At 39.5% G+C, this 70,950-nt stretch overlaps 4 protein-coding genes across 4 annotated transcripts in view; 3 read left to right on the top strand and 1 right to left on the bottom strand.

The window, feature by feature from the left end:
* Positions 1-10,899: 10,899 nt before the first annotated feature.
* Positions 10,900-14,966, bottom strand: hmgn6 (high mobility group nucleosome binding domain 6). The gene is made up of 6 exons (XM_062045529.1): positions 14,824-14,966; positions 13,885-13,908; positions 13,739-13,768; positions 11,585-11,632; positions 11,379-11,498; positions 10,900-11,298 (listed from the first exon to the last, which is right to left on the bottom strand). Exons 1-6 carry the CDS (start codon positions 14,836-14,838, stop codon positions 11,254-11,256), a joined length of 282 nt encoding a protein of 93 aa, XP_061901513.1. The 5' UTR covers positions 14,839-14,966; the 3' UTR covers positions 10,900-11,253.
* Positions 14,967-15,662: 696 nt separating this feature from the next.
* Positions 15,663-50,971, top strand: sh3bgrl (SH3 domain binding glutamate-rich protein like). Its single transcript, XM_062045528.1, has 4 exons — positions 15,663-15,872; positions 40,625-40,810; positions 49,658-49,738; positions 50,200-50,971. The coding sequence occupies exons 1-4, from the start codon at positions 15,828-15,830 to the stop codon at positions 50,233-50,235; spliced, it is 348 nt and encodes a 115-aa protein (XP_061901512.1). The 5' UTR covers positions 15,663-15,827; the 3' UTR covers positions 50,236-50,971.
* A 4,210-nt stretch (positions 50,972-55,181) lies between these two features.
* On the top strand, positions 55,182-57,151 carry si:dkey-237j10.2 (uncharacterized protein LOC568721 homolog). Its single transcript, XM_062043724.1, has 2 exons — positions 55,182-55,368; positions 55,454-57,151. Exons 1-2 carry the CDS (start codon positions 55,257-55,259, stop codon positions 56,101-56,103), a joined length of 762 nt encoding a protein of 253 aa, XP_061899708.1. The 5' UTR covers positions 55,182-55,256; the 3' UTR covers positions 56,104-57,151.
* A 10,830-nt stretch (positions 57,152-67,981) lies between these two features.
* LOC133647962 (transmembrane protein 182-like) overlaps positions 67,982-70,950 on the top strand; it is a 10,941-nt gene continuing 7,972 nt past the window's right edge. Inside the window, exon 1 of the mRNA XM_062043723.1 lies at positions 67,982-68,202. Within this exon, the coding sequence (XP_061899707.1) occupies positions 68,041-68,202 (162 nt within the window). The 5' untranslated portion in view covers positions 67,982-68,040. The remainder of the gene's footprint in view (positions 68,203-70,950) is intronic.

Below are 70,950 nucleotides of genomic sequence, written 5' to 3'. Positions count from 1 at the left end.
TTGCACTTTATAAGTTAACCAGGCCGTATTGGCATGTGTTGCAATGTTAAGATTTTATCATTGATATATAAACTATCAGACTGCGTGGTCTGTAGTAGTGGGTTTCAGTAGGCCTTTAATTGCTTGTTTGTACAAGATTTCCAATGGGGTTTTTTTTTAACTCTGACCAGCCTGAGACCAGCTGGTAAGGCAATAGTTGAAGTGGCTGAAAATCATTGAATGCAAATACAATTTTGCAGCTTCAGTTGACATTTATTTTGTACAATAAATTGTTGAACTTCAGTTTTAGTCACCTCTAATGTGTACATGAATGAGCATCTCACAAAACGTAATGCTGGAATCGCCAAGAAAGCATGCAACTTGAGGAAGCAGGGAAAAATCCAGGGAACTTGGAGCGCCAACTGTAAAATCTACATCAAGCTGAATGGAGGTCCAGAAGCAAGAGTAATTGTTGTCCATGACATCAAGGACCTGGACAATTTTTAAAGTTTACACAGCTACCACAACAACGATGATAATGGACTCTGACAGAAAACAAGCACCTAAATTCAGCATCGACACTACTATCAATCAATCAATCAATGTTTATTTATATAGCCCTACTATGTTCCAAGAGACGACTAAACAAGAGGACCTACATTCAGGATTGCATCCACCTACACTTATAGAGATTATTGAAACAACATCAAAGATTGTTGAACAAGAAAATATGGAACTAAAAAAATTTCTGCAACAAAGATCACAAAAACCAGGATTTGGAAAATGATATAGATCCAGATACAACATTTTTCTCCCACATCAGTAATAATTGTTTTTATTATACAGATGATCAATATAATAGCAACATTAAATGTGATAACAAATTGTCAATTATTCATTTTAATAGCAGAAGCTTGTATGCAAACTACAACAACATTAAGAACTTTTTGGAACACATCAACGAACCCTTCAAGGTGATTGCTGTCACAGAAACATGGATTGATGATAAAAAAGGAATAGACTTTGATCTGGAAGGATATGAACTAAACTACATCAACAGAACCAACAAAAATGGAGGAGGAGTAGCTGTGTACGTGAAGAAGAACCTGAACTACAAAGTGAACAGGAAGTGAACAAAAAGTTTTAGCAACTGTTATGTATAGAAAAGGGGTAGGATTAAATAATCTCTGCTTCTTCCCACTCCTTTTCGAACATGTTGAAAAGAGAAACTGGAAATTGTGATGTATCATGTTGTATGCTTGCATGTTCGAAAATAACTCAAACTCAAACTCAAACTCTCATAATTATAGACAGCCTGAGAACAAAAGAATCTGGGAGGAATCTGCCATTCTAAAAGTGAAAATCCTGATAATATCCACCTTCACAACAGGTTGTGAAGGTGGATATTACACATTGATGCCTTTAGAATTTTTTTTCCACTTAAATTCACATGTTCTATCCATCCATCCATTTTCTACCGCTTATTCCCTTCGGGGTCGCGGGGGGCGCTGGAGCCTATCTCAGCTACAATCTAATCACTATTAATACAGGTTACTCATTAAAATGATAACAAGAAAAAGAAGGGAGTAATTCATTCATCCATCCATTTTCTACCGCTTGTCCCTTTCGGGGTGGCGGGGGTTGCTGGAGCCTATCTCAGCTGCATTTGGGAAGAAGCCGGGGTACACCCTGGACAAGTCGCCACCTCATTGCAGGGCCAACACAGATAGACAACATTCACACTCACATTCACACAATAGGGCCAATTTAGTGTTGCCAATCAACCTATCCCCAGGTGCATGTCTTTCACTTTCATAAAAATGTTATCAAACAGATTAACTAAATTTAACATTTGCAGCACTATCTCCATGTAAACGTACAGTACTTTGTATGATCACCTCCGTTTTGCCTGAACGTCCAGTTTAGATATATAATCCTCCATATTGGCAGCCATATTCATTCATTCTTCCAGTGGAGTGTTAAAACAATGTTCTTGCATCCAACAAAAAACAAACACAAACATGGCAGCAACATGCTTCTGCTCGATAGATCGCATGACCGCCCCCACTTCTCCCAGTGTGGCGAGTCAGAATACTACAAGAGGCTCTGGAGCCTACAGCATCTCGTTTCTCTATTCATAGACTGATTAGCAAGAAGCATGATGTCACATTTACATCAAAAACATTAAACAGGCTCTAGATTCTACAATGGAAAAATGTGAAATTCATGGTGTTAACATACATTACCGTTCAAAAGTTTGGGGTCACCCAAACAATTTTGTGGAATAGCCTTCATTTCTAAGAACAAGAATAGACTGTCGAGTTTCAGATGAAAGTTCTCTTTTTCTGGCCATTTTGAGCGTTTAATTGACCCCACAAATGTGATGCTCCAGAAACTCAATCTGCTCAAAGGAAGGTCAGTTTTGTAGCTTCTGTAACGAGCTAAACTGTTTTCAGATGTGTGAACATGATTGCACAAGGGTTTTCTAATCATCAATTAGCCTTCTGAGCCAATGAGCAAACACATTGTACCATTAGAACACTGGAGTGATAGTTGCTGGAAATGGGCCTCTATACACCTATGTAGATATTGCACCAAAAACCAGACATTTGCAGCTAGAATAGTCATTTACCACATTAGCAATTATAGAGTGTATTTCTTTAAAGTTAAGACTAGTTTAAAGTTATCTTCATTGAAAAGTACAGTGCTTTTCCTTCAAAAATAAGGACATTTCAATGTGACCCCAAACTTTTGAACGGTAGTGTATATCTGCAAACATTTTTGGCAACATTTTGACAAGCAGACCAGCCAGTAAGCCACACCCTCATCCTCTTTCGCTTTCCACAAACACACACATGCAAGAACGAGAAGCGGTACGATAAGCAGAAACTTTATTAGGTTTGTGTGAAACATTTTAAAATGTATTACAATCATACAGAAAATACATTTATAACAACGTTTAATGGATAGCTTTTGATATTCATTTGATGGTTTTATTATTTGTTTTGGTTTTTTCACCATGACAAGCGAGGCTCCACCTCACCTGGCTATCCTGACCGCGCGTCTGATATCCACACATGCACTACTATTCCATATACATGCCACCCCTCAATTAAACTTTAAAGTAATTACTAAACCAATCTCCGATAAGTAATCATCATACAAGTATTGTATATGTCACATTTATTTGCAAGATTTACTTAATTGCGACTCTTACTTGTCATTAAAGTTACCACTGATAGTCACACACACTAGGTGTGGTGAAATTACCCTCTACATTTGACCCATCCCCTTGTTCCACCCCCTGGGATGTGAAGGGGGCAGTGAGCAGCGCTCGGGAATCTTTTTTGGTGATTTAACTCCCAATTCCAACCCTTGATGCTGAGTGCCAAACAGGGAGGCAATGGGTCCCATTTTTAGAGTCTTTGGTATGACCCGGCCAGTGTTTGAACTCATGACCTACCAATCTCAGGGCGGACACTCTAACCACAAGGCCACTGAGCAGGCATTATGGGTATCAATAATTATATATTTGTTTATGTGTTTCTTTGGTATATCTATGAACAGTGTAGACACTGTATTGTAAAGGAAAATGCATGAATATGATACATTTGTTTTAGCTGCCATCTTTCATCAGATGAACTTGAAACTGTCCTTTATCGAGATAATCAATCCGGCTCAAAAGCGTGGCATATCAAGATGCTGCTTAGAACCAAGGTGTATCTTTGGCCACTGTAAAAGGCCACACCAAAATGTGGAGTATGGAGTATGGAGACCACATGTAACCACACCAGTCCAGGACGTCCTTATTCTGCATTTTTACCTCCAAGATGGTCTGAGACCAGTTGCTGAAACAAGTGTTTGCTTTCTTGCATTAAACCAAGAGAATGACTTGCCTGGGCACATGCTCACATTGGATGGCGTCTGGCACTTTCGAGAGGTGTTCTCTTCACAGAGGAATTTATTTTCTCACCGTTTAGGGCAGATGGCGTTGTGGAGGTGAGCGCTTTGCTGATGTCAATGGATTATGTGGACTGTGGTGACTGTGGAAAAGTATGACAGGCTATGGTCAGCAAAAAAATAAATAAATGATAAATGGGTTATACTTGTATAGCGCTTTTCTACCTTCAAGGTACTCAAAGTGCTTTGACAGTATTTCCACATTCACCCATTCACACACTGATGGCGGGAGCTGCCATGCAAGGCGCTAACCATCAGCCATCAGGAGCAAGGGTAAAGTGTCTTGCCCAAGGACACAACGGACATGACTAGGATGGTAGAAGGTGGGGATTGAACCCCAGTAACCAGCAACCCTCCGATTGCTGGCACGGCCACTCTACCAACTTTGCCACGCCGCCCCAATATTCTATTTCATTATGAATGCACAGATATACCGTACTCAATGAGAACCTCAGACCCTTCATTGTGCCATTCATCCACAACCATCATCTCATATTGCTGCATGATAATACACGGCCCCACGTTGCAAGGATCTGTACACAAGTCCTGGAAGCTGAAAGCATCCCAATTTCTGCCTGACCAGCATACTTACTGCACATGCTACCCACTGAACATGTTCGGAATTTTCTGGATAAGTGTATACAAGTGTGTGTTCTAGTCCCTGACAATATCTAGCAACACTGCACAGCCTTTGAAGAGGCGTGGACCAGCATTCCACAGGCAAGAAAATAACCTGATCAACTCGATACAAAGGATATGTGTTACACATTTTGCAGTGGCCTGTACAATTATCATGCTGTCTAATCAGCATCTCATTATCTCGCCAAAGCAAAAGTGTTCACTAACACAGATTAAGACAGATTTGTGAACAATATTTGATGAAAATAGGCATTTTGCTTATGTAGAAACAGTTTTGTATCTTTGAGTTTAGCTCAAGAAAGATAGGAGCAAAAACAAAAAATGTTCCGCTTATATTTTAGTTTAGCTCAGGAGGCTTTTGCAGTTCATTTGCTGATTAGGACACAAATAGCACAGCATCAACTATTTCATGAGATACTGAACTTGCAGGTTTTATTAGCTTCAAGATTTAATTATAAAAAGTACTTACAATTTTAGAAATGATTGCTAATTATTTCACTATCTGTAATATGTTATTGTAGATACAAACAGGGTGGGAGTGGAAAGCCTAGGAAGAGGTTCACAGAGAGATCAGCAGGCTAAAGTTAAAGTCTCAAAGATAGTCACACACACACTAGGTGTGGTGAAATCATCCTCTGCATTTGACCCATCCCCATGTTCACACCCTGGGAGGTGAGGAGAGCAGTGAGCAGCAGCGGTGTCCGCGCTCGGGAATCATTTGGTTATTTAACCCCCAATTCCAACCCTTGATGCTGAGTGCCAAGCAGGGAGGCAATGGGTCCCATTTTCCTAGTCTTTGGTATGACTCGGCCGGGGTTTGAACTCACAACTTTCAAGTCTCAGGGCGGACACTCAAACCACAAGGCCACTGAGTAGGCGTGAACCGCAAGATTGTCGAAAAAGTCCTGGAGGGTCAACTAGGCCTTGAGAAGAGTGAGACACCACGCTTCTGGTCTGAGGCCTCCAAGAAAGAGAAGAATGATGGTGGCATAAGTGACAAGGACATGGAGCAAAAACGCCTCAATATCAAAGCAGTGTCTCAAAGCCGGATGTCATGGTAAGGTGTCACAGGTCGGTCAATGTCAGGGTCACATCTGTGGAGGACCCTGCAAGTTTCCCGATCAGATCCACCTATGACCCGTTACCTTGTCCCAGAGACTTATCCCTATGGTAATACTATCAACACAAGTTTCCAGCATATCTTGTCGGGCCTCAAGACAGCATTGTCCAAAGGGTGTGTCAGTAGTGACACGATCAAGTGCTTAGGAAATTGGCAGACCCCCTGCTCCAGCAGCACATACTATCCTGTTTCCAAGAGTCAGAGAGAACACCAGCACACCCCGCCGAAGACAGACTGCAGGATTCCTCTCACCTAGCAGCAATAGATCTTTGAGAGTTGACCTGGGGAAGCAATTTCAATTCCCCTTGGACAGTTGTAGAAACATCACTCCGGCAAGACCTGATCATGTGGTCAGAGTCATGCAAGATCATTATGCAAGTGGAGCTCACTGTCCCGTGAGAGCGGGCTACGGAGGCCGCAAACAAGCGGAAGCGCTGCAATTATATGCAGACATGGTGGCAGAGTGCATGGAGGCTGGCTGGATAACTTACACACAACACATCAAAGTGGTATATGGTCCGCTGATCAGCTGCTCCTGGAGGTACCCAAATCAAAGGGCAAGCTTAGAGGGGACAGGGCCTTCTCTGTTTTGGGTCCCAAACTCTGGAACGATCTCCCTCTCCATGTGAGACAGGCCCCTTCTTTGGCTACTTTTAAGACCCTTCTTAAAACCCATTTTTACTCACTGGCTTTTAACCCAGCATGAGACTTTGAACTGTTTAAACTGTTTTTAACTTTTTAACTGATTTTTATCTAACAAATTGCTCTTAAGATCATTTGTATTTGCTTTTTCTATGTGCATATGCATGTGTGTATATATATATGTATATATATATATGTGTGTGTATTTTACCTCTGTTTTAAATGCTATTTTGTAGTCTGTCCTTTGCCTGTATTTCTTTGTGGTGTACAGCCCTTAGTTCTTCAACTGTGGTTGTTTTTAAAGGGCTTTATAAATAAAATTGGTGTGGTATGGTATAGGGCAGGCATGTCCAAAGTGCGGCCCGAGGGCCATTTGTGGCCCCCAGCTAATTTGTTAACGGCCCCCGGCCCATTCTGCAAATACTACAATAAAAATGTAAAACATGAAAACGTGTAATAAAAGAGTAAACAGGTGAAATGTAACAAGAAAAAGTGGCAATGTTGACACTAATGACACAAAGCTGCCAAGCGGACTGGTATTGACCAACTGAAGGCTCCAATTACTTCACTGGAACAATTCCACTTTGAAATATTTTGGGGGGAAAATATTGCATATTTTGTGCAAAACGAAGTTTTCTTTCACAAAAAGGGCAACAAACAAACAAACAAACAAAAAAGAAAAGGTTATAAAATCTTATAATCAACAGATTTACAGACTTAAGCGTTAATAGTAAAAAAAAACTAGAAATGTGGCTTATTTTCAACACTTATTCTTTTTATTTTTTTATTGTTATGAATTATTGACCTATTTAAGGCTCCAATTACTTCACATCAAATATTCCACTTTGAAATGTTTTGGGGGAAAATGTTGCATAGTTTGTGTGTTTGCCATATAAATAAGGGTTTTGACATAAAGGGCATAAACATAAAAACAACATTTTAAAAAACGTTATAACAACAGAGAGACCTGAAGTTGATCTCAAGATTCAAGCGTTAAATGAAAAAATAATAATTTATGACTTATTTCTAACATTTTTATGACTGAGACCCTTCCGGGTACCGGGGACCAAACTTGAGGAAAGCCATAAGGTAAATAAATAAAAAACCCTATATATTGTATTGGTTTAAAAAAAAGGAAAAATATAAAAATGGCCCCCGCATGCTTTGATTTTTCAGTCTGTGGCCCTGAGTGGAAAAAGTTTGGACACCCCTGGTATAGGGGCTTTGTGGGGTCCTCAACTCTACATCTGTACGCCGCGACTTTGGCTGCACAGGAGCACCGTATCAAACAGCCATGAAGGAACAGTCTGAATAGGCAGAAACGAGGGGCTTCTGGCTATTGTTAAAAAGGAAGCGGAGGATTTGGGGGGCCATGTAGTACCAAAAGATGTGATGGGTTGAAGGAGCAAAACATTCATGACTGATGGTCCCACCGAAAACATACTTGCACTAAGGCACCGGTGGAGGTACAGTACAGGCCAAAGGTTTGGACACACCTTCTCATTTCAATGCATTTGCTAGTTTTTCATGACTATTTACATTGTAGATTGTCACTGAAGGCATCAAAACTATGACACCTGTGAAGAGAAAACCATTTCAGGTGACTACCTCTTGAAGCTCATCCAGAGAATGCCAAGAGTGTGCAAAGAAGTAATCAGAGCAAAGGGTGGCTATTTTGAAGAAACTAGAAAATAAAATATGTTTTCAGTTTATAGTTTTTGATGCCTTCAGTGACAATCTCCAATGTAAATCGTCATGAAAATAAAGAAAACGCATTGAATGAAAGGTGTGTGCAAACTTTTGGCTTGTACTGTACGCCAGGCAGCAATGCACAGCAGGTAGACCATCAACCTATATCTTTATGACTTCTACCATGTCTGAAGAATATTAAGAGTTTCTCTTTTCCCATTTGAAACAATTAACTTTTCAAAGATACTTTCTTTTTTTGCTAGATGCACCTGCAGTGCACAGAGACTACTCTCAGATCACGAGAAGTGGGGCAATGTCGCCATCTAGTGGCAGTCTCTGGATACAGCAATCCCTTTTCCCAGGGACACAACGTCGACAAAATGGAGCCCAGTGCTCGGCCATGACAATGCTGTGCCAGAGAGACCGCGACTGCTGCACAAAATAAACCACCAGGAGTCTAAAGCGATTATGACGCCATTGCTGTGGAGGATTCAGGGCGTAAATCACGTTGGGTTCTTGGAAGCCATTGCAGTATGCTTTAGAAACCAGTCAATATGCACTGCATCTAAAAACACTTCAATACGGTTTGCTTGTTCCAAACATGCATGAAGGACGCTTTTCGGTTAGCCGGATTGCACGTACGTGAGAGCTAAATATGGAGGCGGATTGTTTGAATAATCTGGATTTGAGAACGCACGTCAATGTAGGTCATCGTGGCGCACATGCTCGAGTTCGTATAGTGAAATATGAACATGTGAAGCCCTAAAGGGGGCTGAAAACGTCAATGTGGAATCAAACCATAACATGAAGTGAAAGTAAAAGTGGACATTTTGGAGCTGTTAACCTGGGCCTCCATTTAGTATTCTAGAACAGTGGTTCTTAACCTTGTTGGAGGTACCGAACCCCACCAGTTTCATATGCGCATTCACCGAACCCTGCTTTAGTGAAAAAAAAATATTTTTTTTTTTCAAATTCAAGACTAAGTTATATGTTTTTGGTAACACTTTAGTATGGGGAACATATTCTAAGTAACAAAGACTTAATTTTGAGTTTTTTGGACACTAGGGGAACATATTCTAAGTAACAAAGACTTAGTTAGGGTTAGGATTATAATAAGGCCATGCCGAATAAGGCATTAATAAGTACTTAATAATGACTAGTTAAGAGCCAATATGTTACTAATTTGCATGTTAATAAGTTAATGCTTTTGGCATTGCTGCCCCTATGGCATGGAATGCATTGCAGACTAAACTGAAACTTACAGAACTACTTCCATTTGGAGCCTTCCGTTCTGTCCTGAGGGACAAACAGCGAGAGACGTTTGCACAGTGCCTGTGTTTTTAAAGATGTAAATCTCTGTTGTTTTACAGTTCTCTTATGTATTTTAAAATGTATGTCTTAATGTATTATTTTTGAAACTGCTCTGTGACATGTGCTGATGACCTCTTGGCCAGGTCACCCTTGTGAAAGAGATATTGATCTCAATGGGTTTTCTTATCTGGTTAAATAAAGGTTCTAATGTTACCATGTTTTTTTTTACTGGTGCACAAAATGATCCGTGCATGAACATCCTCTTGTTCAAACAACAAAACCAACACAGTGCATAAACTCACAACAAATTACACACCTGCAAATCAGTCTGACTTCTGCTGTTGCCGTATCCGTAATAAGCCGATAGGGAGAAGTTTTTATTTACACGATCAGTCGGGTGTGTCTTGACCTCCGCCGAACCCCTGAGCCCGACTCACCGAACCCCTAGGGTTCGATCGAACCCAGGTTAAGAACCACTGTTCTAGAAGGATGCATGATCAGGTCAGAATTCATGACAAAAAATGCCTAAAAAGTGTTTGTTCAATAATGATTTATGCGTTACTCAGTCCTTATAATGCATCAAAACGTCTTGAATTTGGAGTTTCTTCTTACACAGGGGTCGGGAACTTTTTTGGCTGAGAGAGCCATGAAAGCTAAATATTTTTAAATGTATTTCCGTGAGAGCCATATAATTTTGTTTAACACCGAATACAACTAAATGCGTGCATTTTAAAGTAAGACCAACATTTTTAGAGTATAATAAGTCTCTTATTCTTTTTAATTCCATTGTTATTCAGAAGCTAACCAATAATAAATAAAATACTTCTTACCATTAATGTGACTTCTTGAACGGGTGCGGTAGAAAACGGATGGATGGATTAAAATGCACGAGAATGTGTTATATTTTGAAAGTTATTTTTAACACTGTGATTATCAGCGGAATTATTCATTATTTATCATGTTAAGCAATGTCAGCAAAGATTTATCTGAGCCAGATGCAGTCATGAAAAGAGCCACATTTGGCTCGAGAGCTATAGGTTCCCTACCCCTGTCCTAACATAAAACCTTTTGGATTCTGTTATCTCAACCGTTTTAAAGAAAGTCTCCACACACGTCAAATTTGAGGAAAATTCCCAGGACTTGTTTTTATTAAGAGAATTTCAGAACATAATAGAGGGACCGGACACCTGCGTTTTTTGAGATTTCCCAATTCAAATAGTTTAAAAAGAACAACGGTGTTTTTAAAAAAGGCGACTCTACAGCACAGATGGAGCAGTGGCTGTTTGTTTTCCTCTTTCTCATAACGCAGGGTCGTCAGGCATCGCTGTTCCAGGAATGTTTCACATGTTCGTCTTCCTCTTTCTTATGGACAACACGCTTAATTCTTTTCAAAAACACATTTTCAATGAGGACCCAAAAAAAAATTAAACCAAGATCATGAGACACGAGCAAAAAAAGGGAACTCACTGCACATTAAGAGGTCTAAAAGAAGCAGCCACGTTATAACATGGCTGAACCGTTAATAAAACATGAGTAGGGGGCAGGGGCCGAACTGTAGAAGGGGGTTTGTGGGGTGGGGTAACAACTACACAAGTCACATCAAAGCCAATCCAGCGAAGGGGGTGTTGGGGGGACACTTTCTACACCAAACAAGCCTTCAACAATCACGAAATGCCATTTAAAAAAGATTTTAGTGTGTTTGTCTTGCTTGCAGACACTTGATATGACCACTGCAAATCTGCAAGGTGCTCCATAATCAGCTTTGCTTTTTTGTGCTAAAAATCTGTACGGATACTTATAAAATCATTGATAAAAATATTCCTCTGTTAACAATACGCCTTGGAGGGAAACCGTGTGAGAGACTTGAGAGGGGAGCTTCGAGGGGAGTGTTGGGGACGCTGGGGGCAGTGGTGCTACTCTGACTTGGCCTCTTTGGCCTCCTCCGGGGCTTCCTCCTCCTAGGTAAGAACACAAGATGGAGGTCAGTCGGTGACGTTTTGGTGACTTAAAATGGACCTCGGCCGAAGTCGCCGCTCACCTCGTTGGTCTTGGCCTCGCCGTTCTCAGAGTGGTTTTCTTCATTGGCCTCTGCCTCGGCGTTCTCCTTTGACTTCTTGGTCTTCTTGTCCTCCTTCTTATCGTTCACAGCCTTTTCCTTCTGGATAAGACAACAGTGCAAAGACGTCAGCTTGGTGGAACATTGAGACGACTTCTCAGTCATGCGTGGTGCATGTTCTAGCTTACCTTCGCTGCCTTCTTCACCTTTGGTTCCTCCTTAGATGGGGCCGGTTTCTGTGGACCAAAGACAAAGTTTTTGTCCATTTACTATGTGTTTTAGTGTGCTAGAAAAACACACTTACAAACTGATTCAAACCTCAACTACTCTTGATCAGATATTTTTGACCTCAAAATGGCCACAGGAATTTGAGAAAAATCTAATTGCGATTTTTTAAAATTCTATACAACCTGTTAAAATGAGTGAAGAAAGGCATGTTACTTTTAGGGTTTCAAACTCAATTGAACTATATGGACTACTGGGGGTAAAGGCTCGTATTTACTTCAGAATCATGTTTTTACCACATGACTAAATCAGCCTGGATAACGCAGATTGCTCTTTATTTGCCCAGTGAGTGTTTGTTGTGCTGTAATATTTGTGTTACACCTGTAATTGTAGTTAGGGCCTAGTGCAGTGATCTTCAATGATTTCCAGGCCTCAAACCCCCTACTTATACATCTTGTATAATATTGTGTTTTAAATTAGACTATCAAAAGGTACCTTGTTGTGGTGCAATACTAAAATTTTCACATAACACAACATGGCGCCGCTAATCTCTACCTGGAAAATAGAGCGCTAATCACTAGCTATCTTAAATGCTTACTAAATATAACTGATATGTTTTCATTCATTATAAACCTGCAAGATACAGTAAGTAGGGTGGCCATGTCATTGTCATTTCTTAACTACACGAAAGTGCATCTAATCAATGTTAATGTGTATTTAAAGGTGTTAACATTTGTGGAAAAACAATAGGGGGAATAAAAATATATTTAAATAAAGTACAATCAACACAGAAAATTACCAACCCCCTGCGGACTCCCAGACCCTTTGTTGAAGACCTCTCATCGAGAGGGATTTAAGATTTCCATAATATATTTAGATATTAGCTGTCCAGAATGAGCTGGCTGCAATTACACTAAACTCTGAAGTTAGGTAGGGCCACAACATATAGTTGAAGACCCATGTTTCAGAATGTCAGTTAACAATTGTCTCAAGTTGCCACGTATTAGTACAATCTACAAAACTATACTTTCTAAAACATTTGGGTTTATTTTTGATCAGCTAGCAGGCCAAGGACATTACAATTGTTATATGTCTATCACTCAATTGTCGGGGATGAGAAACAAACCAGCCTCTTGAGATTAGGATGTTGCAATTAAATCCACAATGATGATACTATGTTGATTAATCTTGCAACCCTACTTTATAAGTCAAAATATACATATTGAAACTTATTTTATTCAGCAAAGTTGATATGTAAAGTTGCCCTGACTTAAAGCACTAGATAACAATTGGAAAATAGTCTGCAATATTGTTATTGCACGCCTAAATTGTCAAGTGCATCCATCCATTTTCTACCACTTGTCCCTTTTGCGGTCGCGGGGTATTCCTGTCCGTGTGCAGCATTTTAGAGGCTTATAAGAACTATTAACACTATATTATGCACAATATTGTCTACCCTTCCATGCAGATTGTGAATATAAAACATTGTTTGCATTGTGCAAACAATGTAACTAATGTCATAAAACTATGTTTAAATTAAAATAATACTAAACCCCAAATAATTTTTTGGGGTACAATATTTCACTCAAGGAATACACGTTATATAATTTCCCTGCATTGTCTGCCAATTGTGAAAATAAATTTTGTTTGCAACTGCAATTCATACAATATAACTTATTTAACATAGCTATATTATGTTTTAAAGTATACTAAACCCCAAATGTAACTTTTTTGTGCAATATTTATTTTAATGTTCATGCACACCGGGTTTCCATTGACATTATTTTGTTAAAAAACTCTACAATACGCTTGTGTATGCGCCGATAATAATATATATTCGGGATTTAAACACTTAAGTTTTGCTGGGGGTTTTAATCAAATTTGATCTTTTCTGCACCCTTTAGAGCAGTATTTAGCTTAAAAGTAAAAAAATATTGTGTTTTATCTGCAATCGCATTATTGAATGAATAATTAAAGCTTACATTAGTGTATTACATGAATAACTGTTCATTTTGCATAATTAGCTGTAACCCACACTTTAGTGCAGTTTATATTAATTATGTGTTATATAATATATGTTAGCCAATGTAAAGTTATTCATATGCGTGTCCTCTTACCGCCGATAACCGGGCTGATCTCCTCTTGGGCTAAAATAAAGCACAAGTTAATATCTGGGAATGCATACACGTAACAAATGTAAACATCATTTTTATTGTTAAAAAAAATGGTTACACGCGCGCTATGTAACCTGCGCCACGCTTACCTCCTCTTCTTCTGTTTCTTGTCTCTGCAAAACAAGAAATGTACAGATTGGTATCAAAATACAAAGAAAATATGTTTATAAAGGACAGGAAAAGACTTTAAAAAGACTTGTTAGCATAATGTGGTTGGGAACAAAGCAAGAGAAAAAACTTTTTCAACTCATGCAAAAACACCAACATGTGGCAAAAAAGGCGCATTTTCGGGGTTTAGGGGTTGGCAATGTGGCGGGAAAGCATGGCTGCCGAGAGGGGGGCTGAGAGCTGAGCCATGCGGGCCTCAGGGGACACATTTGCAAGGCCTGGGCCTCGCCTGCTCCCTTTTTTCTCTCCCCCAAGTCTGCCTCCCATTCAAAGCATGCAGCTCACATTTGAACGCTGGCGCGGGAGTCTCAGGGAGAGGAGGAGGGGAGACCTCCCTGTGACTCACAAGCGCCACCCGACGGTAGAGCCGCGCCACCGCAGCCATTTGGGACCACGAACAAAGAGAGAAAATATATAATTTTATCAAAACGCGCCAGCGAATGTGGGATTTTGTGGGCAAAATGCACGGGAAAGTCACCGTGGGATTTTCCCGCGGTGCTTTCGGAGCGGTTTGACGCGCGGACGGCGATGAGCGAGCCGTTTTGTTCTCGGTGTCTCGCCGACGACGAGAGCTGCAAAGCATGGCTGCTGCTTGCTTGTGCTTTAACTGCATGGAGGAGACTTCCAGCTCCCCCGACCGAAACAACGGCGGCTTGCATCGGCTAACAGACGGAAAATATTCAACGCGACGCGCAAAAAAATCCGCGTATTTTATTTCCCTTATGAATAAATTACTAACGGTATCCGAGCGCGGTAAATTCTGTTATAATTAAGTCATGTCTCGCAGGAATGTCTCGCGCGCGTGTGCATACATTTCGCGCTCGTCAAAGTGCGTTTGGTTTTTTAGGGGAAATGCTCACCTTTCTCCTGGGCATGTTGATCTCTTGGAGGTTTTTTCGCGCAAATCCAACTAAAAAACAGTTGTTTCTCAGTGCATGTGAAGACGAGTGTCTCCCCCTATGCTGGCCAGTGTAGTAAACACACTGAAACAGCGAGGCGAGTGGTTGAATGGGGGGAGGGGTGCGGCTAAACGCTTGATTGACAGCGGCGCGGGCCAATCAGAGGGCGCCGTTCGGGGGCTGCGGAACACTTGGAATTTTCGGAGCCCGGCGCGAATGGCTTCTTCCCCTGCTTCTTCTCGCAGGGAAGCCCACACGAATGAACGGGTTTGAGGGCCGCATTGGTTGTGTGTTTACGGTCGGGGAGCGGGTTGCGTGATTTGCTTTGTTTACACCCACCGCTAGTGCGCTTTCCGCCCTTAATTAAACGAACTTACGTATAACAATGTGCAATTCAATCGTCCAATATGGCGCCCACTCCTCTCGCCGACACATTTTTTTTTGTTTCCTAAATTCGTTTGAGTGGAAAGGCATGCGTCGTCTTCTCCACACGCCGGCAGGGGGCCCACTGAGCCCGTGTCTTCAACATCATGGCCGCCGTCCACTTTCACTCCCGGACAAAGACACACTTAATCGCCATTTTTTTTTTTTTTGTTGTTGCTTCCGTTAAATACCGGTGTGATTAAAACGTACTACAAAAACAACACCAGAATGCATGTTTTCTGCAGAAATACACCGTTGCCATTTTGGCTTTCTAGTTGTGCGTGTACGTGTCTCCGGCTCACAACCGAAGAGAGGGGCTGGAAGGGGCGGGGAGGCCGGGGAGAGGCGGAGGAGGAATGCAAAGCTCCATCTAGTGCACAGAGGAGGAGTATTTGCACACACACGCACATACACACACACACACGCAGTCTGCCTGCAACACAGGAATCAAACCCGAGGACTTTGTCGTTTTTTTGTGCAACAATTAATCCAATCCTGCAGAGCATTTGCGAGGAGCCAGAGAAAAGCACCCGGGACTGACCATGGTGATCAAAGTGTACATAGCCTCATCCTCCGGGTCCACTTCGGTAAGGGAGGAGAATGGCACAGCTTTGTTGTGATGTGTGCTTATTTTTTGCAGCATCATCTGCTCTCCAAGCCAATACGAGGGCAGTTGAACTTGGATTGAACTCACTTAGTGATGTGCCCTCAGGATGGAATTGTCTGACCCCTGCTTGCATGGCCACTCCTTATGAGTTTTGCATAGTCTGGGTTGTCTTTGGTAACTTTTGGTGCTGCGAGAGAAACTTGTTCAAGTGTTGTGGTTGTGTTGTCGCGATTTCCGACAAGCCGCTAGAAAACAGGAAATCAAACATTTGCTGCAAAATTCCCATGGTTTGGATCATCTGTGGTGTTTAGTTCCATGTCAGTTTTGTCTAGTGTAGGAAGGAATGATGTGATGCAATTCTTCAGGGATTTTTTAAAGACATGCAGCTGCAGAACAGTTTTTTTAAGGTCAGGACATAGTCTGATTAGCGTGCCAATACTGCAAAACAGTAAATCTTGCATATAAACTTCTAATGTGTGTGTACATAAATAGAGGTGGACGATACTGCAAATCTTGGTGTCAATCTGATAATAAGTAAATACAGAGCCAGTATGACTGATGCCAATACAGTGGTCCTTGAATTTAAGAATTTTTTGAGATTAGAGCTGTCTTTTGGCTAATTGGTATGCTTTAAATTAGAAGCAACAATTTCAGTGACAAGTATCCCGGCCTTTAAATGGTGTCGCGAATGCCATGGTGACCCTGTAAGATCAGCAAAACATTTGATCTTATTCGGATTAGTTTATAGCTAAAGATCTACATAACTTCATAGGCTCCAGCACCCCCCGCGACCCCGAAGGGAATAAGCGGTAGAAAATGGATGGATGGATGGATGGATGGAAAGGAAGAAAGTGAGTGTGAAAGACAGTGCTGAGAAGAAGACAGCCCTGATTGTTATTGAATTGAAGAAATATGTCATCAATAACATGAGTGTGTTGCCAACTTGTCGAGGTAGTTGGACCGTATCGCTGCTAGTCTGCACCACAATGAAGCAGACTGAGTTTAATGCCAGCCAAGAATGTTAATATAATTTCTAAACAGCATACATGTATCCATAAAAATAAAGAGAAGCAGCTGGAAGTGGATACTGTAGAAGTCCACTCTCCAAGGTAAATACTGTATATCATTATTACATTACTTCATAAAACTACTGAAGTTGTTATGGTGTGTTCTGTTTGTAGAATTGATTGATTGATTGATTGAGACTTTTATTGGGGCGTAGTGGCGAAGTTGGTAGAGTGGCTGTGCCAGCAATCGGAGTGTTGCTGGTTTCTGGGGTTCAATTCCCACCTTCTACCTTCCTAGTCACGTCCGTTGTGTCCTTGGGCAAGACACTTCACCCTTTGCCTCTGATGGCTGCTGGTTAGCGCCTTGCATGGCAGCTCCCGCCATCGGTGTGTGAATGGGTAAATGTGGAAATACTGTCAAAGCGCTTTGAGTACCTTGAAGGTAGAAAAGCGCTATACAAGTACAACCCATTTATTTTATCATTAGTAGATTGCACAGTACAGTACATATTCCGTACAATTGACCACTAAATGGTAACACCCGAATACGTTTTTCAACTTTTTTAAGTCGGGGTCCACGTTAATCAATTCATGGTACAAATATATACTATAAGCATAATGCAATCATCACAAGTTAATTATCAGAGTATATACATTGAATTATTTACGTTATTTACAATCCGGGGGGTGGGATGTGGAGGGGTTTGGGGCGTGGGGTTATGTTTGGTTGATATCAGCACTTCAGTCATCAACAATTATATCATCTGAGAAATGGACATTGAAACAGTGTAGGTCTGACTTCGTAGGATATGTACAGCGAGCAGTGAACATAGTGAGCTCAGAAAGCATAAGAACAAGTATATACATTTGATTATTTACATTTGATTATTTACAATCCGGGGAGGTGGGATGTGGTGGGGGGAGTGTGTTAGTCTAGAGTAGTAATTGCCTGGAGGTGTTCTTTTAGTGCAGTTTTGAAGGAGGGAAGAGATGCACTTTCTTTTACACCTGTTGGGAGCGCATTCCATATTGATGTGGCATAGAAGGAGATTGAGTTAAGACCTTTGTTAGATCGGAATCTGGGTTTAACGTGGTTTGTGGAGCTCCCCCTGGTGTTGTGGTTATGGCGGTCATTTACGTTATGGAAGTAGTTTGACATGTACTTCGGAATCAGGGAGGTGTAGCGAATTTTATAGACTAGGCTCAGTGCAAGTTGTTTTACACTGTCCTCCACCCTGAGCCAGCCCACTTTGGAGAAGTGGGTAGGAGTGAGGTGTGTTCTGGGGTGGAGGTCTAGAAGTAACCTGACTAGCTTGTTCTGGGATGTTTGGAAGTAGGAATTTCCGAGTTTAAACTGGAACGCCCCTTGAGAACGGATTTTCCACTCGGAATGTGGTAATATTCTCACCAGTTGGCTACAAAGATGGCTGCTCTGGATGTAAACAATGATATACGCTTCTATAATATCCGTTATTAGCACTTCTGATTCGTTTTTTGTCACACTAAATCAGCCATACACGATGTATTGATTAACGTTTGTATATGGGTTCCTTTACTCTAGCGTAAAAACAAATTTGTAAGTGTTTTTTTACTTTTACATTGCTAGCAATAGTGTCTGTGTTTCCGCTTAATACACCGTGTTTTATAAGTTGCAGAAAGAGTGCATATTTTAAGTTGTTTACATTCAGACAAGGCACGCGCAAAAATAGCTTTCGTGAATGTGGCCATCTTGATTTCCAACCTCGTCACTGGAACGCTCACAACTCTGCTGTGATGTCATTCTCAGCTCTGACTTTTAACTTCTGAAGTAAATGGAACACACCACGAGGAGTACATCCTACGTTGTTTTTGTACAATATTTGATATATAAAAGTCAGTTTTTATTTTTAAAACGCATGTTACATGTTAAAATTGTAATTTTTTGGGGGGTTCAAGCACCAATTTATTTGATCTTATCAATTTCAATGAGAGACACTGTTTGTGATACCGAACCAATTAAGCTCGTAAGTTGAGGCACTTCCCTACTGGTACTTCAAAATTGTTCAAGATCCTGGAACGATTATGAATTAATTGATCATTATTATAATCAGATTAGAAAACAGGACATTGACTAAGGTAAATGTAAAATTAATAAAAAAAAATGCAATTTTCACGCAATTATTTTTGCAAAATAATTTCACTAATGACAAATAAGTAAAGCAAAGGAAAAACTACAATTGGCTTTTATTCTGTGTCTCTCTGTCTCCAAAGTCCTCCTGTGTCCAAATATTCCCTGATTTTGCAAACTGAAGATGAAGTGGAAAATGGTTTCAGGGTAAAAGTATGTAGTGTCACAAGAAACAGTTAAAATGTTGACACTAATACACTAACCCTGACACACTTTGTCACCTGTATCACAAAGCTGACATGCCGACTATTTTTTCTTTAAACATACCCTTACTTCTTAAAATATATACAAAATTAACACAAAAAAAAATCAAAATCATCCCAGCATCCTTTAATTTTTAAGTATGTGGAAAAAAACACCCCTGTGGTAAGCAATATCACAATATATAAACAAAACAATACAACAATATGAATAACAACAAAAACGCTAATGTTAGTGAAAATAAACATAGACGAGAACCAATTGATCCATTGCTGATACTACTCTTGGTATTAATACTGCCAATATTTACATGGATCCTCCTATCCTCTACACAAAGACAAAGGTGGATTTATCGCATCATTTTAATTGAATGTGTTTTGTTGGTTTCGAAGTGCAATGCATCATACTGAGATCTTTCTGATAGTGAGGTACCTAATGATGTGGCGAGGATTTCTGTCAGTTCGGTGTCTTTTTGTTGTATTTTATTACTGTTACTTAATGGACATGGCCTTATCACCTTTGGGATGATGCACTTCCACTTAGCACAGAGCCTTTTTTTAGCCAAGCAGCACTAAGTGTTATTATTGCCGTTACAGTAAATGATTGTCAAAGACTGCAGCGGTATAAAAGGACAGACTCATGGTCTTATAGAACAACTCTCAGACGCACTTAGCCTGTCAAGACTATTTCAGTTTTGAGCGATGGGGAGCTTCATAAATGTGCATTTAGAAGCCAGGTTTGACATTACTGTATATATCAGCTCACTTTACACCTTCGATAGACCTTAGTCATGTTTACTGTCCAACAGGCTATCTTCTCAGTGCATAGTGGACTTGAGAACTGCTGAATGGCTGACAATAAATTCCCATATTTCCCAAGCTTATTGCAATAATAATAGCATTCCATTGTACTCGCAGAGAGAAAAAAAGATAAATATTGCGGTATCTCTTAAAGTTAATGTCTGTTTTTTGTGAACCCAAAACATTTTTCAAATTTTTTTGTGCGCAAAAATGGTTGAACCGCATTATTCAAAGGCATTTACACTTTAATAATAAATATTCAGTATATTCATTAGATCGGAAACAAGTCTTGTATTTAAAAAGAACAACATATGTGTGACAAGGCATTCACACAACTAGGAATGCAAAAAAATGTTCTGAAGACATTACCGATAACGTTTTACTTTTCTAGACCAATAACAATAACCGATAACTTAATCCAAGGCTAGCCCCTGGCATTTAATGCTATGACCACTAGAGGGGGGGTCACATGATTATGGGGGCCATTTCAGTGGATGATAATTAATAAGCAGATATGAATAGTAAAAGTATAAGTACATTAATAATCTATTTTACAGTTTGTCCCTCATAATGTTGACAAAATAATATAATAATAAATGGCACAATATGTTACTGCATACGTCAGTAGCTAAATTGGGAGCCTATGTTTGCTTACTTACTAATAAAAGACAAGTTGTCTAGTACGTTCACTGTTTTATTTAAGGACAAACTTGCAATAAGAAACATATGTTTGATGTACCCTAATATTTTTTGTTAAATTAAAGCCATTATGGTGCCCTTTATTTAGAAAAGTATCAAAATAATTTTGGTACCGGTACCAAAATATTGGTATCGGGACAACACTAGTAAGCACACAAATCTGGCATATGCCCTCTTTCATGGAAAGGTTTAGATGTATCAAGACTGAACTTGACGTGGCGTTTGCACATTTGTGGATACTTTGGCGACACACAGAAGTGGCCGTTCAGGCTTTGCCAAAATTACATTTCAACAATGTAAAAAGATCGAGGCAAGGACCCAAAACTCACTTTTTCGCCAACGTATTTAATGCTTCATATTCCTGTTATTATTCGTGAGGATGTCTATTAAATTATCTAAGCGATCATTTTGCAACCTATTGCTGTCACAATGTAGTCCTGTAACTCCAGCACAGCTTCATGGCAAGTCGGGAGTTGCAACACAAATGGCACCGAAGACGGTGGAGGAATGACCTGCCTTTGTGTCACATACGGCTGCTACATCAAGTAGCTCTCCTGCGTTATAATAATAAATACAGTAATCAAGCAAGCATCAAAGTCTTTCATACCCATTTTGATATGTGAGCATATTTACATTTAAAAGATTGCTAACTAAATATTACTTCATTTTCACATGGAACTCTAATCTGTTTGTGAGCAGGCTAATGTATGAACACATTTTGTTGTAAGTTATACAAATTATATCTATATTGTGGGTAATCAGAGTCACCCACCTCTTGTAAAGTTTTACGAAACATTAGGCCTTTTTCCACCGCAGGAACTTTCCCATTTAGCTGGTAAATAAAGTACCCACCTGTGTTTCCACCGAAACTACCCGGGTAGGTTTAGTTTTTCAGGAGCTATTATATAGTTCCTAGTAGCGAGGTCGGACTTTCAGGGGTCCCCAGGAACCTGAGCGGGGCGGACTGTGCTTTCAGGGAGTTTCTAAAACTTTGTAATCAAAGTTTCAACCACCATTAAAGTATGCAAGGACATCTTGTTTATGTTTATTTTTTTGTGTGTTTCTATTATAACATACTTAAACAACAAATAGAAAGAAGAACGAAAGGAATTTTCGACTTGCAGGAAATTTTGTCGTGCATCTTTGTGCTGAAGAACGCTGAGCAGTGAAACTATTTTGCAGTGTTGTTACTCAGCCTTAGTTTTTGAACTTGTATGCAGTTTTGTGCTATTTATACATTTTTACAAACTTTATTTTATACGGCAAGCTATGTGAAGTGAACAGTCTCTTTTAAACATATTTACAAAGGAATATATAGTATTCAGTCAGACTTAGCGGCAAGAGGAGCTGCTCACCGGGACTGCAACCTTGTTTTTTTAAGATAAATGTGAAATGAAGGGCGAGTTGAATGAAGGTAAATCATATCAAATATTAACTATTTAGTTTGTTACATGCTGTAAAAGTAGTCAGTGACGCTCTATTTGTGTAGTTATTTGCTTCAACCCAAGTGAACCAAATGCTAGTGCTAACAAGCTAACGCTTAATCTGATGTGTTTGGGTTGTTGCTGTGAGATAAACACTGACATGTATTGTTTATATATTGTTATTTACAGCTGAAATTGATCATAAAGACTTACTTGACCCTCGTGAATTCATCATTAAAGGCCTACTGAAATGCGATTTTCTTATTTAAACGGGGATAGCAGGTCCATTCTATGTGTCATACTTGATAATTTCGCGATATTGCCATATTTTTGCTGAAAGGATTTAGTAGAGAACATTGACGATAAAGTTCGCAACTTTTGGTCGCTGATAAAAAAGCCTTGCCTGTACCGGAAGTAGCAGACGATATGCGCGTGACGTCACAGGGTGTGGAGCTCCTCACATCTGCACATTGTTTACAATCATGGCCACCAGCAGCGAGAGCGATTTGGACCGAGAAAGCGACAATTTCCCCACTAATTTGAGCGAGGATGAAAGATTCGTGGATGAGGAGAGTGAAGGACTAGAGGGCAGTGGAAGCGATTCAGATAGGGAAGATGCTGTGAGAGGCGTGTGGGACCTGATATTCAGCTGGGAATGACTAAAACAGTAAATAAACACAAGACATATATATACTCTTATTAGCCACAACACAACCAGGCTTATATTCAATATGCCACAAATTATTGCTGCATAACAAACACCTCCCCCCTCCCGTCCATATAACCCGCCAATACAAATCAAACACCCGCACAACACACTCGATCCCAAAGCCCAAAGTACCGTTCACCTCCCCAAAGTTCATACAGCACATACCTGTATATTTCCCCAAAGTCCCCAAAGTTACGTACGTGACATGCACATAGCGGCACGCACGTACGGGCAAGCGATCAAATGTTTGAAAGCCGCAGCTGCGTACTGCGTTACACATACAAATTAGACAAAATGCTTATGGCAACATTCTGGTTGCGTACTCACGGTACCGCGTCTGCGTATCCAACTCAAAGTCCTCCTGGTAAGAGTCTCTGTTGTCCCAGTTCTCCACAGGCCAATGGTACAGCTTGACTGTCATCTTTCGGGAATGTAAACAATGAAACATCGGCTGTGTTTGTGTTGCTGCAGCCGGCCGAAATACACCGCTTCCCACCTACAGCTTTCTTCTTTGCTGTCTCCATTGTTCATTGAACAAATTGCAAAAGATTCACCAACACAGATGTCCAGAATACTGTGGAATTTTGCGATGAAAACAGACGACTTAATAGCTGGCCACAATGCTGTCCCAAAATGTCCTCTACAATCCGTGACGTCACGCGCAGGCGTCATCATACCGAGACGTTTTCAGCAGGATATTTCGCCCAAAATTTAAAATTGCACTTTAGTAATCTAACCCGGCCGTATTGGCATGTGTTGCAATTTTAAGATTTCATCATTGATATATAAACTATCAGACTGCGTGGTCGGTAGTAGTGGGTTTCAGTAGGCCTTTAATTGAGGGGCTGACTTTCTGATTGTTACACGCTGTGGACAAAAGCCTGACGTTTGATGTAAAATTTGGTACACTTGGTTTGTAAATCATATCGTTTTATATGTAATTGCTTTGTACTTCAGTTACCTACCCTTTTGTAAAAGAAATATCACTTAGCATTGCCTGTTTAGTTACATGGTATCAGTGTAGAAATATACTGTAGCACTCGCCCATACGTCATCAGCCTGATTTGTATAAACTACCCTGAACTGTAAAATGTGGTTAAAACACAAACCACAAACTTAACGTTTCTGAACTTTTGGGGGAAAAAAGGCCAATGACGGCGATTATCTTTTCAAACGGGGTCCAGCACTACTTTATGCCATGCACTTCCATCTCCTTTTTCACCTTCTTCCTGATTTCCGACTATTTATTTTTTATTTCAGCCTATGTGTGGTTCCCGGAGTCCACACTATTGACAGGTTTGCATATCCCATTCACTCGTCTTTCGTTCTCTCCAAACACGAGAAAGAAGCACCTACTACTGGACCCAAAAAAACAAAAGCCCTGATTTAATCTTTAATTTTTTTTAATGTTGTTTTGTGCACACCTGGAAGTAAGAAAGAGTCAAACAAAGATATGTTTGACAAACTGTACCTATAGATTTGTCCCAGTCAAATATGATATCACTATTATGATGGGGCTAAGGGCAGCACGGTGGTACAGGGGTTAGTGCATGTGCCTCACAATACGAAGGTCCTGAGTAGTCCTGAGTTCAATCCCGGGCTCTGGATCTTTCTGTGTGGAGTTTGCATGTTCTTCCCGTGACTGCGTGGGTTCCCTCCGGGTAATCCAGCTTCCTCCCACTTCCAAAGACATGCACCTGGGGATAAGTTGATTGGCAACACTAAATGGTCCCTAGTGTGTGAATGTGAGTGTTAATGTTGTCTGTCTATCTGTGTTGGCCCTGTGTTGAGGTGGCGACTTGTCCAGGGTGTACCCCGCCTTCCGCCCGGATGCAGCTGAGATAGGCTCCAGCACCCCCCGCGACCCCAAAAGGGACAAGCGGTAGAAAATGGATGGATGGATGATGGGGCTAACATAACATATCCATAAATCAGCAGTGAAATGTATGTATTATCTATAAGTGTATGCAAGAGTGGTGCGATCACGGCGTATTTTGATAGCAAACATAGATAAGAAAAATAGCTGATGCTCAGAAATGAAAAAGAAAACATGGCTTGAAGTCATTTATTAGCTGACACAAGTTGGTATCTTGAACAATGGTAAAGGGTAAGTTGTCCGACATCATCATATCCTTGATGAAATATTGCTTTAGCCCTCGGGTCGTCTCTGGCAAATCTTTCGCACTTTTCAAACACAGCGATGATTGGAACAAGCCCCACACCTTTACCTGTGACTGGCTTTGCAGCTTCTTTGGCAGCATGCGTCTTTGTAAGAGTTTCAAAACACCATCGTAGCGATGCTGGCTGATAAGGTTTGATGTGTTGAAGGCTGTTTATTTTCCCTTCTTGTGAAATGTTTGCAGAACATTTGGTGCAAATAGCACAAATAATATCTTCCTTTGAAAGAGTAAAGAAGTCCAACATAATTAACACCATGTTTGTTTACACTCTAGAACTTAAAAAAAAAAAGCCCAGTTATTGAAGCAATTTTTTAATGTTAGATAGATTGATAGATAGTACTTTACTGATTCCTTCAGGAGAGTTCCCTCAGGAAAATTAAAGTTCCAGCAGCAGTGTACAGAATTGTGATATAGTTTTAAAAGTAAACAATAAATAATGGGGTTATTATTTTGCATCCCCTGTCTTCCAAGTACCCCCCAGCCCCACACCCCCAGAGAGGAGTTGTACAGTCTGATGGCGTGTGGGACAAAATAGTTTTTGAGTCTATTAGTCCTGCACTTGGGATGAAGCAGTCTAGCACTGAACAGGCTCCTCTGGCTACTGATAACGGTATGCAGAGGGTGACTGGCATCATCCATGATGCTCAGTAGTTTTTCCACAGTCCTCTTCTCTGCCACCGTCACCAGTGAGTCCAGTTTTATTCCAATCGTAGAGCCGGCCCGCCTGATCAGTTTCTCCAGTCTGGAGCTGTCCTTAGATGTACTGCCGCCCCAGCACAATACGATGTACAACAGAACACTAGCAACTACAGACTGGTAGTACATCCACAAGAGTTTTTTGCAAATGTTGAAGGAGCGCAGCCTCCTCAGGAAGTACAGCCTACTCTGTCCTTTCCTGTACAAGTGGTCCGTGTTAACAGTCCAGTCCAGTTTGTTGTCCACCCACACCCCGAGGTACTTGATTTAGTGCACGGTCTGTACCTCGACTCCCTCGATCACATTAGGTTGTGACCTGGGACTCGACCTCCCAAAGTCAATGACCAGCTCCTTGGTCTTTGATGGATTGAGCTGCAAGAGGTTCCTGTGGCACCAGGCAGCAAAGTCCCTCACCAGGCTCCGAAGTTATCAGATTTATTATTGTAATGTCATAATTCCTAATGTCAATATCCAATAATTATTGTGCACTTCTCAAAAGGACAACTCATCAAAGACAATAATTATATTTAACGTCACTTTTAATAGACATATTATTATTGTGTGCTTTGTTTATAATATCTTGCCTTTTTTTTAAGTCAGAGATATTAGGAACATCCCATTAAGTTGAGCAAGTGTATGTGTATAGTGAGGGAATGTTTGAGTTGTATTAAAACAGCACCAATAGTAATAATGATCATGGTGGATACTGTATGCAGTGCCCATATGTTTTATACCTATTGCATTCTATTTCATAACTTCGAGTATTTCTTAGTAAAAGATCCTCTGGTAACTTGGTGACTTCATTAATAGTTAATTCAAATTGTGGCGCTGCAATGTTAACAAACATGCTGGTTGTTCTGAGCTAAGTCCTGTTATTTATTTGATGCCCAGCTCTACCTCACAAGCAAAGCAAGGAAGAAAGTGTTCATATTCACTGTTTTTCTCAAGAACCAAGAGCAATTTAATAGATGAAGTTTTTTTAGTCTTTATAATGTTTAGTTTTGTATGCGCAGACTTGTAGTACACCAGGTCTATTTTCATACAAAAGGCGCATGGGATTATAAAGCGCATTTAAGGGCTCATATTAGGATTTTTTTTTGTACATTTGAAACACATAACTTATAATGGTGGTTCGTTGGTCAAAATGTTGCATAGATTATGTTTTACAGACCATCCTTACAGCCGCTTTCTGACAGTCTCTTCAGGATACACCATTACGTGGGCGATCTTATTTATATGGCTCCACTTTGACAAAGTATTTTCCCTGTCGTCTTTGTTGTAGTTCTTAGCGCTTCCATAGTGAGTCTACTGACAGATATATTAGAAATATACTTTACTTTCTAATAAAAATGGCAAGAGTGGAGGATGAATGCACCACTAGAGGATAGCGAAAAAGAAGGAGCTTATTGACTACGATGCGGACTACAATGGCGGACACGCGCACATTTTCGGGACATATGCAGATCCCAAATACACATCATAAGGTACTAATAGGTAAGAAAAGTTGATTTTGCCTAATACTGCTTAACAAAACGCCAGTTAATATGTCTCCTAATGGGTGCCTTTTGGGGTCCTATACTCCATATGTTGAAGCACAGTACGTCTGACTACAGTAGCTGTAAAGCGCCGACAATCCATCAAGCTGTGCGGCTTCATAGCTTACCAAAGTCCTACTAAAATATTTAACAGATTTTTAAGCACCTTGTGTAATGTTCTATATTCTCAATGAAACGTTTTGGGCTTACAAGCATCATTTTTATTGAACAGGCCTCAACTTGCAGTCCACACATATCTCTTATGTGTGACTGCCATCTACTGGTCACACTTATTACACCATGTACCAAATAAAAGTGCTTCGAGGTCAGTAAGCACAACCAAAATTAATCCGTACATTAGGCGCACCGGGTCATAAGGCGCACTGTCAATTTTTGAGAAAATGAAAGGATTTTAAGTGTCCCTTACAATCAGAAAATCTCTCAACACTCATTGCACCTATTATTGTTGCATATAGATTTCAAACCACATCCTGCAACATGTCTTTATTACATACTATACACACTGGAGCCACACAATTGAACAATTTCCTTATTGCCATGATAAAGTCATATAATATAAGTTCATGACAGGGGACAGGGTGCATTCATTGTATTTGTGTATGTTCTTCTTATGTGTTTCTTCTAAGAGTTTGTAGGTCAGACATTGTGTAATGGGTCGATTTAAGGTCCCCCCCCCCCCCCCCCCCCACCTACCCAGGCTGCAGTGCCAGTGAGGGAATTCAGCCAAAAGTGTTCTTTTGTAATGCTGACTGAGTTTAAGCTTGGGTGGAGGCTACTGTTATATGTACTTTATTATTATTTTTTTTTCTTTTTTCTTTTCTTAGTTTCTTTTCCTAATAAAGTTGTTTTAATCCCCCCCCCCCACACGTGTAAAGCGACTTTGGGTATTTAGAAAAGCGCTATATAAATCCCAGGTATTATTATTATTATTATTACTGTTGCTGTCAAATGTCCAGCAATTGTCTGGTCTTTACACAATCTTGATGTAATTCCCAGAAAACTATTATTCCTCTTTCACACACAAAGAGTTGACAAAAGATTTTCCTGGCGGACCACCACAAATAAATTTGGTGCTACCTATAAACCCTCACTTATAAGCACATTCTAACAAGACTTTCTGTGAATCTAGCTTGTTATTACAACTCCATACAATAGAGGGCAGTATGCGTTCGAACTCCGCTTATTAACACACGTCATTAAGGCTGCAGCTATCAATTGATTTATTAATTAAGTAATCTATAAATTAGTTTGTTTGATTAATCGAGTAATCTGATAAAACACACTTTATAGCTTCAATGCATATTAAGGAAACAGTTAAAATAAACTTGCCATAACCTTTGTATTTCTAATCAATGCACAACAGAACACACACACACACACACACACACACACACACACACACACACACACACACACACACACACACACACACACACACACACACACACACACACACACACACACACACACACACACACACACACACACACACACACATATATATATATATATACAGTGGGGCAAAAAAGTATTTAGTCAGCCACCCATTGATTGTCAATGGGTGGCTGACTAAATACTTGTTTGCCCCACTGTATATATATATATATATATATATATATATATATATATATATATATATATATATATATATATATATATATATATATATATATATATATATATATATATATGTATAATATATATATATATATACACACATATACATGTATATGCATACATATATATGTATGCGTATATATATATATATATACGCATACATGTATATGTATATATATATATATATATATATATATATACATATATATATATATATATATATATATATATATATATATATATATATATATATATACATATACATATATATATATATATATATATATATATATATATATATATATATATATATATATATATATATATATACATGTGTGTGTGTGTATATATACACGTACACATATATGTATGCGTATATATATATATACACATACATATATATGTATGCATATACATGTATATGTGTGTATATATATATATATATATTATACATATATATATACAAAATATATAACATTATATATATATATATATATATATATATATATATATATATATATATATATATATATATATATATATGTATATATATATATATATATATATATACATACACTGTATATCAATGCTTTTGTTGAAATGTATTTAATCATTTGAATCAATTAATCATTGCAGTACTACATTTCATATTTGCTTAGTCTGCCACAGAATCAGAAGATGTAGCAGCAGGGATCTTTGTTGTGAAATTAGCAACTAGCTAAAAGTGACAAGCTAAAAGCACAACTTTGTCTTGTTTGAGACGTAAAAACAATGACAAAAAAGTGGATTAAATTTGTATTTTCATGCTTTGTTTTTTTTGCATCATGGCCAATTATGCAAAATAACAATGATGTCAATGTACCCACCACAAGCAGATGTGAGACCTTTGGGAAATACCAGTCTGTATCTCAAAGGGGAACAGCACTTTTTTGTTTTGCCCAACAACCTCAATACTCGTGTAAGACAAAAGCACATATGTATTTCTTTTTTTTTAATGCATTCTAACTAGTAAATAAACCTTAGCAAAAGTCAGCTAACAAGGGAGCCAATCGGAGTCACTCAATTACACCTGCGAAGACTTTTATCAATATTTTATATACATGCTGTAGTATAAATAGTAACAGGCACATTCATAATAACATTTAATATTTACTGTACATATTGTGCTCATTTTAAGCATATGGCAGCATATTGGTTTCACACGCATCACAAAGTTCGCTTTTCCCTTCAACAACAACAGCAACTACTACTCATGCAGTCTTCAAGAGAGCTAACGATTAATTTCGGAGAAATGATGATTCAGAATCTTCCTTTTTTTAGTAAGGACGATGGGCCATGAGTTTTAGAAGCTGTGTTTTAAACAATTTCTAAACAAGAAATTCAAACTACAACCATAATAAAACAAAAACTTACTGTACAATGTCTGGTCTCGCTCGGATGCCGTCTGATGGGATGTTCGTATCTTCCCGTTTAGATGAAGAATTAATCATAATCCTCATGAAATGTTTAAAAACAGGTGGCCGCAAATAAGCATTTTTTTCGTGTCTTTCGGTCTAAGTTGAATGTCAAAGTTGACTACTGTAACTCCTTGGTTCTACTTCTACTTCTAGCCATATTTTATGATGTAAGAATGTATAAAAAAAAAGAAAAACATATGTGTTTTTGTCTTGCATAAGGATTGTGATTGATAGACAAAATTCCAAAAAAGTGCAGTACCCTTTTAACATATAACGTATATAAGAATGTTTTAAAACAAATGGTGGATCGTGTGTTTTGTTGTAATTGAGTGAACCCTTAGTATACTTTACAGACTATTGATCGCAACCTGTGCTTGATATAGTACATCTAATCAATTCCTGCCCTTGTCTGACTGTTGTAAATGCCTGCATGACCTTTTTAGGGATTGATTAATTTATTCTTACTTCCTTGACACCAAAGCAATATTGCATACCTGAGATTGTCTAATCTCTGGAACTATTGTGTATTGCAATGAACCATCAGATCTTTTAGGTTCAAAACTGTACTGTTTCTCTCAAAATGTTCTAACATTGTGTACTAAAGTATGGTGAAAATCAATTCATATTATGAACAATTTACATTGCAACATGTTGAGCCGTAACTGATTACATAAGGACAACTCTCCTAGCCCAACCTTGAGTCATTAGGTTTGTATTTCGGTGTATGACAGGGGATTGCTAAAATACAATTGCAGATTCTGTGGTGTGTATTGAAGTACTTCTAATTCTCATACATTTAAGGCTAAACATGTTGACAATTTTACCGCTTTTGCCAATGGTCCATATTTCAAAGGATATCTGACCCAAGTTGCCCAATGGATCTAAGGTCGAAGGTCTCATGCAAAGTTGATGTCCCTTGTTGCTTCCTTACAGCTCACTTGTGTTGTTATCTTTCTCAAACAATCAGGTATTGTTTCTGGTCGAGCCCGACTGATGATAAAGGATTGAAGTCTCTGCAGGTGGGGGCAAAGATCATTATAATAATTTTTATTTCACTGCTTAGAGACTTTTCACTCATGATTGTTGGTGTTGTTTTTCGTTTTCTTCTTGTCTCTGGATGTAGGTGGATTTATACGAAAAGTGTGGAAAAAAATATGGTGCCATGTGGGGAATGACCTGCATCAGCAGTTTTCATTCTCCGCGTATTAGAAACACCTGATCCATTTCTAGTCAAACAATGAGTCTGCTGTTTTTGCACGAGGCCGATCTCAGTGTTATTTGCATGCATGGACAAGCTATTTCACCAAATTGTGAGAGGGAACACAGATTGTGGAACTGAAACCAATAAAGCAGACTCTTGATTCTGCACTCGAGCATTTGTATAGTTTGAATCAACACAGCAGCTTGTGTCCTGGCGTACTGTAAGATAGATAAGGACAAGAAGATAAACAGCAGTAAGAGCTGAGAGGAGTTGTTTATTACCACTCCCAAAACCTTCTTGTTGGTTTTCTTCGTATCAAAACGACCAGATTATATAGAATTTTGCAAAAAACAAAACTTTTTATTACAGTGGCTCAAAATAGAGAATGTTATGCTTAACCAGTTACAATGCAAGTATATTCCAAAACAAGTCTGGTTAAAGAGAGGGTGTGAAAGTTGTTCCTTAAGAGAGAGGACTGTGTGTGTTTCAGGGTGAGTGTGTCTCTGGTAGTTCCAAGCCGCTGTCACGTTGTTCCAAGGAGAGTACCTTTTTATCTAAATGTTTCAAGTTTAAATGATGGGAGGGGCATGATAATATCAACTGGCGTTGTGTCATGAATTTGGCTCAGTTTGGCACCAGGTGTGCGTTAGTGTGCAGTTTACGGTGTACTTGTTTGTGTCTACTCGCAAAAGGCCATATTTGGCTCGTGTCTGACTGGTTACCTCCTTTCGAGACCCAGAGGAGCTCTTGTTTCCGTCTGGCCTTGTAGGGCCATCCTCACTCTGACTCGCACCCATCAAAGCCCTATTGGACAATGCACACAAACACACGGGCACATAGAAAGAGGCGGGGTTAAGATACAGCACAACACACCCTTTTGCCCATTTCTAGTCAGGGGCACCTATTATATTCCTGAAACGAAAAAAAAAAATCCACACAACAAGATGCAATGTTATGAAATACCATGAAGGATGGGTATCTTTCACATTTGAATCGATTCCCGGTACCTGGGAATCAGTGGCGATTGCTCTAACACTGCAAGAGATGCTCAGCTTCCCCTAAAATGTAAAAAAAAATATGTGGTGAAATATGCACTTTTGTGTTTACATTTCATTGACTAAATATTTGCAAGAATGCGTTTAACTTTTATTCAGAATTAGCTACTTCCGCAACAGCTGACGAGACTTTCTTCTCCTTCATTGTGGCAGAGTCACAGAGGATTAAACAGTGTTAACGACCCCGAAAGGGACAAGCGGTAGAAAATGGATGGATGGAAAGCGGACTTTGATGAAAGAGCACAGAGTGGGTTTTTCCACTGCAGCCAAACTAGACAGTCATTGGATTAATGCTCGGCTTTGTCCCGCCCATCGGACGCCGAATCTCTCTGGACGTGAATGAAAAGTGGACTTTGTCTGATGCTGAATCCCTTTTTGATTGACAGCAAAATGAGCGAATCAGCGTTCTTGAAATATAAACCACTGCCAGAGCATGCTTCAAGTTTTTTTCCGTTGTTCCAAGTTGATATAGAGCATTTTACAATCCTGAAGTGACGTTTTCTTGGTGAAATTGAGCATCTTTATATCTTTTATCTGGTATTGGAGATTGTACTCTTGTTTAGGGTGTTGCTGATAATGAGCTTCCCTTCCCTTGCCATTTTAGTGCTTTTAGATCTTACAGCTGCCTTTGATACAGTCGACCACACAATTCTTTTAGACCGCCTGAGAGACTGTGTGGGTGTCAGGGGGACTGCATTAGAGTGGTTCAGATCCTACCTGTCAGAGAGGTCCTTCTCTGTCAGGCTGGGGGACGCCACCTCTTCTTCTGCTCCGCTTTACTGTGGTGTCACCCAGGGATCCGTTCTAGGCCCCATCCTGTTTTCCTTGTACATTCTCCCTCTTGGAGAGATTTTTAAGAAACATGGAGTGTCTTATCACTTTTATGCAGATGACTGCCAAATGTATATGCCAATTTCAAAAGGCCACGGCCCCCTGACACCCCTTCTCAACTGTCTATATGATGTCAAGGCTTGGTTAGCCCAGAATTTTTTAATAATGAATGAGGGAAAAACGGAAATTTCAGTTTTTGGTCCGGCCCTCACTGACTTGGGACCATTGCAAAATGATGTGCGTCCCAAAGTCACCAGCCTTGGCGTCACTATAGACAGCGATTTTAAATTTGACAAACAAGTCAATGGCGTTTTAAAATCGTGTTTTTATCATCTTCGTCTTTTAGCAAAGGTAAAACCATTTTTATCTTTTAACCTTTTTGAACAAGTCGTGCATGCTTTTATTTCAAGTCGCCTGGACTACTGCAATGCACTTTATGCTGGCATTAGCCAAAAAGCTCTCTCCCGGTTGCAGTTAGTCCAGAACGCGGCAGCACGACTTTTAACAGGGGCCAGGAAACGCCAGCATATAACCCCAATTCTTCGGAGTTTGCATTGGCTCCCTGTTCATTTTAGAATTGATTTTAAATCCTTGCTGTTTGTTTTTAAAGCTTTACATGGACTGGCACCTCAGTATATCTCGGACCTCATCCAAATTTACACTCCTGCGCGCGCTCTGAGGTCCGAGAGCCAGCTCCAGCTCGTGGTGCCCAGGACGAGACTTAAAACCAGGGGAGACAGGGCCTTCTCTGTGGTCGACCCTAAACTCTGGAACACTCTGCCCCTCCATGTTCAAACTGCTTCCACAGTGGAGTGTTTTAAGTCTCGTCTTAAGACCCACTTTTATTCTTTGGCTTTTAACACTACGTGTGTTGTGTGGTCTTCTGTCCTCGGTTGTCCTGTGTGGTTAGGGTTAGGGTTATAAATTTTGATGTCTATTTTACTGTTTTAATTGGTTTTACCCTTTAAAATCGTTTTTAATCATATTTATTTTTTATATTTTCTCTGTATTGTTTTTTTATTCATTTATTCTTTGTTTTTATTCAGTCATTGGTGTAGCATAATATTGTTTTTAATATTGTTTTTAATATCGTTTTTAATATTGTTTTTAATATTGTTTTTAACATGGCTGTGCAGCACTTTGGAAACGTTCTTGTTGTGTAAATGTGCTATATAAATAAAGTGGATTGGATTGGATTGGATCTTAAAAGACCAGCAGTCGCCACTGCTGGGAATCGATATAGGTACCGATTTTTGGCACTTTTGTGTGTGTTAAAATGTTTCAATAAATGTTGATTGTATAAGAACAAAAATATTTTTCTTTAGCACTGAGCTGTGCTATCCAGTTATCTTTTATTCTTACATTTCTGTGTCTCATAAGTAAATGCAAGTACTGTACTATACTGTATTTTATAGGGTACTTTGGATTAGTGTTTGTAAATATGATTCTTTTTACTGACCCGGGTACCCATGAGTCACTCACCGAAGTGAATGGATTCACTTGATTCACCAATCACAAAATGCATGCGCAAAAGCTTGCACATGGTAACTGCACGTTAAGGCTCGCCCCCACTCTATATACTTGATTCATCTGTCATCGAGTATATGTGCAGAACCTCACAATTCATTTGGTTTGCTCATCACAGAGCGCATGTGATGAGAAATTGCCCATGATTGGCAACTGCACGAGTCCTGCGCCATCCGTCAACAGTTATAAGGGTCATGCGAACAGACAGTAACAAGTAATCCCATTTAATAACACCAGCAAAAGTTAATGCTGCACAACTTTCGAGGTAACAGTATCGATTCTACAATTGTGAAAACAATGAAAGATATGTTCACTTTGACTTGATAAACTGCAGCCTTTATTCACAGTCTCAATAGCTGACAGCGTGTTTGTCAACCACTCATGTCTCTCTCTCTGTCTGTGTCCCCTCACCCATGTGCAACTAATAACAATAATAATGCAATTTGAATGAGATCGCTGCATCGCCATTATAGGATAATGAAAGTCTATTTATCATATGTGAGGCAGACGGTGCAACGAAGACATCCATAATAGTGATTGTCAGTGATGTGTTGATGCATCATACGCATACAGAAAAAAATAAAAAAACCTGAACAATAGTGCAACATTACAATAAGATTGGACAGTGCAATAATAAATATAATAACGGGCTATAACAGAGAAAAACAGGCTCACGCAGATGCAAGTTCAATCAGTTCACTTCCTGACTCGCTGACGTCGATGGCCCCGCCCCCAAAAACCAGCGAGTGAGTGCCCTAAAAGGGGACCTGTTATAAGCAAACCCAACTTTTCTTACATATTGGTATCTGTTTTTGTGTATTTGGGATCTGCATAAGTCCCAACAATTTGAAACCAAACCATGGAGGCATGTTAGGGATATTTATAAAACAAACCTGCCTTCCTTCATACTTCCTCCAAACGCTTTTTCCCCAAGTGTGGCGTCAGCGGAAATATCCCTATGTGGTAAAGATTTACCAGGAGAGTTTTGCACTAGTCAGCCCTTGTAGTCCGACGCCGTTGTCAATAAGCTCCTTCTTTTTCTCTATCCTCTTGTTTTGGAAGAAGACGGCGGCGTGGCGAAGTTGGTAGAGTGGCCGTGCCAGCAATCGGAGGGTTGCTGGTTACTGGGGTTCAATCCCCACCTTCTACCATCCTAGTCACGTCCGTTGTGTCCTTGGGCAAGACACTTCACCCTTGCCCCTGATGGGTGCTGGTTAGCGCCTTGCATGGCAGCTCCCGCCATCAGTGTGTGAATGTGTGTGTGAATGGGTGAATGTGGAAATACTGTCAAAGCGCTTTGAGTACCTTGAAGGTAGAAAAGCGCTATACAAGTATAACCCATTTATCATTTATTTATTTATTTAAGACTGGCTCGTACATTCGCATTCATTCTCCGCTGTTGCCATTTCTAATACCAAGTGGCGTATAGTCCCAATTTATATCTGTCAGTAGACTCCATATAGAAGCGTTAAAAACCACAACATGTCTGACGGGGAGAAAATGTGGTCAAAGTGGAGGCACGTAAATAAGACGGGCCACAAAACGGCACATCCTGAAAAGATGGTCAGAAATCGACTTGAAGATGGTCTGTAAAACATAATCCAAGCAAAACGTTGACCAAATAACCACCATTACATGTTAAGTAGACCACAATGAATTGTTTTAAATGTACAAAATAATCATGTGACCCTTTAAGTTGATTGTGCCATTTTTGTGTTGAGCCTTAAAAAGTGTTTAACCTGTTAGTGTTGTACGTATTACACACCAGATGTTTGATCTTAATGTGCATCTTAGTTCTAGTTTTCATCACCAAATTTGAAAGTGTTGAAATCACCAAATAAAATTGGTAATGCTAATTGGTAGTTTATCAATTACAAATCAAATGTAAATTCGCAGTGAGCTAGCACATTTGTAAAAGTTGTGTGACAATCTGTCACTTCATTTCTGTTTGTTTCCTTGTTTTGTATTTACTTCCCATCAGTGCTCTTATTTTGTTTCCATTTCCTGTTTGTCCCGCTGAGCACTGTGGTTCTTCCCTCACCTGCTGTTGATTGGTAGCCGGTCCACACCTGGTGCCAATCATGCCTGTCTCTATTTATGCCTGTCTCGAGCACTCCTCAGTGCTCGAAGATGGCTTTTTGTTTGGTACTATTATATGCACGACTGCTTCACTTTCTGTTTAATGAGATTAAAACTCATCCTACCTGCTCTCCGTTCTCCTGGTTCCTGCATCTTGGGGTCACTATAATTGCAGCCATGCGAGTCCCTCACAAGTTGAGCATTACTGTACTTTTGAACGCCTTCGTTTTGCTTTGTTGGCATGTAAAATTGTAACTTTAGCTAGAGGCTGCGACCTAACGTGATGTCCCATGAAACAAATGTATCGAAATATGGCACAGTTTGAATCTACGGTACCCATTAGCACCGTTGGACTCAGGTTGGTATCTACATAAAAGTACCAAGTTCAGTACCCATCCTTGCTAATGCATGAGAGGGGTTTTAGTCATCGACAGCCACCACATATTCCATTAAAATTATACAAGTGGATGGGACTACAACATCATGTATTTGCTCGATGGACGACTACTTCCTGGTTCTTGGAACATGATGTACGATAAAACAAATGGTGGATAGTTCCACAGTCAACATTGTGACTCAAACCCTACAAGCTAATTCCTGAAACCCAACATTTGTCAGGGAACTTACTAATATTTTGTGCTCTCTGGTTTCGCACCTTCTTCATCAAAGTGCTGGAACCTGCAACTTTATTTCTTCCCATGGTGGCTTATTTTGCAGCCGTATTATAACGCACAGACACTTTTGGTACACCTGTATTAGTTAGCAAAAAACTACTAAGTCAAACAGTGAAGAGGGGCGACATTGCTCGGAGAGAATGACCTAGAGATGAGGGAGTTTAGAGCAAACACAAATACATTTTAAAATAAAGACACAGTTCGACTCACCCGGACTATTAATAACACTACAAGACTGAGTCACCAACGCGTGGGCTTCTGTGTCTGAGCACTTGTTCCACGGAATGATATGTGGGCAAACAGACCAGTGAATGAATGATAACTACAACTAAAGAGGCTCGTTACAATCAAACACCTGATGTGGAATTAATATAATACTTACAGTTTAAACACTTTTTGGGGCGTACAAAAGATTATATTCAATTTATGACGAGGCAACACACCATAGTATGTGCACTACTGCCATCTAACGTCTTGGAATTGCAACTGCATGCTAAGTCTACTACTTAATAGTTGCAAATGAGACTCAGTAGTGTAAGAAAACAATATATAACAGTAATAATTATCAGCTCACTGTTGAATGTTAAATAGAAAATAGAGGTATCATTAACAAAATAAAATGTATTGAGATATAAAGAAATACCGACAATTGGTACCGTTGAGTACTGATTTAGATTCCAAGCTACCGGAAATTGGTGCCATATCGATTCAAATGTGTTTGTTACCCATCCCCAGCCATACGGTAACTGAAAATATAATGATATTAATTATTATAACAATAATAATGGCTTTCATGGGCTCCAGCACCCCCCACAACCCCGAAAGGGACAAGCGGTAGAAATTGGATGGATGGATAGATTTTATATTGCACCACTCTGTATCCTGTTGCGTCCGACCAGTCTTCCTCTCAGGGAATAAAACACACTGGTCAATCCCAAGTTCTTTCGGATGACATGTATGTTGACTAAGAAGGACCACCGAGACGGAATAGCAATACTACCAAGTTTTACTAAAGTTTTAGGAGACCAGCCCTTACAATGCGATAATAGCAGCATCAAGAAGCGGTCTAAAAAATCTAACTGAAAGAGTCAGCTTATTTAGTATGAAAACAGCCCCTCCCACCCAGAAAGAAATACAGCCTTTTTGTTCAAAACCGATAAGGCCTCCTCCACAAAAAGGGAGTACATTATACTCCCGGTAGACATTCCTGCCTTCAAACACAGAATTTACTAACGATAATAAGGTTAAAAAAACAAAGTGTACACATGGGAAAATATTAGCTGCTTTAAACATGGTTATGGATAAAGAAATAACACTTTAAAAATATATAAATTCTCCACAATCCCAATCAGCTTTACAGTGAGACCCATCAATACTTATATTGAAGAGGTAAGCTACATTTGTATCTACAGCGGTAGACTGGCGGAAACATGGCGGCCAATTTGTACAAACTACCACCTCCAAACATTCATTCATACACCAGTCTGAGACTCTAGACCGGGGGTCGGCAACCCGCGGCTCTAGAGCCGCATGCGGCTCTTTAGCGCCGCCCTAGTGGCTCTCTGGAGCTTTTTCAAAAATGTATGAAAAATGGAAAAAGATGAGGGGGAAAAAAATATTTTTGGTTTTAATATGGTTTCTGTAGGAGGACAAACATGACACAAACCTCCCTAATTGTTAGAAATCACACTGTTTATATTAAACATGCTTCACTGATTCAAGTATTTGGCGAGCGCCGTTTTGTCCTACTAATTTTGGCGGTCCTTGAACTCACCCCAGTTTGTTTACATATATAACTTTCTCCGACTTTCTAGGACGTGTTTTATGCCACTTCTTTTTCTGTCTCATTTTGTCCACCAAACTTTTAACGTTGTGCGTGAATACACAAAGGTGAGTTTTGTTGATGTTATTGACTTGTGTGGAGTGCTAGTCAGACATATTTGGTCAATGCATGACTGCAAGCTAATCGATGCTAACATGCTATTTAGGCTAGCTATATGTACATATTGCATCATTATGCCTCATTTGTAGGTATATTTGAGGTCATTTAGTTTCCTTTAAGTCCTCTTAATTCAATGTATATCTCATGACATACTATCTGTATATAATATGGCTTTTAATTTTTTGCGGCTCCAGACAGATTTGTTTTTTGTATTTTTGGTCCAATATGGCTCTTTCAACATTTTGGGTTGCCGACCCCTGCTCTAGACGAAAACCGGGGCAAACTTTTGGCAACATGTTTAGTTGAAAACAGAGTGGGGCATACGAAAACCGTCACAGCGGTAAAGAATGGGGCTTCTGTGTTGCGCATTTGCGAGTTTCTGTGTATGCACAGAATGAGTTTGTATGTATGAGTACCAGATTCATTTCAGTGAGTGTGACTCATAAGAAATCAAGTCAATAAAAGGATTTGAGTTTCCCCGAATGCAAGATCCCTGCACAAAAGTCAGGTGCTTCAACTACTGGACTGAATAATTTATTAACTATTGACTGAGACCAAGATACCATTTTTGTATCATTTTTTGTATATTTTCTGAAAGTAAATAAAAAGTCTGATCTACACACAAAAATAAGTGACAAACAATAAAGCTTAATATATTCATCTGGTTTGATAGTCCATATTAGATAACTCTGTACTTAAACACAACGACTTCACACCAAATAGATTGTTACTTAGTAGCAATAAGCAATACGTATTTTGTGATTTGTCACAGCAAAGAGGAAGTTTGGCCTCATATTTGCCCACAGCCACATCGACAGTTGGGTGAAGCCACGCTCATCTGTTTCCTCAAACGACTCCCTCGCTGTTGACATATGACTAACTGACAACTTCCTCTCCCTCCCACTCGTAGATTAAAAAGCAGCAGCAGGACGTGATGGGCTTCCTGAGAGCCAATAAGATCGAGTTTGAGGAGTGTGACATCGCCGCCAACGAGGCTAACCGGAAATGGATGAGAGAGAACGTTCCGGAGGAGTCGCGTCCGGCCACGGGGAACCCTCTCCCTCCACAAATGTTCAATGAGAACAAATATTGCGGGGTGAGACACAAGTTCTTGCTCTAAAATGACAAGTTTATAATTTTTCAGGTAGGAATTCGTCACTGCAAACCATAATAATGCATTATTGTATTATTTCACTGAGCTTCAACTTTTCTTGAAATTTTACCCATCATTCACAATCCCTATGTGGGATAAGAACACGTACGTCTCTCTGTTTTATGTGCAGTCTAAATAGTGAAAAAATTCTAGCAAGAGGTGGCTAACAATGCAGGTATGGGGTGTCATCTATTCTGCCTATAAAGCCCTCTAAAACAGTGGTTCTTAACCTGGGTTCGATCGAACCCTAGGGGTTCGGGGAGTCGGCCTCAGGGGTTCGGCGGAGGTCAAAACACACCCGACTCATCGTGTAAATGCAAACTTCTCCCTATCGGTGTATTACGGATACGGCAACAGCTGACTGATTTGCAGGTGTGTAATTTGTTGTGAGTTTATGCACTGTGTTGGTTTTGTTGTTTGAACAAGGTGATGTTTGTGCACGGTTCATTTTATGCACCAGTAAAAAAACATGGTAACACTTTAGTATGGGGAACATATTCACCATTAATTAGTTGGTTATTAACATGCAAATTAGTAACATATTGGCTCTTAACTAGTCATTATTAAGTACTTAGTAATGCTTTATTCGGCATAGCCTTATTATAAAGCCTAACCCTCTAACCCTGACCCAAACCCTAACTAAATAACTCTAAAAGAAGTCTTTATTACTTAGAATATGTTCCCCTAGTGTCCAAATAACTCTAAATTAAGTCTTTGTTACTTAGAATATGTTTCCCATACTAAAGTGTTACCAAAAACATATAACTTTGTCTTGAATTTGTCTTTATTATTCACTAAAGAAGGGTTCGGTGAATGCGCAAATGCAACTGGTGGGGTTCGGTACCTCCAACAAGGTTAAGAACCACTGCTCTAAAAACATGACCTTTATTCACCGAGCTATAATGACATTGCTATTGCAAGAGCTAATACGGAGGAACTACTTTTCTGGCATAGTAAAATAGTGCCTTACCCACAGAGACACTACAGCCATGTCTACACTAAGTCATTTAACCTCTTAAATGAATCATTATTTAGCCTCAGCCCCGTTTCAGCCACACTAAACCAGCGTTTAAGGTCCCCCTCCTCGGACAAATTTTTACACGGCTAAGTGCGCCGTGTATTTCTTGAATCTCCAGCACTTAGCTTTGTATGGACTCATTGATCGTTTACAAACTGAGTTCGGAGAGGAAGCAAAGTCAGAAAGACCGCGCCCACACAGGAAGTGACGTCAGAATGAACACACCACAGCCAGCGTCATAATAAAGCGGTTTCGTAACTCTGAAAGATGGAGGCGAGTCATCCAGACATGCCCGTGTTTCTCCTTCTTCTACATGTACAGACGCTTGTGGAAATCACACATGAATACCTTAAGAGAAAGAGATTGCAGCTATTTGGGATACAACACTTCTCAGACGGCAAGAAAACTTTCGAAGGTCGAGGTCAGCTGTGATTCTACTTAGTGTAAAACGTCATCCATTTGTCGAAGAAAAGACAACGAGAACGCAAGCTCCCGTGGATGTGATTAAAAAAAGGTAGCGTGTACTTTATATTACCTGGCCGTCGAGGAAAGACTAACTACAGAAAACGGCGAATGCTTTTGGACTGGCAAAGCAAACTGTATCAGTTATTGTCCGCCATGTATGTCGCGGACTCAACGTCTAGGTCCAGAGTATATAAAGTCATCAAAAACGAATGGACAATGAAGGTGAAGGCAAAAGAGTGAGGAGTGTCCTGACCAGATATCTAGATCCCTAGTTTGATTGATGTAAAATGTTCTTTATCACATTGTTTACGTGTCTAATAAAGACTTGATTAATTTATGATGGCTCAGGTGTGATTCACTACAATAGGGCCCCACAGCACACTGGATTCCAGTTACCCGTATTTTCCGCACTATAAGGCGCACCGCATTATAAGGCGCATAGAATAGACGCTACAGTAGAGGCTAGGGTTACGTTATGCATCCATTAGATGGAGCTTCGCTAAAGGGAATGTCAACAAAACAGTCAGATAGGTCAGTCAAACATTATTAATAGATTACAAACCAGCGTTCTGACAACTCTGTTCACTCCCAAAATGAAAAAACAGCTGTTTTATTATTTTCCCCGAGGTAAAGTCAGTGACGTGGTGTTTTGTTTATCTTTTAACAACAGCAAGGTATAACATGTAGTGCAACATTTATATCACATATTGGAGGGGGACTTTTCCCTGATTCAATAAACACGTAAAAAACAGTGATACTGTTACGGTAAATCACACGTTAGTGCAATCACAGTATAGTAACACTCGAAATACTGCAGAGCAATAACAATATATCAATAACTCAACGTTGCTCAAACGTTAATGTCACACAACACAACACACAAAATAAACATGTAAAGCTCACTTTATGAAGTTATTCCTCATCCACAAATTCCTTGAATTCTTCTTCTTCAGTGTCCGAATTAAACAGTTGGGCGAATACGGCATCCAACATGCCCGGCTCCATCTCGTCGAAGTCGTCATTAATCGAGTCAGTGTTGTTGCTGTTGTCTAGCAGTTCAGTGACAATGTTATATTCTCTCGCTGCTGCTCTATTCCCGTGTTCTACTGCGTGACTGATCGTCTTAAGTTTAAACTCTGCGTCATAAGCGTGTCTCTTAATAGGAGCCATTTTGGGGTCTTTACATAAACAAACAAATGGAAATGAAACGGCACGCCTCGCGCAGTCATATATCCCAGCATGCACCGCGCGCTTCTTCTACTTCTTCGGGGGCGGCTGCTTTCCGTAGAAGAAGAACTTCTTCTTCTACGGGGGAAAATGAAGTCGGCGGCTGCTTACCGTAGTTGCGATTGATTGATTGAAACTTTTACCTGTTGGAGGCTCAATATTGGTCCATATATAAGGCGCACCGGATTATAAGGCGCACTGTCAGCTTTTGACAAAATTGGAGGTTTTTAGGTGCGCCTTATAGTGCGGAAAATACGGTAATTGGAATACCACAACACTGGATATTGTTCAGATAAGTTACATTTAAGAACGTGCACACAAAGCAACACTGGATGTGACTTTGACGTTCGCATTTTCCGCGCATGCGTATTAGGTCGCGTTGCACTGGCGGACAGAGTGGTGCGGGGGTCTTAAACGGTGGCATTGTTGTGTGTGGATAGGGATAAGGTTAGGTGGGATTTACCCTGGATAACCTTATCCGGCTTAGTGTAAACGGGGCCTAACACTGCTTCTTCGGACACTAGCGCAGTGGTTCTTAACCTGGGTTCGATCGAACCCTAGGGGTTCGGTGAGTCGGCCTCAGGGGTTCGGTGGAGCCTCCGCCGCGGAGGTCAAGACACACCCGACTCATCGTGTAAATAAAAACTTCTCCCTATCGTCGTATTATGGATACGGCAACAGCAGAAGTCACACTGGTTTTCAGGTTTGTAATTTGTTGTGAGTTCATACACTGTGTTGGTTTTGTTCTTTGAACAAGGTGATGCATGGTTAATTTTGAGCACCAGTAAAAAAACTAAACATTTTATTTTTCACTAAAGAAGGGTTCGGTGAATGCGCATATGAAACGTTGGGATTCGGTACCTCCAACAAGGTTAAGAACCACTGCACTAGCGAGAGGTAAGCTAGATAAAGTTAATGCTTGATCATAGATCATGCCTCTCATCTCTATAGTAGAAGGATGTGGCCATAACGTTGACATTTTTTTACTACATTACATACATACTTACAGTATGTATATAAAACACTGTTTGAGGTTTTGGAATGTTTTTTTAAGAGGACATTTTTGGTGAAATAGGCCGAGCTGTCATAATCCCACATGACAGTTATTATTAGTTTCCTGTATTGAGTAATATTTCCTGGCCAGCGTTGAATTTTTTTTTCTACTTCCTGTCTGCCTTTGTTTCCCAGCCACTTTACTTCTGGCCCGAGCACCTGCCCCAGTTTGTTACTCTGGAGACTCACCTTCTTGCGCCAGCCTCGACCACAGTAGGGTGCTGAATATGGCTGCACAATTAATAGACATTGAATCGACATCGAGGTTTGAATTAGTGCGATAAATAACCGCAAGAGGCTGAGGTTTTTTTTTACACTCTTCCGCCGTCAACAACATTAGAATGACAGAAATGTTCACCAATTAGAATTGTTGAACCTCACGTTTGTTCGTCTCTCGCTTCAAACGGGAGGAAGAGGTCTCACTCTGTGCAGAGCTCTCAGCACCTGAGCGCGTTTATTTAACAGCAGGCTTAACTCGGGGGTCAGCAAACCGCGTCTCTAGCACCGCCCTAGTAGCTCTCTGGACCTCTTTCAGAGATGTGTGAAAATGGAAATTTGTCTTAATACATTTTCTGTAGGAGGACACACATGACACAAACCTTCCTAATTATTAGAAATCCCACTGTTTATATTAAACATGCTTCACTGATGAGAGTATATGGCAAGCATCGTTTTGTCCTACTAATTTCAGCGATCCTTGAACTAATCGTAGTTTGTTTACATGTACAACTTTCTCAGATGCTGCCACAGAAAGACGTGTATTATGCCACTCCTTCTTTGTCTCATTTTGTCCACCAAACTTTTTATGCTGTGCGTGAATGCACAAAGGTGAACTTCGTTGATTTTATTGATTTGCTGGAGTGCTTATCAGGCATATTTGGTCAATCCATGACTGCAAGCTAATCGATGCTGTACATATTGCATCATTATGCCTCGTTTGTAGGTATTGTATATTTGAGCTCATTTAATTTCCTTTACTTATGTCCTCTGTGTATTTAATTCATATGTGCATGTCTCATGACACATTATCTATGTAATATTGGCTGCTTTTCTGATAGTTGTTTTTGTGAAATGTTGTTCCAGACCACAGCAAACGTTACCCATCATGCAAAGATTGTAATAAATCCACCAGAAGAAGACAGGCTGCCGTTTCCTTAAACACACATCTATACCTTTGGCCATTATAAGTCAGTAATTTCCAGGAGTTATCTCATCCTGTGGGAAGGCTCCATTTTATTAATGTTTTCCAATGTTGCAAAAATGTGTAGAATAAAACTTAAAATACAACATTTCTGTCAACAAAGATTTGCGTCAGCCTTTGATAGTAGGCTAATATTGCTAATATAGACACTTCCATCATGTGTTGCCTTCATTATAACACTTATATAAGGCTTTTAATTTGTTGCGGCTCCAGACATATTTTTTAACATTTTTTGTCGGCTCTTTCAACATTTTGGGTTGCCGACCCCTGGCTTAACTGAACGCAGTGAGCCCTCTTTTCAGTGATTCACAATCTTTGTTTTGGTGGGCAGAGAGCGAGGTGCCCGCTTTTCACACAGGATGCACAGACAACTCACCGCAAAGTAACAAAAATTAGGAGAAATGTATTTTTTTTCACAAAGCCAAATGTCCCGTTGTGGTGATATTTCAACTTCAAGTCAGATAGAAAATACATACCCATCAACACGGACGAAGGAGTAAGAATGCCGTGGCAACAAAAAAAAATGGCAACATCCGACCTAGTTTTTCCAACTGGGAAAGAAAATGCACTTTAAGATGTTCAATATTTATTTAAGTTACATTTTTGCTAACAGACATGAGAGTCTATCTTATTTTTTGTTTGTTCATTTATTTAGCATAACACAGTTATTTATTTTCCAATTACAGTACAAAGGTAAACAATTCTACAGTAATGAGGAATTAAAAGGTTATATCCTTTCAAATGATGTAGACAAAAGCTCTGAGTCGGTTTGCAGAAAGACAAATATTTCCATCCATCCATCCATTTTGGATGGAAGACAAATATTTTTCTAAGTAAATTATTTCATATTGTTTTAGCGTGTGGCACCAAGAGACAAGAATATGTTGATTGACATTCTAAAAGTAACATGTCCCGCTTCACTCTGCATTTTTGCAGTTTTTATGCATTTTTATGTATAAAATATTAAAAAACGCAATCGCAATTTTGGCGAGAGAAATCTCGCCAAAATCATTTTTGCTTTGTTCCTACACATACATAGCTTTCCCTATGCTTCCTTTGCACTTCCCGGCTGCACTATCTCTTTGTTTTTGTAAATAAATACATTTTACTTTTGCTATGCCTGCTGTCTCTGCAATTTGGGATCCAGACCAAACCAGTGACCTCTATTGTTAGCCACCTCTTGCTATCAGTTTTTAACTATTTAGAACGCACAAAAAAGGGTAAAACGTGAGTGTTCTTGTCTCACACAGGGATTGTGAATAGCAATATTCATTTGAAGCTAAGTCATTGATGACTTATGTGTGAATTGTTAAGTGATTAATTTTAACAGGTCTTGATTGATTGATTAATTCAAAACTAAACTAGCCATGATGACTTTATTTCAGTCAATATGTAAATTATGGCGGAAGTATCAATGCCATTGTCTACTTTGCAAGCATTGGTTCAATCAGTCAAGGTGTCATTTCTGTGTTGACTTCAATAAAAATAGTAAATACAAAATGTAATGCTTAATCTGGAGTAGGGGTGTCAAACTAATTTTAGATTGGGGGCCACATGGAGAAAAATCTGCTCCCAAGTGGGCCGGACTGGTAAATTGATAACTTAAAAATAAATCTTTGTTTAAAAATAGAACAAGCACATTCTGAAAATGTACACATCATAATGCTGTTGTTTATTACACTTACATGTTGCAGTTAATAGTATTCTATCTTTATTTGTTGTTATTTATGCTTTTTGAATAAATGATATGATAATGTTCATTAGTCAACACCTTAGCGTTAATTTTCAATCTATCAAGATAAAAAAATAATACCAAAATCGGATTAGAGGATGTTATTTATGTAGTTTGCTCATTTTCCTCGACTGGTGCACTAACATCATGTGTTTTCTTTTCTTTTACATTTGTAGCATCATCTACAAATATACAAATAATTGCTATTGCGACATCTAGTGGACACATTTAGAACATTAGTTTCTTTCATTAAAAAATGTCGGCTAATTTTTATACTTGGCAAACTCAGACCGGATACAATCTGTTCGCAGGGCTGATCCGTACGTTTGACACCCCTGATCTAGAGCATGTCAGAACAGTAAAATGACCTCAAGGTATAGGGATGAGGATGTATGATTTAGTTGATTTGTATCAGACACGGTAAACAAGTTATATTAAAGAGCATTACATGGTTTGTACCAGTGACGTGCGGTGAGGTTCATGACTGGTGAGGCACTGACTTCATCACAGTGTCAGATTTACAAACATATGAACCCTAAAGAGTATCTTATTCACCATTAGATTGGCAGCAGTTAAAGGGTTATGTTTAAAAGCTCATACCAGCATTCTTCCCTGCTTGGCACTCAGCATCAAGGGTTGGAATTGGGGGTTAAATCACCAAAAAATATTCACGGGCGCGGCGACGCTGCTGCCCACTGCTCCCCACTGCTCCCCTCACCTCCCAGGGGTTGATCAAGGGGATGGGTCAAATGCAGAGGACAAATTTCACCACACCTAGTGTGTGTGTGACAATCATTGGTACTTTAACTTAACTTTAACTTCACACATACAAACTGAACAGTGGTGTTCGTGTTGGAGGAGTTGTGACTGAATGAAATATGAAATCCGTGCTGCAGTCTGCAGGTGTACCTAATGTTGTGTCCCTGCAGTCGTTCACGGCTCCTCCGGCGCGAGCATTGTTGTTTTTGCACTTTTTGGCTTCTTGTTAAGTGACTTTTTTTGGGTGGATTCGGTCTTGCACGTGGAGGGTTTGGGTGTGGGCTTTGGTTGGTGTGGTGCTCCCGTCGGGGGGTGCATTTTGCGGCGGGAGTGCATTAACCGGCACAAGGAGGCGGGATTACTGCGAGCCTCAGCCAGTGCGTCTTCGCAGCAGTTTTATGATTGCTCAGCACAAGAAATACTTTACACACATACAGTTGTTGACAAAATACACTGTACATTATATACCTCAGCTAACTAATCTATGGAAATGCATAATATAATTCATATAGCAATACGGTCTCACTGCACAGCAGGCCAGCAGTTAGCCGAGTCTGCAATCCATGTTGAGGCACAACGCAGTGACATGCCTCAACTGGCTGCTGATTACCGCACCGTCTCTTCTCAGTATTTGAACGGAAAATGTGAAAATTCAGCGATTTTGAATAAACATAATCTAAAACTGGTGAAGTTAAATGGAAAATAACTTTATAGTATAATCACTGAATACATATAACAATTTAATTTATTTTTTTTCTTTTTACATTTTTTTTCTTTCCATGATGGCAGGTGAGGCGGGGCCTCACCTGCCTCCAGTGACTGCACTTCACTGGTTTGTACAATTCATCATGTCTTAAAAGAGTTGGAAGAAGCACAGCGTATTTATCCCCAATTCCCTGTCTATTACTGAGCATTAATTCGCACCACAACTTTTACATTTTGATCCTCACAATATTCTGTTTGTTTGTGTTTTGTCCATTTTAAAAATAAATTAATAAAATGACTACAACATCAATACATAACGAAGAGTTGAAAACAAATGCCAGTAGAAGAACAGTAAAAGGAAGGAATACGAATGTAAAAATAGATACACATAAGAAAACAACAATTATACAATATAATAAGTAAAAATGGTTGATCATAAATTGAAAATAAGTAAGTGGAAACATTAAATAAAGACAAATAAGTCAAAAACATTAAGGATATTATAAATACTGGAGTACACATTTAGACAGAATCATCCAATTCCAAAGTATGGTTTGCTATAATTTATGCAGTAACTTATTGGTGATGAATGATGAATGACATTTTTGTTCTCTTTCTTTGTCCCATCAGAACTACGAGGCCTTCTTTGATGCCAGAGAGGATAATGCTGTATATGCATTTTTAGGCCTGACTGCTCCTCCGGGGTCAAAGGTACAACTTTAATAACCCATTAAAAGTACCAAACATTACTGCAGACAAAAAAACAGTGGTACTTAATTATTTTCTATCTTGTCCCCTATAGTAGGATATAACTTATTACCACCCAAATTGTAGGTCCTGCCCCACTATTTGGGAAGTACTGCTGTAGATAAACTTCAATCAACAATGATAGATGGATACTTTATCCATCCCCAAAGAGAAATTCACATTTCCAGCAGCTTGTCATAATCCCTCACAAAATCTTTATTTCTACTATTTTGTGATTCCTCCTGTGTTTGCTGCACACTAGCGCCTCCCTTCTGTCTTATGGAGAAATACAGGAAGGTGTGTTGGTTACAATAGAAACACAGAAGGGGTTTCCCCCTTAATGTAGCAAGGGATATATCCATATTGAATTTGTTTCAAAACTCACATCATGTCTTTCTTTTCTTCTTGTTTTTGTCTCCCTGCAGGAAGCAGAAGCTCTGCTAAAGAAAGCACAGCAGTAAAGTTTCACCATTTTTTTTATTTTTTATTTTTTTCAACCGGACCTAACCTAACCTGGAATAAATACAGAAAAAAATAAACAAATTGACTGTTTAGCTTCATGATTTTCTTTTGTCAGCTGTGCCTTGTCGGTGACTGACGGTGCAAAAATGAAAAGGAAAAAAAATAAGAACCGAACATCCTAGTTATCCAGACAGCGCAACGCTTCCTCATAATAACCTCAGCCTGCTAAGCTATTGGTCCAGTAACAACAAACATTTAGCATGAAAGAAGTGATAAGATGTGCAATGTAGCCTCTGTCAAGACCACCTAATGTAGTCCCCATGGTCCCTTCTTTATCAACAACAACAATGTATTCGATTAAACGAGATTCTTTGGAACATTGATTATTAAAGGGTGCTAAATCATATTCATTATATCAAAGTTAGAAGTTGTGCTCCCGTCAGTTTTGTTCTTAGCAAAAGTGCAGCATTTTCTGTAAAGAGCACCAAAATCCCACAACTTTACGTTTTTTTAATGTGTTCTTCTTTCAAGCTGTCTTGATTCTGTTTTAAATAGCAGCCTTTTTCTACTAGAGGATCGGTGTGAAACAATGAGACTGTTGTTATTTGTTGTTTTTTGTTGAGTGCAAACTATGTTTTGTTTCGTAAGCCTCCTGTTTTATATTTTGTTCTTACAAAACCAGTCTTAATGGGAATAATTAGTTGTTTTCCCTACAACAAAATAAAAATCCTGAAATGTAAACATGTCTTTTGCAGTCTTTTCTCTCTGGTCTTGAAAGTGAAACATAACACATTTGGTGATATTAGTTCATATCTAACATGCATCTCTGGGTAACAGGTTATGGTTGAGCTTTGTACATCATTTTAGCGGTTTGCAAATGCACCAGATTATTAAATTTCAATATTTTTGATAAATGAAGGGTTTTAGTGTTCTCTATAACCTGCATTATGTGTGAGTCTAACTGTCCTTTTTTGTAACAAGGTTAGTGAATTAAGCGTACTTCTGTCGTTATTTCCCCATATTTCTGCACAATAATTTAAATATGGTAACACTAGTGAGCAGTAGAAAATATGGAGTGATTTTTGGGCCATACTTAGCTTTATTCATAATTGATTTATGTCTTGCCACTATGTTGTGTATTTTTGTATGAGGTTTCCATGTAGTTTATTTGATCATATATTATTATGCGGAAAACTTTGAATGTCTATGTATTTTTGACTTTCTCTTCTACTGTTACCAAATAGCATTATTTTATTTTTACAGAGATTCTAAGATAGTCTGTTTTTGTCAAACCATTTCTTTAATTTATTAATTTCTTCTGTCATTATTTGTATTAGCTTTTGTGTGTTCTTTATTGAACAAAATGCAGTGGTCTCATCTACAAATAACAATAACGTTAAGTTCTTTGAAACTTTACAAATGTCGTTCATATAAAGACTGAACAATTTAGATCCCAGTATTGATCCCTATAGGGTACGACACAAGATATATTTAGGGCTGTTCTGCATCTTTCTTACTTCAAGACCAGCCTTCTGATGCCTTACCCTTCTAATTTGTAAATTAAGATGTTATGATTGATTATGCCAAATGCTTTTACTAGATCCATAAAAACTGTAGCTACACACTGTGTGCACCTTCTATTGCAATGGTAATCTCTTACGTTATTTTGATAAATGCCATCGATGTTGAAATGTTGGCTCTGTACCTGTATTGGTTGTCTGCAAGTGTTCCACTTGTATTAAAGAATTTGTCCAGTCTTAAAATAGATAACTTTGCATTGATTTCAGAACATTGTGGAAGTATAGTAAACATAAACTTATGTTTGGGAAGTTTCCCATGTTTGAAATAATAGATTGTTTTACGTACGGTGGAGAAGGAGACGGCACTGGGACAGGGACGTCGCTTAGCCTTAGGCGTGTTTATTAAATAATAGAATGACGTGTGCAAGTAATCCAAATACGTATGGATTGTTGGGTTTAGCTGAGTGTTACCAGGAGTTGTTGAAGGTGCGTGTTGGCAAGTTCGGAGGTCCGTGGGCAAGCAAGAGGTCAAGGGCAGGAGCGAGGCGTCAGAGTCCGTGTCCAGGCGAGGGGTCGAGATCCAGGAAGGCAGCAAGAAGACAGGAGGGAATCCGGGGAGACAAGACACAGCTCGAATCCAGGGAACGAAGAGGAGCTGCAGGGTGACAACACAGCACACAAAACGATGAGCGCCGAGGGGAAACACAGAGACCAAGGAAGCACATAGGCAAGGAGAGCTAGCGACTTGTAGGGCTTACTGTACGAGACAAGTAGCTACGTTCTGGCACTGTAACGCAGGATCCGCTGGCTTATGAAGGATGTGGAGCTTTCATCAGCGGTAGGTGTGTAGTTTGCTGAATGTGGGCCTTTCCCAGAGGAGCGCACAGCAGATAGAGTGGCGGCAGGGGCTTGAGAAGTAACAGATTGCTGATCATTTCCATACCAATTCCGTTGCAATTAGTTGAGATCTTTGATACACAGTTATTTCCTTGTACATTACGGATGTAATGTGTTTAAAACAAACAGTGCTAAAAGTTGGCAGTGTGCTTGTTTTTTAAGAAACGTGGGAAAAAAAACTTTTGTACGGTGAAAAGTTGTTAATATTGTCCAAGAGATGCTGGGTCTTGGGTTGAGGTCATGGCTGTGGTCGCCGGCAAATAATCATGTTGCAACAGAAAAAAGGTTTTCACCTCACTGTGATCACAAATGAGGAAGCATAGGATTGCCCAACATGTCTTGGTGTGATAAGACTATAACGATTTGGAAGGAAATGAGGAGTCTGCAGCAACCCCTAATTGAATTGCTTAAGAGATGTATTCCCACACATTATGTCATATGGTGTAACAGTTTCACATGGCATTGTGATTTTCAACTCCAAATATGATAAAACACATACTAAACTACTGAAAATGGGTTTTGGCCCCTCTCAGGTAACTTTATTTCATTTTTGTACAAGACTTCGTAACAAGACTGAAAGTAGCAGGTGTACGTTTTTTTGCAAATAATTATCAGAACATAAAACACATGGAATTTATGTTAATAGTATTTTGACATTAAGCACAAAAATAAACAAAATACATAAAAACTAATTATTTTTATAACAGGACTGTGATAAGATTTCAACACCCTAGATACTTTTTCCAGTGTTCATGGTAGATCGAAAGAATCTTTGGAACTGTATTTACAAGATATGCTATCAGATGCGAAAGACACTTTGCTTAGTTACACATATATATTTAGCAGTTAATTGTACTGTGCATTCATACAATTAATTTCCTGGATGTAAATTCGGATTCAATGAAATATAAGATAATGTGAAAATACACTATATTACCAAAAGTATTTGGCCACCTGCCTTGACTCACATATGAACTTGTAGTGCCGTCCCATTCCTAACCCATAGGGTTAAATATGATGTCCGTCCACCTTTTGCAGCTATTACAGCTTCAACTCTTCTGGGAAGGCTGTTCACAAGGTTGCGGAGTGTGTTTATAGGAATTTTCGACCATTCTTCCAAAAGCGCATTGGTGAGGTCACACACTGATGTTGGTCGAGAAGGCCCGGCTCTCAGTCTCCGTTCTAATTAATCTCAAAAGTGTTCTATCGGGTTCAGGTCAAGACTCGGTGCAGGCCAGTCAAGTTCATCCACACCAGACTCTGTCATCCATGTCTTTGTGGACCTTGCTTTGTGCACTGGTGCACAGTCATGTTGGAAGAGCAAGGGGCCCGCTCCAAACTGTTCCCACAAGGTTGGGACCATGGAATTGTCCAAAATGTTTTGGTATCCTGGAGCATTCAAAGTTTATTTCACTGGAACTAAGGGGCCAAGCCCAACTACTGAAAAACAACCCAGCACCATAATTCCTCCTCCACCAAATTTCACACTCGGCACAATGCAGTCCGAAATGTACCGTTCTCCTGGCAACCTCCAAACCCAGACTGGTCCATCAGATTGCCAGATGGAAAAGCTTGATTCATCACTGCAGAGAACGCGTCTCCACTGCTCTAGAGTCCAGTGGCGACGTGCTTTACACCACTGCATCCAACGCTTTGCATTGGACTTGGTGATGTATGGCTTGGATGCAGCTGCTTGGCCATGGTAACCCATTCCATGAAGCTCTCTGCGTACTGTACGTGGGCTAATTGGAAGGTCACTTGAAGTTTGGAGCTCTGTAGCAACTGACTGTGCAGAAAGTCTTTGCACTATGCGCTTCAGAATCCGCTGACCCCACTCTGTCAGTTTACGTGGCCTTCCACTTCGTGGCTGACTTGCTGTTGTTCCCAAACTCTTCCATTTTCTTGTAATAAAGCCAACAGTTGACTTTGGAATATTTAGGAGCGAGGACATTTCACGACTGGATTTGTTGCACAGGTGGCATCCTATGACAGTTCCATGCTGGAAATCACTGAGCTCCTGAGAGCGGCCCATTCTTTCACAAATGTTTGTAGAAACAGTCTCAATGCCTAAGTGCTTGATTTTATACACCTGTGGCCGGGCCAAGTGATTAGGACACCTGATGCTGATCATTTGGATGGGTGGCCAAATACTTTTGGCAATATAGTGTATATTCATACAGTGCTTGTATTATTATTTTCTAGATGTTTATATCTCAGCACAAAAATATTCCTCAGCTGATCCCATTTGATTGAATAAATTACATTTAGCACAAAAACAATTAAATGATCTGAAATGTGTAAGCAGGTGATTCGACTTTCGGCTAATGTATTTTTAATGACATTTATGTCCAGTAAATGCTCTTTCAAGTACTTCTTGTGGATTTGTTTTGTAGCCTTCTTCTCTTTTCTTACTTTCTCTTACATTTTCTGTAAGGGAAGTACGCTGAGGGGGTGGAGGGAGCCCACTTCACAGTTGGAGAAGTGACACAGGCCAGTAGATTTACATCCGCACTCACATTGGCATTACCACCAGTGCTTACGACTAGCAACAAAAAGCAAAAAGGGACACTAACAGGATAAGGCGAGCGAGTTCATTGTGAGTCATGCTGGGCGAAGGTTTTCTCCAAGCGTTGTGTTACAGGGAGGAACGTAATGGTGCTTCTGCTTCCATGGGACACAAGTTAGAGACGACACAGACAGACATTCAACAAAGAGGTAAGCAACCCTGTTTACTAAAATATCCAACTTACTGACTGCACTGTGAAGTACTTTAGAAGACTGGTTTATTGTGTCACTTCAGGTTTAGACCAGGGGGTGCGTGAGCACAGATATCATGGATTAAGACTAGCCGCTCCAGATGCCACAAGCCTCTCCATCTCTGGATGTCTATCTGACCTGACACTCTGCTCAGGCCCCTGCAGCCTCCTGCAACATTATCCTGACCTCCAGGTGGCTGACTCGGTCGTCATCTCCCACAACCCTCTGAAAACCAATGCCCCTCAGCAAGATCTTTTCACTCAGTCAGAGCAAAATCATCTGCTTTGTGAGTCCGTTCCGTCACTGTCATCAGACCAGGGCTACCTGGTTATGGGTGATGATGCAAACACCAGCTTGGGCATGCCCGCCTCTCAGCTAGAGCCCATGTCCAACTCACTGCTGAATGGCCTTCTGGAAAAAAAGCTGGATGAGGTGTACGTCCAGCACCTGACTGATAATCTGGCTCGATGCAACTCCCAACTGGAGAACAGCCTCCTGCATGGCCTGGTGCCTCCTTTGCAGCCTAATGAACGACAACAGGGAGAACACTCACTGGAGTCCAACCTGGATGAGGGACCAGGAGGGGAATGTGGCAAGAAGTTTGGTTACCTGAGCAACCTAAACTTAGCTCCCTGCTCGTCCAACTTTAGCACTCCAGTGCTGCGCATTTCTGAGGATGTTCATCCAAAATGAAAATATATTTAAAAACATATAAACCATTAGGCTTAATTTTTTTAATAATCAAGAATGTAAGTACTACTTTTTGTTTCGTGTACATGAATTGACTCAGAGCATTAGCTCACATATGACACCTGCTGGTAGATTCTGGTACTACATCGGGATATGTCTACCCAACACTGCTGACATCCAGTGTTCATTTGTGTAATTATAAAACAAATGAATTATGAAATATAAATGTATATAGATGAAAATATCTCAGACCTGATAATAATAAAATTAATAATAATAATAATAATCAATTGATCTAAACGAAAATAGAACAATATATATATGCAGCTATATGATCCAGCTCCGGTCTGAATGTGTAATGTGTACATGCACTCATCACGTCTCATTTATATTGGGTCTTTACTGATTTCTTGGAATGTTTTTTTTTATTTGTTTTTTTAAGTATGGGAATAAAGAAATAATAAATACATACACATTTTTATCTCTGATTGACAAAGGGTCAGAATTATACAAACAACCTAAAATACAGTACAGTGCCACAGTACTTTGGTTACATAACCAATCAATCAATCAATCAATCAATCAATCAATCAATCAATCAATCAATCAATCAATCAATCAATCAATCAATCAATCAATCAATCAATCAATCAATCAAAGTTTATTTATATAGCCCTTAATCATAAATGCCTCAAAGGACTTCATAAACCACAACGGCATCCATGAATCTGATCCCACATTTGGACAAGAAAACGCTTTATCTAATGGATGGGAACAATGAGAAACCTTAGGAGGGACCGCAGATTTGGGTGCACCGCTGGTCCCGACTTGGAACAGCTAGAGTCTCCTGAACTGAAACTGATCCGTGGCCATCTGATAACCTCTCCATGCAGGAGAGGGGTACAGAGCAGAAAAGAGAAGCGGCAGATCAACTGGTCTATATCATCAAGCTTTATTGCAGACTCCAACGTCCAAGGAGACATACAATCACATACAATACATAAAACAAACAAAATACAGTATAAAAGGCATTATCACATACTATTAAAAACAGTGCTTGTGCATATTTAGTTAAAGCATATAATAAAAAAATACAATCAGCAATAAAAACATTTTTTACATATACTTTAAAAATGCGTCTACACATTCTATAAAAGGCACATACAGTGTACCACTGTTTCCATATATACGATTGGTACCTAACAGAACTACACCTAGGATTGGTTATCTGTATGATACGATCATTCTCGGACCCCTGCAGTCTACCTATAAACTTAAACATCAGTTTTCTCAGGGTGGCGTGGAAGGTGTTTATCCCTAAGTCACAAAAAAGCTTACTGGCACTACTACCCCTGGGCTTTCCGAGAAGGATTCTGAGACAGTCATTTTATGCAACCTGGAGTTTGCGCAAGCTCTCTTTTTTGAACCTCAAAAGGTGTCTATTTGAAGGCGAGGGTGTATAAATGAGTTTTAAGATGGGAGGTAGTATCTCTAACTGTTACCGGTAGGGCATTCTAGAACAATGGAGGCCGAATAGAAACCACTCTAGAGCCTGCCGAGTTTTTTTGGGTTTTGGGAATCACTAATAAACCTAAGTTCTTAGAACGCAAATTTCTGTCCGGGACATATAGACTTAGACTTAGACTTAGACTTAGACTTAGACTTCCTTTTTATTGTCATTCAAATTTGAACTTTTCAGTACAGATAAGAACGAAATGTTGTTACATTAGCTCATGGTAGTGCAGGATAAAAAAGCAATACGGTGCATATATAAATAAATAAATAGGTTACTGTACAGATAAATATATTGCACTTTTTCATATGCATCCACGTTTATGGATGTATGTTGTCTTTTTTATTCCAGCGAGTTAATCCATTTTGGGGGGAGTTGAAGGGATAATTATGATGCGTTCAAGAGTCTTACGGCCTGAGGGAAGAAGCTGTTACAGAACCTGGAGGTTCTGCTTCGGAGGCTGCGAAAACCTCTTTCTAGAGTCCAGCAATGAAAACAGTCTTTGGTGGGCGTGGGAGGAGTCTTTGCAGATTTTCTGAGCCCTGGTCAGGCAGCGGCTTTTTGCGATCTCCTGGATAGGAGGAAGGGGAGTCCTGATGATATTTTCCGCCGTCCTCACCATTCTCTGGACAGACTTCCAGTCTGTGGAATTGCAGGCTCCAGTTCAGACAGAGATGCTGTTGGTCAGCAGGCTCTCTATAGTGCCTTCATCCGACGCAAAAAATGCTTGCGCTGCTGAGCTCTTTTTACAAGAGCTCCGGTGTGTAAGGACCAGGTTATATTGTCAGTTATCTGCACCCCCAGGAACTTGGTGTTGCTTACCATCTCCACCGCTGTGCCGTTGATGAAGAGTGGAGCGTGGCTGGACTGGTGCTTCCTGAAGTCAACGATTATCTCCTTGGTCTTGTCGACATTCAGGACCAGGTTGTTGGTTCTGCACCAGTCAACCAGATGTTTCACCTCTTCCCTGTAGTCCATGTCGTTGTTGTCACGGATGAGGCCCACTACTGTCGTGTCGTCCGCATACTTCACAATGTGGTTAGTAGTGGACCTGGCGCAGCAGTCATGGATCATCAACGTGAACAGCAGCGGACTCAGGATGCAGCCCTGGGGGGAGCCGGTGCTCAGGGAGTTGGCACTGGAGGTGTTGTTGCCCACTCTCACAGACTGGGGTCTGTCTGTGAGGAAGTCAAGCAGCCATTTGTTTAGTATTTATACATAATTATTAAATCTTAAAGACACATCTTAAGTGCACAGAAAGCCAGTGCAGGTGAGCCAGCATAGGCCTAATATGATCAAACGTTCTTGTCTTTGTCTAGCAGCCGCACTTTGTACCAATTGTAATCTTTCCAGGCTAGACTTAGGGTGACCCGAAAAGAATACATTACAGTAGTCGAGACGGAACGTAACGAACACATGAATAATGATCTCAGCCTCACTGGTGGACAAAATGGAACGGATTTTTGCAATATTACGGAAATGAAATACGTCTGTCGTGGTAACCCTCTAAATGTGTGACTCAAACAAGAGAGTTAAAAAAATGCTTCCAGGATTCTTTACTGAGTCGTTTTGTATGATTGTTTTGTTGTCAAACATGACTGTATTATGATGATAGTATATATCTGATAGTATATATCTGTATCATAAATCAATTTAAGTGGACCCCGACTTAAACAAGTTGAAAAACTTATTCGGGTGTTACCATTTAGTGGTCAATTGTACGGAATATGTACTTCACTGTGCAACCTACTAATAAAAGTCTCAATCAATCAATCAATCAAATGTTAAGGTGGTATCCTGAAATAATGGCCGGTGTCTAGCAGGATCGATAATTCTTAGCATTAAGATGCAAAAAGTTGACTACAATATGACGTGTTAGTCAGCTTTAGGGGCATGTAAAGTTGGGTGTCATCTGCATTACAGTCAAATCCAACCCCGTATCTGCTTTTGATGTCGCCTAGCGGCAGCATATACTGTAGGTGTTGGAGAGTGCAGGGCCAAGAACCGAACCCTGTCGAACTCCGCATGTTACCGTAACATACTCCGAGGTCACATTGTTATGGGAAACGCACTGCATCCTGTCAGTAAGATAGGAGTTGAACCAAAAAAGGCTAAGTCTGACATACCGATACATGTTTTGATATTTCCTAGTAGAATGTTATGATCGACAGCATCGAAAACAGCGCTGAGATCAAGTAGCAGCAACAATGATGATGCATCAGCATCTGTAATTAGTAATAGATCATTAGTCATTTTTGCAAGGGCTGTCTCAATAGAGTCTGTTCAGTTCAATTCAGTTCAGTTTCAGTTTATTTCGAACGTGCATACGATACAATGTAATGCATCACATATTTCCAGTTGTTTCATTACAGCACACCCGAAAAGGAGTAGGAAGAAGCTGATCTTATTTAATCCTACACCTTTTCATACCATAGCAATGTTATCCCATTTCCTTGTTCTCTGTAACAGAACAGTGAACAAATAAATAATAAATGAATAATATACCATAGTAAGTAAACAAATATTAAATACATAAATAATCTTTATCTAAAAAAATAATAATAATACATTTAAAAAAAAAGGTTAAAGATGTTCATTATAATTATTGTTCTGTGTATTTTGTGAACAGTTGTAGTTTGAACAGTCTCCAAAAGTGAATCATATTGGTGCTTTGTTTGATTTATTTGGTAAATCCATTCCATAATTTAATTCCACATACTGATATGCTAAAGGTTTTAAGTGTTGTATAAGTGTTTTAAATTAGATTTTCCTCTAAGATTATATGTCTCCTCTTTTGTTGAGAAGAATTGTTGTACATTCTTGGGTAGCAGGTTATAGTTTGCTTTCTACATAATTTTAGCTGTTTGCAAATGCACCATTTAAAGGGTTTGTATGTTCTCTATATTAAAGATTAAAGATTAAAGTACCAATGATTGTCACACACACTAGATGTGGTGAAATTTTTCCTCTGCATTTGACCCACCCCTTGGGGAGCAGTGGGCAGCAGCGGCGCCGCGCCCGGGAATCATTTTGGTGATTTAACCCCCAACTCCAACCCTTGATGCTGAGTGCCAAGCAGGGAGGCAATGGGTCCCATTGTTATAGTCTTTGGTATACATTATGTATTCAAATTGATCTTTTTTGTAACACAGTTAATAAATGAAGCGGACATTTGCAGGCGTTTCCCCATATTTCTGCACAATACTTAGATATGGTTAAACTGGCGAGCAGTAAATAATATGAAGTGATTTTTGGTCCAGAACATATTTTGCTTTATTCATTATTGACGTGTTTCTTGCTTCTTTATGTTGTATATTTTTTACATGAGGTTTATAATTCATTTGATCATCAATTGTTACACCCAAAAATGTGTTTTCTTTTTCCCTTTCAATGTCTACTCCATCTATTTTTATTTGTGTTTGTCTTTCTCTTCTACTGTTACCAAATAGCATTATTTTAGTTTTACTGAGATTCAAAGATAGTCTGTTTTTGTCAAACCATCTTTTGAATTTGTTCATTTCTTGTTATTATTTGTATTAGCTTTTTTGTGTTCTTTCCTGAAAAAAACACGGTTGTATCATTTGCAAATAACACTAACTTTAAGTCCTTTGTAACTTTACAAATGTTGTTTATATAACGATTGAACAATTTTGGTCCAAGTATTGATCCCTGAGGTGCGCCACAAAATGTTTTCAGCTCTGTAGAAGTGTGTTCACCTATCTTCACGTATTGCTTCCTGTTGGTTAAGTAGCTTCTAACTCAGTTCAAGACCAATTCTCTGAGTCCATACCTTTCTAATTTGTTTATTAAGATGCTGTGATTAATTGTGTCAAATGCTTTTGTTAAATCCATAAACACTGCAGCAACACATTTTTTAGCTGTGTATTGCAAAGGTGATCTCTTCCGTTATTTCGATTAATGCCATTGATGTTGAGATGTTGGCTGTGCATCCGTATTGGTTGTCTGTGAGTGTTTCGTTTTTATTTATGAATCTGTCTAATCTGTTGTCAAACAGTTTTTCAATGATTTTAGAAAATTGTGGAAGTAGAGAAACAAGTTTGTAGTTTGTAAACTGGTGTTTGTCACAAGTCTTATAAATCGGTACGACTTTTGCTATTTTCATTTCATCTGGGATTTTGCCTGTTTGAAATGATAGGTTGTTGATATATGTTAAAGGTTCTAAAATCTCTTCAACAACCTTTTTTATTGTTTCCATATAATCTCATTACAATCAGTTGAGGTCCTGGATTGACCTTTTTTCACAGTATTGATTATTTCCTCTTTTGTTACTCCTTCGAGGAACATAGAGTTGGGGTTTCTATCTATAGTGTCATTCAAGTCCTCAACTGACTCGGGATCTGGAATTTTTTCTTCCAGAATTGGTCCAATGTTCACAAAGTACTTATTGAAGCTTTCAACTACTTTGTTCATTTTGTCATTTTTTTCATTTCCATCTAATAAGTATTTAGGATAGTCTTTTTTAGCACCCTTTCTAATAATGCTATTTAGGATGCCCCATTTTGCTCTCATATTGTTTTTGTTCGAGTCCAATAATTGACTGTAATATTATTTTCTACATGTTCGTAGTATGGCAGTTAGCTTGTTCTTATACGTTTTGTACTTGTTTTCTGCTTCTGTAGATCTTTGTGTTATAAATGTTCGATATAATGTATTCTTCTTTTTGCAAGCATTTTTCAGTCATTTTGTCATCCACGGTTGATTATTTTTCTTTTGATTCTTATTAAGTTGTTTCAATGGACAGTGTTTGTCATAAAGCATCTCGGCAGTATTAAAAAAAATACCATATACATCATCTACATAATTTTCACTGTAGACATTGTTTTCCAACTCTGTTTTTTCACATAATTTTTGAAAGCTGTCATACTTTGTTCTGTGCTTATTCTTCGAAAAGTATTTTTGTCATCAATGTTCTTCTTATTGTAGTTTCATTCATAGATGATGAAAACTGGCCGATATTCACTGATGTCGGATATTAGCAGGCCACTTGTGGTATTGTTATCAAAATCATTAGTAAAAATATTATCAATAAGTGTGGCGCTGTGTCCTGAGATTCTGCTTGGCCTTGGGATTTTAGGATATAAACTCAGGCTGTACATTGTGTCAATAAATTCATATATGGGCTTTTGTTTGTTAGGGTTAAAAAAAAAAACAAGGTACCAATGTATTGTACAGTTAACTAAATATTAAAATATGTGCTGCTGAATGTTGCAGAATGTCTGACTTGAGTCAAAGTCCAATTAGCACATTTGTGATCACGGTTAATTGCAGTTGCTGGTTTCTCTTTGGCAACATAAAAGGATTTGTTCAACTCGTAACTATTCGTAATAATGGGAAAGTCTAAAGAACTCACTGAAGATCTAAGAAAGAGAACTGCGTGAAAATTCCTGTACAATAATTGGTTGTGTGACCACAATAGGTTTGAAGAAGATTCCAACCGTCATCCTCAGTTAAAGGAGAGTTAGTTAGGATGTTCAGAGACAAGCCAGGAACCACCATGACTCAAACCTGCAATGAACAGAAAAACTGCTGGTTCCAGAATGTGACTAAGTAAGACAGTGCAGTCAAAGAAAGAAGCACCTGCTGAAAATTTGACACTGTAGAGCTCAACTGAAACTTGCAGCTGCCCACATGAACACGTCAGATACTTTAAGGAAAATGTTTGGTCAGAGGAGACAAAGATTGAGCTATTAGGCGGTGGTAACAAGAAGTATCTCGGGAGTCAAGATGAGACTGAGAGACTGTTACCACTACTATGCTTGACAGTGTTCTTAGGTTTTATAAGAACACTGTCAAGCATAGTAGTGGTAACATCATTCTCTGGTGCATTTTATGCATGGAATCATGAAGAAGGACTACTTCAAAAGTCAATTAAAATCTAAATTTAGATGGCTGAAACTTGGACGTAATTGGGTGTTTCAACAACACCACGATCCCAAACACACAACAAGGCACTGCAATTCTGCATTTAATCGCTATAATTAACTGTAAAATCACAACTGTGAAGTTACAGCATATCGTTGTAACTTCACTGTAATAAACTATACAAAAACCACAGTGAAGTTACAGCATTTACCAGAATTATACATTTACTGTAATTAACTATAAAACTACAACTGTGAAGTTACAGCAAATAGCTGTAATTCCATCTTAATTAACTGTAAAATTACAGTTCTGCAGTTACTTGCAATTACTGTTAAGATTTTTTAGAGTAAATTACTGCACACAGTTACTGTGAAAGTAACGCAATTATTAGCCAGCAAATTGCCGTGAATTTACAATGAACATTTTTAAAGTGTAGATTTTGGTTTTCATATAAAAGCAGGCCAACTTAAAGTTTCAAGAATGACCAACCCCAAAGCCTCGAGCTCAACCCTATTCAACATTTCCATGGGAGTCGCGGGGGGGTGCTAGAGCCTATCACAGCTACAATCGGGCGGAAGGCGGTGTACACCCTGGACAAGTCGCCACCTCATCGCAGGGCCAACACAGATAGACAGACAACATTCACACTCACATTCACACACTAGGGCCAATTTAGTGTTGCCAATCAACCTATCCCCAGGTGCATGTCTTTGGAGGTGGGAGGAAGCCGGAGTACCCGGAGGGAACCCACGCAGTCACGGGGAGAACATGCAAACTCCACACAGAAAGATCCCGAGCGTAGGACCGAACCCAGGACCTTCGTATTGTGAGGCAGGCGCACTAACCCCTGCACCACCGTGCTGCATTTGTGGATTGTATTTAAAAGTGTGAAGAGTCTGTGCCAGGAAACCAACCAAATGAAATGACCTCTGCCAAAAAAAGTGCTCAAATATCCAGTCTGAATTGTGCCAGAAGTTTAAAGCTGGCTACATAAAGCTTCTAACTGAGGCAAAACTTTGCTCATTTACATTTGAACAAGTATTAGTGAGTGCGTATTAGCCTATGTGTATCATTTTTAATCAACTTTAAATAATTTGAGATAATTCAAACTTGTACACCTGATTTTTATAAAAAACTAAAAAACATTGCCGAATTAAATTGAACAAATGGTTCCAATAAAATCGATTGAATAGTGTGTAAAATATAATATGGCTGTAATGTAATTATACAATGCTGAATGTTATGTCAAACCTCTGACTGTATTAAAAAAAGTGTCATTGTGCAAGATACTTCTTGAGGCAACTCTATTTTGTACCCCAAGCTATCCAGTAGATGGCAACAAATAGACTTTTACATTAGTTTGGACCTCTGTATAGAATTTCGCTCTACAGTATATGTATGCCCTGTGATTGACCGATTCCCAATTCAGGGTGTACGCCTCCTCTCCTTTACAGGCAGCTCGGATTGACTCCAGCTCACCTATGACCCTGACTGGAGAGAATGAGAGGTATAGGAAATAGATAGATAGATAGATAGATAGATAGATAGATAGATAGATAGATAGATAGATAGATAGATAGATAGATAGATAGATAGATAGATAGATAGATAGATAGATAGATAGATAGATAGATAGATAGATAGATAGATAGATAGATGGATAGATAGATAGATAGATAGATAGACAGACAGACAGATAGATAGATAGATAGATAGATAGATAGATAGATAGATAGATAGATAGATAGATAGATAGATAGATAGATAGATAGATAGATAGATAGATAGATAGATAGATAGATAGATAGATAGATAGATAGATAGATAGATAGATAGATGGATAGTACTTTATTGATTCCTTCAGGAGAGTTCCCTCAGGAAAATTAAAATTCCAGCAGCAGTGTACAGAATTGAGAACACATTTAAAAAGTAAAAAGTAAATAATGGGGGTATACATGGAAATAAAATAGAACATATAACAATAACAATAAAAATAAAAAGCAACAATAAGAATACAGTTATAACAGTAAAAATAAGAATATATCAAGAGAAACTAGGCAGTAGTGACAATGTTATGAAAATGTATTGCACTTTTTAAATTTTTGTTGTTGTTTTGCATCCCCTGTCATCCTAGTACCACCCTCCCCCCCAGAGAGGAGTTGTACAGTGAATGATGAATGAAATGAATGAAATACATGCAATATCTGATGATCAAAAACAGAATATATATCAATGTACTAAAATTGTACTTGAGACCAGCAAAATAGTTTACAGCTATTGTACTATGACTTGACCTGTGACCCTTTTTGGTGCCTATCCCTCAGTTTGTGAAAGGCTGCACTATATCCATGACTTTCAATTTGCGCACTCCTGTACTTACTCTTATATATGTGGTATACTAAGTATCAAGATGGCAATGATTAAATGACCCACAGCACCTAGATGACCGACGTTTTCAGTAACAATTTTTCTTTATGTATTTCCTCATGAAAATTAATTTGGCAGTCATTTCTCATGTTATCAATTCATTTTTGTGTAATAGGTCAATAATAGCTGTACTTGGATTGCCCCCTTTCAATCGCCAGACTCAACATGCCTCTTCCTCTTGGTGTGACATTATCTACAGAACTGGAGCCCATTTCTCCAAATAGAAAATTTAAAAATGATATGGCTAACATTACGAGCGAGAATAGGTATATCAAATTCTGTCACGGCGCATGCATGGCGTTGAAATTGAAAACAATTGTTCGAAAACTGTATTTTGGTTCGATCCGCAGGCAGAGTGTTTTTATTGTGAAAGCCGGGGAGTGTATCCTTGGTCTTGTAGTGCTTTGAGAATGTACTGTGTGACCCAGCTTTATGTAAATAAAATACAATGTAATAAGCAATGTCCCAAGTTCACGGCTGTCATTCTTCCTTCATATTAAAGGGGAACTAAACTTGGCAGAGGGGTTAGTGCGTCTGCCTCACAATACGAAGGCCTATGGATCTTTCTGTGTGGAGTTTGCATGTTCTCCCTGTGACTGCGTGGGTTCCCTCCGGGTACTCCGGCTTCCTCCCACCTCCAAAGACATGCACCTGGGGATAGGTTTATTGGCAACACTAAAATTGGCCCTAGTGTGTGAATGTTGTCTGTCTATCTGTGTTGGCCCTGCGATGAGGTGGCGACTTGTCCAGGGTGTACCCCGCCTTCCGCCCGATTGTAGCTGAGATAGGCTCCAGCGCCCCCCGCGACCCCGAAGGGAATAAGCGGTAGAAAATGGATGGATGGATAAACTTTTTTATTTATTTTGCCTTTCATTCACTATCCTTATGTAAGACAAAAACAAATACATACATTTTTAATGCATTCTAATTTGTATTATACGGCATGCACGAGGTGGCTAACAATGCAGCTCAAGGGAGTCATAGTGCGCCTATAAAGCCCCCTAAAAAACACCTAACATGTCATAACCTGCATAGAACCAAGTCATAGCGATTGTGTTATTATAAGCGCTAATGCAGAGGATCTACTTTTAGAGGTAAGCAGTTTATGCAGCTTTTGACAACTTTGATCAACTTTGACATTCAACTTAGACCCAGACATCACGCTAAAGACATGAAAACACACTCGTTTCTGCCCACATTTTTTTTTATACCTGCTTCTTCATCTAAACGGGGAGACATTCCATCAGTCGTCATCCCAATGAGAGCAGACATTATACAGTAAGTGATTGTTTTATTATTTTATCTCATGCACTTCTGTCATTGTTGGTCCGTTTTCCTTGACTGGACTCTTTGCAACAAACCATTGAACCTGTGAGTCTCTTGAGTCCGCATTTCAGACAAAGTATTGATGAATTTGTGTTCTGAATGTTTACACTCTCAATAACATTGATAGTAATCCTGCTTAAAAACAATTAGATCGTACCGAATATGATTAATTAGTATCGCGGGACTATACTGATACCGGTATACCGTACGACCCTACTACACATTGATTTCATGACTGATTTACTGCTATAAAACACATGTTCTACAGTTCTATTCTCAAGCACTATATGAAACACCTGAGCTTCCTTCTAAAGACACTTCAGGAAAAATCACAACAAGGATACAAAACAATGAACAGCTAAGCGTTCATACTTGTCTTGCTTTGGAAATATTTGAGGGTCATTTACATCTTCAGTCTAATTCATTTTTAAAGTACCCCTCCAAGAGTAACATCAAGCTACCAAATACTTGCGGTCCGAAATGCTTGCATGGTTGTCGTCTTCATTCTAAAGTAACGCACACAACCAGTCCTTGTTGCCTTGACAAATGCATGGCACACCAAGGGTAATTTGACGAGGACAGGCATGCTTCCTAAAATAACTCTGGGACCCCCACCTGCCCTCCTTGGTCACTGGAGCTTCTTTCCCCCCCTCCCTAGTATGCTAAGGGAGTGGCCTGCCGAGAGTTTTGTTTTGGGTTCGGCCAAAGGCTGCTAGACAGACAAAAGAGAGGTGTCAGTCGCATTGAGTTTGAAGAGAAGATCATTGTGAGGAGGAATTTGGGCCGTAGCTATGAGGGTGGGAGCTGCAGCCTTGGCTGGGGGGATATTCGGGTCACTGGGGACCATGTGTTTCTTCCTGGCCTTTGGGACAGACTACTGGTTGGTGGCCAGTGACAACTGTGGACCTTACACATGGCCCACAATGAAAGAAAACAATTCCAATTGGACTGAGGTAAGACATGTCAACACATTTAAACAACAAGATAGTAGTTAGTGTGTATGTATACAAGATAATACACCACATGTTCATTGGTTTTACACTTAGCATGCATTCTAAACATATACAAAATAGTCAGTGTACAGCAGTGACGTGCAGTCACTGGAGGCAGGTGAGGTGGGGCCTCACGTGCCATCATGGAAAGAAAAAAAACGTAAAAAGAAAAAAAATATATTAAATTGTTATATGTATTCAGTGATTATACTATAAAGTTATTTTCCATTTAACTTCACCAGTTTTAGATGATTTTTTATTCAAAATCGCTGAATTTTCACATTTTCCGTTCAAATACTGAGAAGAGACTTGCTGTGATCAGCAGCCAGTTGAGGCACGTCACTGCGTTGTGCCTCAACATGGATTGCGGACTCGGCTAACTGCTGGCCTGCTGTGCAGTGAGACCGTATTGTTATATGAATTATATTATACATTTCCATAGTTTAGTTAGCTGAGGTATATAATGTACAGTGTATTTTGTCAACAACTGTATGTGTGTAAGTATTTCTTGTGCTGAGCAATCATAAAACTGCTGCGAAGACGCACTGGCTGAGGCTTGCAGTAATCCCGCCTCCTGGTGGTAGAGAATGCACCCCCACCGTAGAATGCACCCCCTGACGGGAGTGTTATATCAACTAAAACCCACACTTCAACTTTCCACGTGCAAGATTGAATCTATTTAAAAAAGTTATTTAATAAGAAGCCAAAAAGTGCAAAAACAATAATGTTCGTGTTGGAGGAGTTGTGAATGACTGCTGGGCCACAACATTAGGTACACCTGCAGACTGCAGCACGGATTTCATATTTCATTCATTCACAACTCCTCCAACACGAACATTATTGTTTTTGCACTTTTTGGCTTCTTATTAAATAACTTTTTTAAATAGATTCAATGTTGCACGTGGAAAGTTTAAGTGTGGGCTTTAGTTGATATAACACTCCCGTCAGGGGGTGCATTCTACGGCGTGGGTGCATTAATCCAGCACAACAGCGGCGCATGGACTTCATTTATAAGTAAAGGTAAGACCATAATAACGTTTTTTTTATTAAATGTGCTTTTTTTTGTGCTACAGTTTGAATGTGTAAAGTTAAAGTTAAGTTAAAGTACCAATGATTGTCACACACACACTAGGTGTAATGAAATTTGTCCTCTGCATTTGACCCATCCTCTTGATCACCCCCTGGGAGGTGAGGGGAGCAGTGGGAAGCAGCGGCGCTGCACCCAGGAATAATTTTTGGTGATTTAACCCCCAATTCCAACCCTTGATGCTGAGTGCCAAGCAGGGAAGAATGCTGGTATGAGCTTTTAAACATAACCCTTTAACTGCTGCCAATCAAATGGTAAATAAGATACTCTTTAGGGTTCATATGTTTGTAAATCTGACTGTGATGAAGTCAGTGCCTCACCAGCCATAAACCTCACCGCACGTCACTGGTGTACAGTAGTGCTAATGGCATTTTTTTGTTAGGAGTGTTCCGATTCGATTTTGGGCTGATATTAGCAAAAAAACAAGTATTGGTTGATAAAGGCTTACATCTAAAATCTCCGATACAATCAGTCCTACAGCATGTTTATTTGTGCAAAACTTGATAGTTAAAAGTTAAGTACCACTGATAGTCACACACACACTAGGTGTGGTGAAATTACTCATTTGACCCATCCCCTTGTTCCATCCCCTGAGAGGTGAGGGGAGCAGTGAGCAGCAGTGGTGGCCGTACTCGGGAATCATTTTGGTGATTTAACCCCCAATTCCAACTTTTGATGCTGAGTGGGAGGGATTGGGTCCTATCTTTATAGTCTTTGGCATGACTCGGCCGGAGTTTGAACTCACGACCTACCGATCTCAGGGCGGACACTCTAACCACAAGGCCACTGAGCAGCCAGTTAACATCTAAATGTCCTCCAATAAGCACACAAGGTTAGCCTTTTCTTATATTTTAGTCAAGTCATTTACACAAGGTACATAAGATACTACTAGTAGCTAGCAGCTACACAACAGCTAAGCACACAAAATAGACAGACGTGTCCTTAATTGAACAATATTGCAGTCTAAAACACCACATTTGTCAATATGAACAAGTATCAAATTATTATTGTTGCATATTACTTACAGACAGTGATGGGCAGTAACAAGCTACATGTAACTAGGCTACGTAGTGGAACTATATTTTCCAGGGGCTTGGCGATAGCTTAGCAAGTAGGTTTTCCTGTAGCTACTTTTAGATATATGTAGCTTGTAGCTTGCATGGAAGCTACAAGCTACAAAGAGAGAAAATGGGCCCCAAAGAATACGTGGAAAATACAATGACCTGGAAGAGTGAGAACATCCATACATATGGCAAAAATCCATGATGATTGGTTGGTGTTCTTATGATGAGTCACAATTGGCTAAGGTTAGGGCGAAACATTACGAACTGGCCAATCAGAGGCAAGAAAAGGCAGGTCAACAAAACTAATAAGAAAGATCATCACAATCACGCACTTATGTCACATGACGACGAGGAAGTCAGAGACAGAGGGTTGCTTGAAGCTGACGACTAAAAAAAAAAAAAACATACTTCAAAATGGCAGTGGGATTCTCTCCAGCAGATTAGATTTTTCCTTTAGTGATGAAGATGATGTGCAGGAAACCCACAATAATGTGTGTCCTTAGCCATATTTAGACAAATGTAGGCATTTAGAGAAAACAATGCCCAGACCCTTAGTTT

This window comes from Entelurus aequoreus, linkage group LG04, assembly GCF_033978785.1.
Source record: "Entelurus aequoreus isolate RoL-2023_Sb linkage group LG04, RoL_Eaeq_v1.1, whole genome shotgun sequence".
In the NCBI taxonomy this organism is placed as follows: Eukaryota; Metazoa; Chordata; class Actinopteri; order Syngnathiformes; family Syngnathidae; genus Entelurus; species Entelurus aequoreus.
Note: the sequence above shows the minus strand (reverse complement) of the source record. Positions and strands in the feature narration are given on the sequence as shown.

Bases quoted from the DNA above. Each gene is read 5' to 3' on its own strand.
- sh3bgrl (XM_062045528.1), top strand. From the start codon at position 15,828: ATGGTGATCAAAGTGTACATAGCCTCATCCTCCGGGTCCACTTCG. The intron at 15,873-40,624 runs GTAAGGGAGGAG...TCCCACTCGTAG, and splicing joins CATCCTCCGGGTCCACTTCG to ATTAAAAAGCAGCAGCAGGA. The intron at 49,739-50,199 runs GTACAACTTTAA...GTCTCCCTGCAG, and splicing joins CTGCTCCTCCGGGGTCAAAG to GAAGCAGAAGCTCTGCTAAA.
- hmgn6 (XM_062045529.1), bottom strand. The intron at 13,769-13,884 runs GTAAGCGTGGCG...GCTTTATTTTAG, and splicing joins AAGAAACAGAAGAAGAGGAG to CCCAAGAGGAGATCAGCCCG. The intron at 11,299-11,378 runs GTGAGCGGCGAC...GTTCTTACCTAG, and splicing joins GCGAGGCCAAGACCAACGAG to GAGGAGGAAGCCCCGGAGGA.
- si:dkey-237j10.2 (XM_062043724.1), top strand. From the start codon at position 55,257: ATGCTGGGCGAAGGTTTTCTCCAAGCGTTGTGTTACAGGGAGGAACGT. The intron at 55,369-55,453 runs GTAAGCAACCCT...GTGTCACTTCAG, and splicing joins GACAGACATTCAACAAAGAG to GTTTAGACCAGGGGGTGCGT.